Source organism: Serinus canaria, chromosome 4 (genome assembly GCF_022539315.1).
Source record: "Serinus canaria isolate serCan28SL12 chromosome 4, serCan2020, whole genome shotgun sequence".
NCBI classification, from domain to species: domain Eukaryota; kingdom Metazoa; phylum Chordata; class Aves; order Passeriformes; family Fringillidae; genus Serinus; species Serinus canaria.
In genome coordinates, this window is record NC_066317.1 from 57,873,678 (window position 1) to 57,945,766 (window position 72,089).

Sequence of the window (72,089 nt, forward strand, 5' to 3'; positions counted from 1 at the left end):
TACTTTAATAAACATATCATCTTTGTTCTGCTTCCCCCAACAGAAGTCATGCTTAGAAAACAGAGTTCCATAATTGGTAGCTTTGCCTCCTGTTCTATTACCAGTGCAGGTCAAGGCTGAAGGTAAAGGGGATAAGAAAATTTACAACATGAATATTTGTGCAGAACACTAGCGCACTAGGTTGGGTTTTGGTGCAAGAGTATGTGTGACCCAACATTCCCACAGCCTGGTACTCCAAGGAGTAAGTGAGGTGTGAGCAGATCACAGCCCATGGTTAGAGAAGATACACCCCTGCTGAGAGGGTCAGGAAGGTGTAACCACCTGATAAACAACACTGCTCAATGGAAGAGGACATTGAGGTACCAAAACACTTTTTTGCCACAGCCTTCAGTGGCAACCGCTCTTCCCACACTTCTGTCATGGATGGACAGCAGGATGGGGACTGGGGGAACAAAGCACCTCCCACTGTAAGTACAGATCACATTTGTCACCACCTATAGAACCTGAAGATACACAACTTTGTGGACCTTGATGAGATATATCCCAGAGTCCTGACAGAATTGTCTGAACTACAACATCACTTCAGGCAAAAAAACTAAGACCTGTGTACAACCAGCACTAATAGACTTTCTTTGGGAATACCCTACCTGTGTCAGAGCTGTTAAACTACAAGGAATTTATCAAAATCAACTGGGAATTTAATTTTTTTTAAATTTATTTGGGCCTGTATTTTGCGCACAGTAAATTTCAAGAGTTTGGCTGTTGAAATAATGGATGAAGAATGTTAATGCCAGTTTAAACTCATTTTGTCTTAAAAAAACCCACAGTTCAGTTTATGGTAAATAAAGATATATTTCAATAAATTAACCCTAGGACTTAAATCCCCAGAAGGTCTTTTGTCCACTGCTCTTAAGGAACAGTATTTCAGTCATTCCAGACATCCATACTGCTTCAAATTCATCTGGCTGAACAGAAAGCAGTTCAGGAAAAAAGAAAAAAAACAGAGCCATTTTCTAAAGTCCCAAGAAAGTAAACAAGAAGTAGAAGAAGTAAATACAAGTACTATAAGTCTGTTATTCATGCAACCTCGCATGGGTGGTATTTTTATAAGTACAGGAAGGAGGCAATCGGAGGACTTGGACTCCTTGATCCTTGTGCGTCCCTTCTGGACTCCCAGAACCTTGTGCGTCCCTTCCAATTCAGGATATTCTAGTATTTATGGAGGCGGGAGCAGATGCGTTTGCTGCACACGGCCATTCGTTTCCCCGGACCTGTGGCATTATTTGGGCGAATCCCGGTTAAACAGGGCGCTGTGTTCGCGGGCACGCACCCCCGGACGGAGGGGCCGCCGCCTCGCCGCCCGCTCCCGGCGCTGCGCTCGCAGCCCGCGGGCCGGGCGGGGCCTGTCCGTGACGCGGGCCGGGCGGGGCCCTACAAACGAGCCGGCGCCAGGCTCGGGCTGCGGCGCTGCCGGCCGGGCGAGGCGGGCGACAGCGGGCGCTCGCAGCCCCCGCACGCCGCCGCCGGGCGCACTGCCCCGGACGCCGCCGCCACCCGCGGGCGCCCATGGAAGAGCGGGGCGAGCGCTGCCCCCCGGCCCCGCGCCCCGGCGGTGAGTGAGGCGGGTGCCGCGGAGGGCAGAGCCGCGCCGGGCGCTGCCCTGGCCGTGTGGGAAGTTTGGGGTGGGCGAGGGTGCCGGCGGTCGTGGATGGGCTCTGCCGCCCCCGGGGAGCGCTGGCGCTGCCGCTCGGTGCCGCCGGCCGCCCGGCACCTGCTGCCGGCAGGTGGGAGCCCCGCGGCCGCGGCAGGCGAGCGCCGCTCTGGGGCTGGGGAGCGTCTGCCCGGCCGGGCGGTACCGGAGAGCGGTCCCCAGGCTCGGCAGGGACGCGCGGCGCTGCCTCAGCCCTCCGGACTCACGGAGTAAGGCTCTGGGAGGCAGTGCTGACGGTGGGGGTAGGAGGGAAAGCGGCGGGGGAAGCAAAGTGTTCGGCAACACCTGGCCAGGTGCGGCTTCTGGGCACTTTCTTCATCTTCTTTCTCTTGTGGCCAAATGAGAAGCACAAGTAAGGGCAGAGTGGTAGGGCTCTGGAAGCGGGGCGCCTGCCTGACGGGAGAACACTTGCAAAAGCTCTGCTGAGCATCTTCGATCCGCTCTCTCCCTCACATAATGCTGGAGCCGGCGGGATGCAGCGTGCTGAGCTGGAACCTGGCGAGCTGCGTAGGGCTGGTGGCACAGTGGTCCTTGGGGCTTGGCAGGAGGGCACAAAGCCTTTAATTCGAGCTCGTTTCTCTTTTGAAGGACTGGCACCCTAGAGTGGTACAGCAAAGGCTTGGTTACTGCAGTTCTCTGTGTGCTTTCCTAGGATAAAGGTGTGTGCAGTTCATGTCTTTTGGGGGCAAAAGGATGCTGAGAGGGAGGGGTGGTAGCCTTCAGATGGAAGAGTTTGGGTTTGGTCTCATCTTCCAGCTAGACATTCAAAAGATCAGGAGGGGGCACACAGCTGAGTACAGGCAGTTCAATCACCTCAGCTGACTGAGAATTAAAGTGCATTATTCCCCTTCCTTTCTCTGTCAGTGCAGTGGGTTAAGAGCTTTCCCAGTTTCAAGACTGTTCCTCTGGATTTTGGTGGGGAAAGAAAAAATACCTGTGAAGTTCTAGGAATATCGTGCTTAAATGGCATGGGGATAGAATGTCTGCAGGGAGCATCTTTCTGGCATGAGAGATCCATGCAGTGCCCACTCCCACTGAGAGAGAGCCTCTGCAGTATGTATGGCAAATGGAACATAGTAGAACACATTCAGTTTGGTGAATGCCTATATATTCTCTGGCTATCAAGCTTAATTTGTAAGTATAAATATAATAACTGTTGCAATTTACATCTGCCAGCATTTGTTACACTCTCGAATAAGTGATTTTCTCACATGCTCAGAAACAAGCACCTCTCAGTAAGGGCACAGTCACTGGCATCAACTTCAGCTCTCTCTTGCACATCCACCCTTTCAGGACCCACCCTCTTTTTTTCTCCTCTTTCAACAACACAGAGGGTTTTGATACTGCATAACAAAAATTACCTCTGGTAGGTCAGCAGGAAGGTTATGCATCTGAAGCAAGGCCAGCTGTTTGTTGCAGTGGAGAGACCCTAATTTGACAGAGCAAGTTCCAGCCTGAGGATTGCCATGTTCCCGTCTGTGTCCCTCCCCTTGTCAGGGTATTACCTTGGTTATTCTGAACTAGCCATATGCTTACACAGGCAGAAAAACAGAGTGGGTGGAAAACACTTTCCAATACATGCATGTATGTACAGATAAATACAACTCTTCTGCTTTTTATTAGAGGAAATTGAAAAATGTTTTTATTAGTCTCTCTAACCTGGGATCTCTCCCCTCATCTGGAAATGCCACTCACAACACATACAGTATCAGAGCCCAATAATATGTCAGAGCTGATGAATTTCCATGAGAACTTTTGATAAGGAGAAAAACAAAACTGCAGTATGCTAAGACAGACCAAGATGGGAGATCCTGCTGGTCATCTCATTTGTCACTCCAGAACATGAGGGTTCTCTCCAGGTCACTGTGTAGTGCTTTGCTTAGTAAATTGATTGGTTTAGCTAAGTCTAATACAGTGATGACCTCACCAGTATTCACCCTGCTCCAATGTTATTCTGAAGGAAGGAGAGTGGAAGAGACAGAAGTCTACTTGGAATATGAACTAGATGACTATTTTGAGGTGTGGAGATTTTTTTTTTGTTTGTTTTAAATTACTGGTATTTGAAACAGGGCTCATATTCCTGTGTAAGAGGCAAGAAATTGCTTGGCAGAGGAAATGAGAATGGGATTGCTTAGTCTCCTGTGTTCCCTATTTTAATACATCCAGTTAAGGTGAGCCTTTGTACTGAGAGGGGGCAAGACAGGACAGAGCCATCTTTTCACACATGCTGTTTTCTTGGGGACAGCTTTGATGAATTAGGAAGCAACTCTATTAACTGTGCAATAGATTTCTGCTTCCTAAATAGAATGTGACCCATTTTGCTTGGAAAGTGGGGTGGGGAGTAATTTCTGGATTTTGAATTGAGCATTTGGGTTTATGGAGGGGGTAGAGGAGGCAGTGGTACAGTGTACCTTCTTTACAGAAAAATTTGAATCCTAGCAGGTATTTAAAAAAATTGCTAGAAGGGGTTAAGGGGATTCCATATTACTATTCAGTACAAAAAATTTTGTGCATCCTGAGCTTTTCAAGTTATTTTTATTCTGGTGTAATGTCCCATTTTTTTTTTTACCTGCATGAGGTTCTCTGAAATCTAGGGTATTTTCTCTTCTAACAATTTTTATGATCTCTTGCCATGAAAGACTGGAATGGTCCCTTCTGACCTTAAGAAAGAGAACATGTTATATATAACCATAGTCTATTGTAAATTTGCTACCTTACTGCTCACACTGGAGCTGAACTCCTTTAGAAGTCATGAACTGGTGGCCTATCTAATTTGCATAAACTGTATTTATCACAGCAGGTGCAGAAATGCAGCAGATTTCAGCCAAAAATACTTCCTACCAAGTCAGCCTTTCTCATTTTGTGAAGTTCCCCTTCCCAAAATTTAACAACCTTTTAAAGTGTATTTCTGAAGTTTTAGTCCTGATAGACAGTATCTCATCTTAACAGCACTGAAATTATTATTAGATTTCTTAACATCTGACTATAAAAGTTAAAGTCATGGTTTACTCTTAGCTGGTTGTGAGCAGTTTTAATGTAATTTGGGAAATGTACAGATCATCTAGGCACTGTAAGAAAGGTTTATGCTGTTGCATGTAGTTTCATGTCCCTTCTTAATGTGCAAATGACTTTTTGATATATCATGGTGTGATCAATAGTTTATGGTTTTAGAGACTTTCAGTAGTATGTAGTTCTATTTCCTTTACTTATCTCTTTCCTTCCACCTATCTCTGTACCACTCACTAATGTAGGAAAGTATTTGTAGTTAATTCCTGGAAACTAGAATTCAAGCATTTCATTGGGAAATGTTGTTTAAAACTTTTATTAAAATGGGATTAAAAACCACAAGTGTTTGCAGTGGGAAGCATAGGAAGAATATCTTCATGGAGAGGGTATTGTGATACAGTTTAATAGATAAAAATAAAAAAAATGCAGAATATATTTTCAAGGAAAAACTCATTTCATAAATTGAATTAAATTAAAAAAAAAAAAAAACTGCTCCCTTGCCTTTCCTGCTCTTGGCTGAGCTTTAAGTGATAGCTGTACTGGGAATTTTTATGTTATCAGGGTACAAAGTGGCACTTGAGCTAATATAAACAACTAAGCCATATATCTTATGGGGGACAGAGTCTACTATTAGAGGATAGGAATATACTGTTCATATCAATGAGTTCTTGAAGGATTTCAAGTACACTGCAGTTGTTCTAGTTTGGTTTTTTTAAAAGCACATCACTGAATACAAATGTTCAGAACACTGAGTCTTTATCAGTTTAGGAAGTTGGTTATCTCAGCTAGGGAATTTTTTTTACCAAGAGAAGAAGCCAGCCTAGCAGATGTGTGGGTTGCACTGCACAGCTTGGTTTAACCAGCAATGTTAGTCTTACATTTTGCAGTACTGTGTGCCCAAATATGTGCAAGGAAAAATACAGTCCACAAACTGTCCTGAGGTTCTATCACATCAGCAAAACTAAGTATTCTTTATAAGAACAGAGTGTCTCACTCAGATTTTTGGCTCTAATCTCCCTCTACAGACAGACTTCAGCAAGTGAAGTATAGTTCTCGTTCAGTCCAGACTGTCCATTTTTAGATGGCTGTGCAGAGATCTCTCCAGTGAAGGGATTCAGTTCAGCAAGGAAATAAAGTGCAGCCATCTGAAACTTAACCTGTTTCTCCACAGTCCCTAAAGAACCAGGAAAAAATCAATTTCTCTTGAATGGAGGTGAAGTCACTTGCATGCTTATGGACAGGATTTTGTTTTACCTCTCCTAGTGACTGTCCTGGTAGTAACTGGGTCCCGTTAGCTCTGCTGAACCTCTCAGTGTGTTGCTGTGGGCTTTTTTTGTGGGGTAAGACTCTGCCTGATGCTTACTGACTGCCCTACAGACACTCCTTATACTTCTTCCTACCACTTGGGCAGCTAACTCAGAGGTTCTTGGGAAAGTTCAGAGCTAAATTTAATCCTATCCAATTCCCAGTAAAAATGAAGTTATCAGTCCAGGAAGAAACTACTTTATTTTGTTAATGCATATTAAAATAAGAAGTCTATATAATCTAGATGGTTTAGGCAATGTCAGTGATGACAGACATACAGAGGCATTAAAATACCTTTTTATAATAGTAAGAAATATCAGAAATTACAAAATAGTGATACATGTTTCAAAGAGTACTGAAACATGCTTAAAAGTCAATGACATGACAGCCTCTGGCCACCATTCTGCATTTACTGATTAAATTTTCTATTTATTCCCAAGTTAGTATTACTGTTGAAGAGGTTTTAATAATAAAGTCCACATTGAATCTGGTTAAATAAACAGGATGGCACATTTCACTAATTAATTGGAGAAAGCTGAAGAAAAGATTAAGCAAAAGCAATCAGAGTTTTTGAAAAGTCTTGGTATAATCTTCAAAGCACCATTTAACATAAACTGTGTTTCTTTTACAACTTGCTGATTTACTTGTAGCAAATATAAAAGTAATGGCTGTCAGTTAAATTTTTTGAACTAATCTGGAATACAGAGTCATCAAGTGAAGTCATGTATGCTCTGCATGACTTGTGGATGCAGTGAAGAGAATACTTAAAGTAGAAAAGTAACTTGGCAAAGTGCCTGCTTTAAACTCCTCAGTGCATGCCTCTTTGAGGGTCTGAAAGAGTTTTTCAGACCCATAAATTATAGAGCTATGGAATACATGTCTGCATAATTTTATGTAAATCACTATAATTCTAGACACCAAACTACATATTGACCTAAAGCATTGAAGAGAATGTAGGACATAAGAGCTGAATGCCAACCAATTTACATACTGCTTTATTCCTGATGACCACTCCTCTCACACATCATGTATTTTATGCTGAATTTAGAGGCACAGTCGTCATGTCCATTGTGTTGCATTAGTCTAACAAAACAAAATAATTGATCCAGATATCAGGCCTATCCAGTTTGGAAGAAACAAAATAGAATGGAAAGACAAGGCAGACAAAGCTTTATTGCTTGCAAACAAAACAACAATAGCATATAGGTACTCTGAATGACATAGTTACTGATATGGTTTTTTGGAAGTGCATAAAATAATTGCTACCAATACAGTGGAAGTGTTCTGCAGTGGAGAATGTGCACCTGAACAAATAGCTGAGGAGGAACAAGGAAATTCTGTATGTCTGAAAGAAAACATATTCCGATGTTACAATGAGATTTCATAATGGAACAGGAAACAGTTGCTTTTGTGTATTTAGAAAAAGCTGTGCCCCACAGAAGTCTTTAACTATGGGAAGACATTGAGGCAGAGCTCCACTGAGGCTCAAAAACCTGCCTGAGGTGGGGCCCCTGGTACCACACCTGTAATATCCCACATATTCTGATTTCAAACATGCTGGCCAAGACAAAAGTAGAGCTAGAATGAAGAGACACCTTGCTATGTCTTTTTCTCAAAAGTTCCTATGCTATATTCAACCACAGGAAGGCTTGAATAAAAAAGTTGGCAACTGACTAGTAATCAAACTATGAGTTACAAATTAAGAATCCCAATGAATAAATATATAGCATTAATTTTCTTTCTCAAAGAGAAGACAAAACACCCTAAAAATCCCCCAACAACATCAGGAAAAAAAATCAACATCCCGCCCCTCCTCCAATCCAGTGGTGTGTTGTCACTATGAGACCAGCAGCTAAAATTTAATTTTTCCAGAGATAGTCTATTACAGAGCTTGGTTGTTAGCACAGCATATTTCAACCTGACTATTAAGAAATAAGTGTTCCTACCAGAAGGCTTTAAATTCACTTCTTTCCACACAGTTCAACCTGTTCCTTGCTAGAATCCTATTATGCTTTTCCAATAAGGTGTTAAGACAACTGCTCCAGCTTACTATTTATGGAGCCATTGACTTAAAATATACTGTGAAGTAAGTGGCTATTCCTTTAATCTGTGACCTTAAAATTCAACAGAGTTGATGTTTTGTTGTTCTTATCTGCTGAGCTGCCCATCAGTCCCTGATCCAATCTGGCTGGTGCTGTATCCTCTGCTCCCATTGCTGATGAATATTGTGGCAGCACGGCTCAGTGAATTTACCTATATCGAATTTTCTGTCACCCAGTGTCTTTCCCCATCAACAGCCACACTGTGGGGCTATTAATACTATTTCTTTAGATTAAGCTGAGAATGATTAGGAGGAATGGTTGGGACAGGGAAAGAGAGCAGAAGACTAATGATGACAGATGAAATGGAACTCTTCCAGACAGAGAAATCTTAACAGTGGCCAAAAATGGAAAAAAAACAAATTCCTCTGCAGAATTGTCTCACATCAGACATTGCAGAATAGCCTGAGACAAGGTATGCCCACAAGCTCCAAGCCTGTGGGCATACAAGGAGGCCCTCTCTTAACTTCACATCTCTCATGACACTTTGCTTCTCTTTCTTCACGGCCTCTCTTTCTGCTTCCTTACAATATTGCTGCCTTGTAGCCCGTTAAAAATGGGAAAAGGGAAAGCAACGAAGTGATAATCAGTAGAAAACATCAGGAAGCAGATCTGTTCCGTTCAGGATGGAGTCATGACCTCTGTAAATGCAAAGCTATCAAACAGAACTTTAGATTACTTAAAAACACATCATTAGTCCTTGCTGCACTGGGACTTAGGTTATTGTGGAAAAGTCATTAGTTTCTTTTCACATTCTCTGGAGAATTTCCAAAACCTAGCCCTTGCATTTCCTCAGGTTATTCATATGTAATTTCATATTTCAGCCCTTGTTAACTGGCACAGTATGTGCTGTTCCAGGCTTAAATTCATAATTACAGTAGCCTACTAAGGCAAAGCAGTCAGGTACTCAGCTGTCATGGCTTCTACTTCTAAGTGGAGTTAGACAATACTGAAGTCTACACCAGCCCTTCACTGAGGGTATAAAATCTTTGGAAGACATTGTAATTCAGGGAGCTTGTGTACACAGCCTGCTCATACTGCAACAATCTAATAGCTCTACTGTGTGTGAAATCTTTACACATAATTCAAACATTGCATTAAAAATACCCTGACCGTTAAAGGGTGTTCAGTGGTGGTATTTAGTAGTCTTTTGATAAAGCCTAAACTTAGTTCTTTACATCACAGCAGCTTGCTGACTAACTCTTGAAATGACCTTCAGAAGTACCCATTGTGTATTTTTTTCCTGAGTATGGAGTCAGGAAAAAAGGTTTTCTAGTGTTCTCTTGATTCAGTCATACTATAGTCTGTGGTTTCATTATCTTACCTCTTTGCAGGGCCAGTGTGCAAGCCATCTGTTTTACTTTTAGAGACAAGTAAGCACAAAGGAAAAGTTAACTTCACTTAAAAATGACACAAAATTCAACTTTTCCTTGATGTGATATTTACCTAGAGCTCTTCCTAATTCCTGCCTAGGAGAGTGTTGCCTTCTCATGTTGGACAGCTCTATCTACATTGCATGAGCCTTTTTCCAAGGAGGTTTGATTTCTAAGGTTACTGTTGCATGGTTCTTTGAGAGGCTGTAATTCCCAGACATCCTACAAGACCCTCAGCTATTAGGCATGCTCTTTTGGTCCCCTCCACACCCTTTCCTTTTTATGTTTTGTTTCCAAGACAAACCTATTCTTGTAGACTAAAAAAACAATTCTTTTGTGATTGTGGTTCAACTCCAAGGAAATCAGGTTTTTAAGAAATAATAGTACCCTGTGTGCAAATGAAAGATTCATAATATTCATGTATCCTGATGACTGGAAATAATTTTCTTATGGCATTGTTGCATATGCCTATCTTTTAAAACAAATAATTACACTAAATTATCTATGAGCCTGGAGTCGGGAAAACTAAAGTTTGTTCAGCTTTGAAAAGAAAAAGATATTTGCAGTGTGGCTGGATATAAAATAATGTGCTTTTTCTTTTCCCTCTTTCAGCGAAGTTTTTGCCTGAGAAATACATATTTGCTCAGCAAAAAAAAATCCACTTTTAAGGGTTGTTCTTGCCCTATCACCCACTTGAGTGAAACCAGACTAAGAACTTCTGTCATGGCAGCTTTTCTGCTGGGAGCTGTGTTGCTTATTGTTCAACCTCAGATAGTGCCTTCCAGACCAGCTATAAATTCAAATGCTGAGACTTCTTCTCAGTCTGTTCAGAGAGAGCTTTTAAAGAAAACATCTCAGAAAAATGACTTCAAGGAAAACATTAATTCTAATGGATCATGTCAGCAGCTGCCACAGACTATTATTATTGGAGTGAGAAAAGGTGGAACAAGAGCTTTGTTAGAGATGTTGAGTCTCCATCCAGATATTGCAGCAGCAGAAAGTGAAGTTCACTTCTTTGACTGGGAAGATCATTACAGGAATGGATTGCAGTGGTATATTAATCAAATGCCGTTCTCATATCCCCATCAGATCACCGTGGAAAAAACTCCAGCATATTTCACATCACCTAAAGTGCCTGAAAGAGTTTATAACATGAACCAATCCATGAGACTACTCCTTATTTTAAGAGACCCAAGTGAGAGAGTACTGTCAGATTATACCCAAGTGTTCTACAACCACATGCAGAAGCACAAGCCGTACCCATCCATTGAGCAGTTCCTGGTAAAACATGGTGAACTCAATGTGGACTACAAGGCAATAAACAGAAGCTTATACTACATTCACATGCAGAACTGGCTGAAGTATTTTCCTCTTGATCATATCCACATTGTAGATGGGGATAAACTAATCAAGGATCCCTTTCCAGAAATAGAAAAGGTAGAGAGATTTCTGAAGCTGTCACCACAGATAAATGCTTCAAACTTTTATTTCAATAAAACTAAGGGGTTCTACTGCCTGAGGGACAGTGGTAGGGAGCGCTGTTTACACGAGTCCAAAGGACGAGCACACCCACAAGTCGACACCCGGTTACTCGAGAAACTGCAGGAATATTTCCATGAACCCAACAAGAAGTTCTTTGAGCTTGTGGGCAGAACATTTGACTGGCACACATTTATGGCAAGTTAGTGGTAAGCTTCAGAACCTATGTTCCAGTGTACAGTTAGAAGATTTAAAAAGGGCATTTAAGCTATTATTTATTTGTAAAATCCATAAATACTTCTGTACAGTATTAGATTCACAATTGCCATATATACTAGTTATATTTTTCTACTTGTTAAATTTGAAAGCATTTTGTATTGTTTTTCATGGTTGTTAACATTGTGTATGATGTGTCTATATGAAGAAACTAAATTATTTCGTTGCTGAAGGTGCTCTCTTGAGAATGTGTTGTCTTTTTAATAAATAAGAAATTCATTTTGACAGAACATTTCTGAATTATTTGAATACTTTGGCCTTCCTGGACTATTTTCTCTAATTGCTAATGAATATGCTAAATTTTATCTTTCCATTTTTCTTAGTTTAAAGTGTGGATTAATAATTTCTCTTCCATTTGAAAATACTGTTGTAGTTTACAAACTGTTCAATCCTGCTTTATGAAATTATTACCTTTCAAAGTGGTGGTACTTACACGTGTTGGGAAATGCACACCCAAAGGACAATGGAAGTCTCTGTGTAATTTGATATATTAACTGCTATACTTAACGTTCATATTCACTGTTATAACAAGTGCTTCTCAATTCTTTGGCAGTACAGTGCAGGTTTCATGGCAGATTTTTAAAGATTCTGTGGGGACCAGCTCATAAAATACAGTTAGCTGTAGAAATATGGTCAACCTGAAAACTTCCAGTCTCTGAATGGATGCATACTTCATAAAGAGTATGGTTGAGAGAATTTAAGCAATATAGAGACTTTTTCAAGGCTGCATTTGACTGTTCCTACATTTCATAGCACATTTATGCTTTACCATCACCTAAAATAAACACACCAGAAAAATTAGTTGGTCTGCGTTCCAGTAAGTAGCAACTTCTTTCATATCAATATTACCACATTTGTCCCCTACTTAAGGCTGCTTTCTATGAGTTTGTAGTTGCTTCATGCAACTGAAAATTGCCTATGGACTACTATTTGTTTAATCTTCTTCCAAGAACCACGATGCCAGGTCTTGATTAGATGTGTGTTGTGGGATTAACCCAAATTCCAGGAACTTGCCTTGTTTTCCATCTGCTAAAAATGGAAGTTAGATGTTAGTACATTGGTAAAAACTGCAGTTGTCCTTATTTGCAGTGATTATGATGTCTTGTTAACCATCAGTTTCTGGAGTTAGAGTTAATCCAGTTTCCACACAAGGCTTCTCACAGTACTTTCAATCCAAACTACCCATTTTATTTCATAATCTTGAGTTTAGTTGTTGAATGTGCAATGGCAACACCCAGTAAATTTGAACTTGTAGCTGATTGTTACAATACTTTATGAAATTTTAATGTAGATTCAATCTTTTTTTTTTTCTGCTGAGCTAGTGCAAACTTGGGCACTATGACAAGGTATCATCTGGATGCAAATATCCCATATTATGCCTTTTGCATGAAAATTTGCAGATGCTGTCCCTCTCTCCCACTCCTTGTGCACCTGCCCAAGCTGTATTCAACCTCAGAGAGGTTGGTGGTGTTTTATAGAGCCTACAATGAAATGCTATTGTACTCAATAAAATATTTTCTGAATTGCATTTTTCCTTTCTGTTTTTTTTTTCTTCAGTTTCTAGTTTGGAAGAGCAGAATTTAGGATTCAACTCCAGTTTAGATTTCAGCTAAGTGTTACTTAAGAGCTTAGCAGCAGCCTGTTGCAATTGATATGTAAGTTGTTTGCTGCTGGGTTGTGCCTGAATGGTCTACTGCTGACCCAGAATATACAAAGAGGAGGGAAAGTTTCTGGTGCCAATAATGTCAAATTTTACATGAGGTAGGTACCAAAAATAACAAAATCATAGTACCATCATGTTTCTATTAAAGTTTTAGAGGAGAGAAATTCAGGGGATTTTGTGTAAGGTGGGGCAGTATTTTTTCCTAGACTTACCCCATTACCTTGGTAACGTTATCTCTTCAGGAGCCAGCTGGACCAAAGTGATTTTGGCCCAGGCAAAAGGCTTCCATTAGTGCCTTCCTGCAGTCTCAGCTTAAGCTCACCAAATTCACCAACATTTTGCTGAGAAAGGAAAAATACTAGCAGGAATTGGAGGAGTACATGAAGGCAGGGCAGCAACAAGTCCACCTGCAGCAGGTTGAACGGGTCAGCAAAGGGCATCAGTATTGAATTGGAAATGCCTGAGCAATACTGACAGCTGATGGTGGTACTGAGGGTACTTTTAGTACCTAGTACTGCTTGATACCAGTATTTTGCCTGTCTCTAAGCAGGTCACATGCACACATTTCCCCCCACAAAATACAGATTGTCTCTACAGAAAGAGAAGTGCAGCATGAAGCATTAGTTCACTATTACTGTTATAATGCTAGGACCTCACAGAGCATTGTCTGCAGGATCCAGAGGTGAAGTGACCACTTCAGGGAGCATTCTGAAGCAGAATATCATGTGACTCACATCCTTGACACCAAGTTCAGAGAGTCTCACAGAAAGTATATCATACCCAATGCACTTTGTGCAGGGATGGCAGGATTGTAAAATACCTTATCCTGAAGGTAGCTTTCTGTTAGCTGTGATGGTGATGAACAATAAATCACACCCACACTAATAATAACAGTAATGTTTACCTGCCATAGGTTCAATAGTTCCAATTCTGAAAACTATTCTGAGTGTGAATGTTCTGTTTAATCAGAGCAACATTCATTTTCCACACTACTTACTGTACTTAAATATATTTACTAGGCTGTTTCTAAAAAAGTGTTAGACAATAACAAAAGCCATCAGAAAGTGAAGAGAGAATGAAAGAAGAAGGCTGAAGCACATTCCACTTGGGACTCTAGAAAAATTAATAATGACCTTTGAAGGCATGTCATATCTCTTCATAAAAGAAAAAAAATCCCTGAATTACCTTTCCAGTGTTATGCAACACAGGTATTTATTTCTGTAAAGCTCTACTAGCTCAGGTTTAAAGTACAACCACTTGGGTGTTGCTCCAGAGACCTGTTTTCTCAGGGCACCTAGCCAAGCCTCTGATCACTCATGAAAACTAAAATAAACACAAAACTTTATGAGCATTCAAAGCCGGGCACTCCCCTTGAGTACAAAAAGAAATGCCAACCAAATAATTATTCAGGGTGGCACTGCAGGACTGTCTTGCCCTTTGCGTCACAACATAGATTAGTGTGAGACTTTGAAAGCCAGATATTGTACCTGCAGAGGACAAAGATTAGACTATAATGATTATCCCAGGAACACTGCTGGAAGATTATGGAAAGGGAAAAGAACACCAATGCTATTATTTCATCAAGAGTATTTCTACGTGTGCTGCTGATGCTGCATGATCTTGTTACATTTGCTTTACTCTTCCTTGTATATTTTTCCTGCTGTTACAGGTGAAAAAACATCTACTGTGCTTGAATAAATCAACATTTCTTTGGAACATATCAGAAAAAAATCTATCAATTTTTAAATCTAGCTGCATTCATTGATAAGTGTTTGAAACCTACCAATATAGACTATTTCCAATGAAAACTTTTTTAGTTTGGTTCTCAAAGCTGATAATTTTGTGTTTCCTTGTCTACTGCCATTTTCAGAGTCTGAAAGCCAGGATTTCATCCCCTGTTGTCATTCAAACAGATTTCAAATGCCAAAGAGAAATATGGGTTATGGGACACGGCATATGGCATATTTCCATGTATCTTCTGTTTTATCTAGCATGGCTGGCCATGTATTTAAAAAATATCACAGATGTACTCTATAAGTAAGAGACTGTACATCAAAACTGTTTCTCGTAGGAATATTCCTTCATTCTTTTTTCTGAAGTCTGGGACTTGAAAGTCCTAATTAGGACCATGTTGTGAATGAAATTTTTCAGGAGTATATTATTAGATGTTTTCTAATACAGTAACAAAGTAATAAAAATAAAATAAGGAAAAAGCATTAAATTAAACTAAACTAAATCAACAAAATGTGTTGAGCTTGGTGCTAAGTATATACCTGCTGAAATAGTTGCAAGTATGTGCCTCTACAGCTGTAACAATATTTTCTCATTCTTATCCCAGAAACTTTTATTTATATGACTCTGTCTAATGCCCAGTTATGCTCAAAATATTGTATTTTCAACATAATTTTTTTCATTTGTCAATTGATTGGAGAGGTCAGTTATGGGTGGAAACCATGCAAATATCATGTGAACGGATAAAAAATTCATTTATAATTTCCTTACAAAAAATAAATGAGATTTCATTTATGTCTTCTAGAATTTTAGCAGAGAACAGTACTCTTTTCCTGCAACAATAACCCATCCACAGTAAATTTTCTACTTAAATACCACACAACAGTTGATGAAGTTTTTAAGTTAATAGTGCAATAAACTCAACAGTGATGCTGCAGATTTTAAATGCCTTCTGGGAAGTATAAAATATGCAAGTCAGGGTGGGGAGCAGCTGGATGCATAGGAACATCTGATCTCATTGGTCTGAGAAATTTATTTTTTTTTTTAATGATAAGGAACATGAAATTTTTGGCTTGGAGATAACTTTATGTTGTCTATGAAAGTAACGCCTTCCTTTAACTTCCAAGTCAATAATCCTATCATTATTTCATCTTTATACATTATACTTTACCTTTATACTCAGTATTTATACCATTATCTGCCAAAATTTATTTTAAGAGCTAAACCCCCGATAGCAGGTGCATCCTTTAGTATAAGAAAAAAAATATAATATAACTCTGACACATGGCTTCAATTACAAAGGCACATTGCCTTGCACAAAGGAGTATTCTGAAACTGATTCTTAAAAATTCTTCTTTTCTTAATTTGGATGAAGATTACAGAAATAGGAACATTTGTACATTCACAGAAAACAGAATAACTACCATGCCTTCCCCTCCTTGGTTTACAATCAATCAGTAGTATTTTATCAAGCAGTATTTCATCAATAAAGATCAGGCCAGCTTCCAGGATCCAGCACAGTTCAGTCCAGAAAACTCCCAAAAGAAAGAGTTCTTGCAAAAATTCTTAACCAAACGCTTTTCCAGGTATGTCCTATTTGTGTAATTCTTCTTTCCTCCCCTCTATGCTGCTGTCCTGTCACATCTGTGCTATTAACTGTTATATTATCACCCTATCAGAAATAGATTCATTATCTAATGGTGTTTTTTATAGAATACTATTCAAATGAATGTGAAATCACAGCATTATGGAGCTCAAAAAATACTTTCTATGTGTTTGCTCTTATATGTTTTAAACTTTATTTGAATAAAATTCAGCTTCTTTGGTCTGTGTAATTGCATTACAAGATGAGCTATTGTCACACCCTCATCACATCTACATAGTTATCTAATGGTAAATGATATGTTATAAATGGAAATGTATAATCAAAGTAACAAAACTTTCTTGTTGCTACAGTAGTGATTATGTCATTTGCCATATTATGAGACTTTCCCCCATAATAAAAATGGTATCACTGTTTCTTTGGGAGTGACAAAAGAAGCATTCTCTCAATACATGCAAGAAAAGGGTCGTTGTTCCCTCTGTCACCTTATGTAAAATACAAAGTGCAGGAATAAGAATTATGTTCTATAGTCAATTAACAACAGTTGGTGAAGTTTTGCTAAACCAAAGGTATCCAAAGTGTGCATGTTCTGAAAGAAAAGGAATTGGAACCATACCAGGTGTTTTTTGTTTTAATGTCTTATAATTTTCTTGCCAAAATATATGAGTTCCTTTGCAAAGGGAATAATAGAGAGAAGAAAAGGACACATGTTACAGAAACAGAGCACCTACTCTGTTTTACAGTGACACTGGCTGGACCTGCAGCTAGGCAGCTGCATGAGTAAAGGACACTGGAAGCAGATAGAAAGGGAACATTGGATACAGGTGAACATCTTGTCATAACCTCATTACTTCATATCCTTACATATGATGAACAAGCACTCTCAACTCTCAATTCTCAAAACAACTTCTTTTCCAATTCTTGTCTGTGCCAGAGAAAAGGCATCCAAATCCATCTGGGTGTCCATTGATTCCCATGCCTTAAGGCATTTTTTACAAGTTAGCACACTATAATGCAATTAGTGTTATTCACCTCAGTTTCTAATCTTCCCCTTTTTTGTTTTTAAATTTTTACTGAGTTTTCCATCTGCTACAAATAAAAAGGTTTGATGAATAAATTATTTAAAGCCTGCAGGAGGAGAAGAGTTCATATGAAACATTTTGCAGAAAAGAGACTTGCAAAAGAGGATATTTTCTCATAGAAAAAAGAGCATCTGTGGACCAGTTGGTTTCTTGCTGACTAAGCCAACTGGATATGATACTATTTTGGCAGCTTCCTTATTCTTGTGTGGGCTTCAGTTGTATGAATTCCATAAGATATTTATTATTGAATGTAACTATATGTTGAATATCGTGCATATGACAGTTTATGATGTTGGCATTCGTTTTCTAACTTAATTATTTAACATCAAATGGCATTAAAATCCAAGTGCCATTTTTTGATGATAAACTTGCATTATTTAATTCTCAGACATTCATAAACTGGAGAAAAAAGTAAAAGTTGAACTGTCTCTAGAGCTCCTTTTTGTGACTCACAGAAAAACTTTTTTCTACAGCCTTATGCAAAGAAAGTTAAATTTCAAGCATGGTAAGTAAAGGAAAGGATTTACTCTCCCTTAAAAAGATGGCAATGCATGAAAATGGATTTTAGCAAGCGAATTAACTGTTCATGTCATTGTGCAGAGATTGACAGCTCGTGAAAATGAAAAGGAAATCCTTTCTTTTTCTTAGAGCAAGGGTAAAATGATGTCAGAGCCTCTGTGGGGACTTGAAGAGTTTTGGTGTGTTTCCTCCACCTTAGCACAAGCATGAGAGTTTTACTGCCTCTCATCTGTCACCTCAAAAAGATTCCTTTTCTTCTCCTGTGCTCCAGATTACCAGCCACAAATTGGTCTGTTTAGCTGTGAGTATACTGGAAATAACAGTGTAAACATAAAAGAGAAAGTGGCTTAGGAGAAGCAGCTCTCTACTCCACCCACATAACTGCTTGCCTTATAAACAGTTAGCTGAACCAGCTGGGAGGACAATGTGCCCAGTGCAGACAGAAGGAATACATTTCACTGGTATTGCTGCTAAACTCTTCATTGCCTTATTCAGGAGATAGCTTGTTGTTGTCCCTACTGAGTGAAGGACCTCAGCCTTTAAAATTGCATCCATCTCGTTGGCACACAGGCCATTATGCCTTGTGTTTGATTGTCTAGTAATAAATACTTGCTGGGAATGATGCCCCTGAATTTCCTATTCCCCAAACCAGTAATTCAGAATGTGATTTCAGCAGATACAAGCCATGGTTGAACACTCAGAGATATTGCTTATTCTGGCCAAAGCTGTTCAGAGCTGTGCCAGAACAGGAGTGAATTCAGCTGAAAAAGAACCCAAACAAAACTTGTTTTTTCAGCTGCATCAGGTCTCTGGTTCAGGTTATCACATTTCTGCAAACAGAAGCATCCCTGAGCAGACCTGAATGTCAGACAGCCTTTCATTCCAACACTGCCAACAAAAACTAGCCCATTAAATTTCAAAAGTCTTCAGGTATTGCAGTATCTTAATCTATTCCTGCCCTCTATTTTTACTGGTAGAACTTTATGGGCAGTTATGCTTTGAATTGGATCAGGGAACTGGTGTGTCTTTTTATAAATTTGCTTTTAAGCACTGGTCATGCAAAGAGGACTAGAGAAGTGGCACACAGTGGCCATTGTGGAGGTTGGTATGAATTGGTGTTCCATGGAACACTTTGTGGTGTGACACCACAGCCTTTGTGTGTAGTGTACATTTCAGCATGACCTATCTGCACCCACTGACTCCTATAGTTCAGACCAACCCATGAACTGACAAATGCTTTTGATAAAAACATTTAAACTGAGTGAATGCCCAGGGCTCACTTTTTCTGCGTGACAGATGTTAGACGTAGTAGTGTTCAAACGCTCTGGGTAAAGAGGAGGTGGAGGTAAATGACCCCCAAACCTGTCTGTGAGGACACTGCAACAGTGAAAGTGCAGAATTCCCCACACCTCTCAAAATGTTCATCTTTCAATGGGTTGTGTTTTCCATTCCATTCAATTTTTGCCTTTTCATTCAATCCTTAATGTTTTATCTGTCTGCCAACAAAGGATAGAAGGTCTAAGACAATTCCTGTTTTTGAAGGAGACACTTTTAGTACCACCCTTAGCCAATTTCACAAGGGAATTGTGCCACAATTTTGTATATTTATAACTGAATAATTGATGGATGCAACAAAATAATGACAAGAAAAAGTCTTTCCTTTTCTAAAAGAATATAAAATTATTGATCAATTTTATACCAAATATCAGTAATTGAGAAAACCTTTATTCTAATCAGCAGGATTGTTATCTTGCTCTGCTCTCAGATGCACTGATTAAATGTGCTGCCCTCCATCCAATCATCTGTGGAAAGGGTCCATACACATTTACTACAGTTTATTCAGAAAATGCAGAAAGGGAACCTTTGGCATTTTGAAAAGCAATTTCCAGAAGTACTGGATTCTTTTATGGTGGCTCTGATAGCCTCCTGAAGGCTTTGTGAATGTTGTCACAGGGAAATAGCCTCCACCTTCTAAAAAACCCCACCAAGCCAAAACCACACACACACAAAAAACAAAACCCAGTACAAGGAGTCCACAACCAAAGAAAAACCACTACATTTTAAATATCTACAAACTGAAGAGGTGAAAATAAAATCTCATCTTTTAAAAACACTGAAAACCATCTCAGTTAGTTAGTTTCATTTTTCTGTTTATGCTATCTCCAGTGATAAACCCCCTTTAACTTAGCTAACCTTTTCTGAAGTTTTGCTTTCTCCATAGGCAAAAGTTAAAAAGAACCAACCAGAAGGCAAGGGAGACCTACCTCAGTTCTGCTTTCTATGGAACAGTTGTAAATGTATCACAGGAATTTAGCATTATAGCCAGTTAAATAATGGAAGAAACCCAAATAATCAAATAAAATACCCAAACATTAGACATGCACTAGAATTTTACAGATGGTGAGCCAAGCTTTCATATTGTTTAAATTAACATAGGTTCATTAAACCCTGCACACTTTGATATCATAACATTTTTACCATTGGAAAGGATGCTAAGGAAAGTTTTCTGTAGTGGTTCCATAGAGCCTCTTCATTTCTGAAAAAGTATAAAGGACTTCATTAAAATGAAACTAAATTCCTCTCTCTCTGGTCCCAGAAAAGAATACCAAGGTTATAGAGCTATCCTTCTTAAACTAGCCAAACACATGAGGGAAAAAAGGTATCTTTGAAATTACAAGCAGAGTTGTGTAGAGCCAGATATCTTTCAAAGAACAAGAAATCACGTAGAAATTATCTAAAATCAAAGTGTTCATGGAAACAACCCAGGTCTAATAAAATCCCCTCCACCCAAATAAGTTCAATTCATCTTTGAGTTACTGCCTATCAGTAGGCAGAGCAATGCTTGCTCTGTACAGACATATGCTTGCTTGTCCTGTACAGACAGACTTGTTCACTCTTTTACAGATTTAATTTAAAAACATGCCTACTCTACATATTTTCCAGCAGGACAGTCAATAAGCTGCTAACTTGATATGTTGCTTTACAATTTATCTTAAAACAGACAATTAAGTTAAATGCAGCAGAAGGATGCAGACAGTCCCAGCAGTTATGGTTCATTGATAGTGTATTCTGCAGCTCAAACTAAAGTCTTATGGTGGATCAAGCTATTTTTCTTTTATATCCCTAGAAAATTCTACTAAATTACCCATATTTTGACACCTGTAATTCAAGTATAAGGGAGAGAATGAAAACAGATTTTTCTCCTGGCTTTCTTGGAGCTTGTATAGCAGTAAAGAAGTTACCAGGCTTCTTTGCCTTTTCTAGTACATTTAGTGAATGCCTCAGGAAAAGGAAATGCCAGTTTCCTTCTCTCCATATAATACTTCAAAATAAAACAGACTATGCAGAAGTGATTACCAAGGCAGATTCCAACTTGCTCATGCAGTCAAGATAAGCAGGCAAGATAAAGCAGGCAGGTGCAGATTGGTTTACTGGATGTGAACCATAAAGACAGTCATCATTCCCTTGAAATTGTTAATCATTATTCATCTCCTAACAATTTATTAGCCTCCAGAGACAATCAAGGAAAACCTATACATTGCAATCTGAGTTTGCAGGCTAAAATGCTAGTTTGAAAAGCAGAAGAAGCCCCCAGCACTGCCACAACCACAACCAAAACCACTTTGATTCATTTCATTGCGTGAAACATCTGCAGGATGGTGCTGATCTGGTAAGAGAGGTCTCTCACACAATGGCCATGGTGAACCAAAGACTTTCATAAACTGCAAAGCAGGGTCATGACTGTGCTCAGATGTCAGCTGTAATTTACATAAGAGGTCAGAGAAATGTAAAGTTGCTAAGCATTTTTCTTCCTCTTTTTAAATTATGTAATTCACTTACATGTTCACAGGAGAAAGACAACAGCTCTGCCCACAACACACCCAGAGGAACACTGCAGCATCTTCAACTGTTTTCTCTCAATTTGGTCTAGATCAAGAGGTGGCCTCAAAAGAGCACATGATGTTACCATCAAATAGAGGTTAGCTTGGGGGGAAAAGGTGAAAGCACGAGCTTCAGAATTGGTCATTAGTAGCTCTCCCACAACAAAGTGACATTTTAATTAATTCCTTTCTTGAGATGACTTTATTGACTTCATACCTCAAGAGGTGTTTTGCCTCAAAATCATTAGAATTCAGACTTATTGAGAAATAGTGGTGTTGTTTGTACTGAGTGTATGTCACTTGTCTTGATTGTCATCTAGAAAAAAAACAAGATTCATGAAAGAAACTGTAGGTTTAGGTGAACTATGTGCCACTGGAAAAGAGCTTCTGTAGAAATCATGAAAAGGAGAAGAAAATACTAGGCAGGAAGAAATAGGTGCTGCAGCATGAGGTCAATGACTACTAAATTTATAGACTTACCTAAGCTAAACTAAATATAGGACCTCATTCTTTTCCAATAAACATAACAAAGAAATCAAAAAAATACATAAAACATAACAATTTTTAAAATGTTCATTAAAAAAAATAAATTACCAATAGAATCAAGATTTTCAATATTTTTGAAGTGCCCATATAGGTATTTCATATGCAGGAGGCAACAATATTTCCTTAAATCACTGAGAGTAATAGGATATATCTGACTGTAGACTGCTGTTCTGCAGACTAACACAGGAAATGTAAATTGCCATTCTTTAGTTAAAAGTCCTATAAAATAAGCAAAGCCTTTTTCTGATTGGCTTTTGCAGGTGAATATCAGAATGGAAGTTAATTTTTCACCTAAATAAACTGGCAGCAAATTGTTTAAATATTTATACACCTGATAGCAAGATGTACCTCATGTCTTCTTTCAAAAAGGATGAAATGCAATGTGTTATACCATTTGCAGTGATGTTTGCAAAAATTATGTTCTATTGTTGTTCTGCCTGATTGGCTGTGGATATCATAAACAGGATTTAAACAACATCTGAATGTTTGTGACAACATTACCTCAGATATCCAGATGATGTACAACAGAAACCTTTACAGCTCCACTTGCAAAATCAGTCACATAAAGCTGATTTTTTCTGCTAATTTAGAACATCCTTGCATGAATTTTGTCAGGCAAAATTCCAAAAGAGAATTTAAAAACCTACAAGTACCTCATCATCATCCTTTAAAATTGTTTGAGTACTTAGGTATGAAATAAGATTGTGATTCTGGGAAGAGAACAATAGAATTTCCCCTAAGGATTCCTATGGTGATATTTTTGGAAACAAACAGCTTTTCTTCAGCTCTTGTAAATTATACCCCCCTAAATAACATAATTCTAACGTTTATCATTACTGCAATTTGCCCCTGACTCCCAGTGCCTTTCAAATCACTGATACTTGAAGGAATGGAACTGAAGCTAAAGACTTCAGATGAGCTACTTGCTAGAGGTATAACAGAGACTCCACTCGAATGCTAACACTTGTATTTAATGACTTATTTATTCAGAATTCCTCAAATATTATAAAGTTTTCATATAATCCCTTTATTTTCAAGGACACTAAAATAGTTTTGAAGAACAAAGAGATCAGGCTAACACATTTTAAGCAAAACCAATATTGTCTCATTGGAATTAATATAATGGAATCCTAGAATCACTAGAATATACTGAGTTGGAAGGGATCCATCCAGACCATTGAGTCCAGCTCCTGGACCTGCACAGGACACCCCAAAAATCACACCATGGGCCTGAGAGCATTGTCCAAATGCTTCTGGAACTCAGACAGGCTTGGTGCTGTGACCACTTCCCTGAGGATCCTGTTCCAGTGCCCAAACACCCTCTGGTGAAAACGTTTCCTGTTATCCAACCCTAAAGTTCTCCTGACACAGCTTCAGGCCATTTCCTCCAGTCCTGTCACTGGTCATGAAATTGGAGAGATCTGTACCTGCCCTTCCTCCTCCCCTCATTAGGAAGTTTTAACTGCAGTGAGGGCTCCCCTCAGCCTCCTCTTCCTCAAGCTAAACAGAACAAGGGACCTCAGCTGCTCCTCATAAAGCTTTCCTTCCAGACCCTTCTACTCTGACTATACTCCCCTGAATGTAGCAACCTGGTTCAACATTTACTGCCCCTTTAAATCATCTTCAACTAAAAACTACAGGAATGAAAAAAAAAAAATCCACAAGAAAACACCTAAAAGCATTTGCACCTGATAGAAGCTGATTAACAATACATATAATGCAATTCTATTAACACACTATAAAAGGATTTAAATGTTAATCCCTTATGCATCTGTGAATATAAAGCAGCAAATGATGAAGAATAGTTTTGTATGAAACATTTTTACTCAACAGAGAATAGATTAAAAAAAATAAAATTAATAGAGAGTAGATAACAAAGATTAAATGATGCAATGTTTTCATTTTCTGTGTTACCAACACAGAAAACTTGTGTACTAGGTCACTCTGGACAAAACAGACATAATCTTGCTGGTCTGTGATGATCATGAGTGTCCTCAGTCTGCCTTTATTGAGGGGAACAATCACACACAATTCTTTTAATGTAATGTTGGAGAAACAATTATGAACATCAGAGTGACAGCTAATAGATATATGAGAATCTCTTTCTTTTGGATCTTCAAGAATGTAAATCAGAGATTCCAGACCTTTATTCCATCTCTCTCTTTAGTGGGATTTGCAGCTTAACATCTCCCAGGATTTTTCTGAATAACAATAAAACATTGGACATAACTGTTTCTTAAACATATGTACATAGTCACAGCTATATGATTGCACCTGGGAAACAAGAACTGAAACATGAGTTCTGAAACATACACAGAACTGTGTGAAACTTTTTTTTCTCATGAGCTGAACTAACCTCATTTCCAGAAGTAAAACAAAATGAAGCAAAGCAAAATACCCCAACATCCCACTCAGCTCACCACACTTGATATTTTCCCATGTCTCTTGCAATCTGACTGTCAGCTTTCCATTGATTCATCCCTCGTAGCCTTTCCTAATCTATTAATGCCCCCTCCCCCTTCCTAAAGTCTTTGAAGTTTCAGATCTCTGCTGAACCCAGGCATAGCCCTAGGAAGAGTAGCCCATTGCAGCCTACACAGAGCCAGTTTGTATCCCAACAGCCCAGAAGCCACTCTTATCTAAAATTCTTTGAAGTTATATACCTTAGGCTGCCTTATCTCTGTCATTGTTCTACCTTCTAAGGCACTCCTTTAACAACATTGTTGCCATTTCCCAGGATTTACCTCTTCATTCAGATTGGCAACCAAACAAAACTGAACCCTGAAAGAGTCAGAAATAGTCAATACTAAATTCATAACAAATTTTGAAAGTATATACTCCAGGCTTTGTAGCTTGAATAGAAGAAAAGGAATTCTGTAAATGCCAATTAAAAAGAGCAAATTTATTTTAAGTACTAGATGCTTCATGACTCAGCTTTACTGACACTTTTAGCCCTTACAATATTTTCTGGAAGTTGTGAAAAACCAGGCCTCCTTAGGATGAAAAATGCTTTGCCAGATGGAACTCACACCAGAATTTTGTCCCTTACCTTCCCTGTCCTGGTGCCCAAAGAGATTTGTCCCACAGAAGGGCCACCCTGCACTGCTGATAGAAAGTTGCTCTGAGTACCCATCAGAAAACATTGCACTACAGAGTGCCCATTTCTGTAACTCTGGGCATGGTCCTTGCAGCTCTCCTGGAAGCAAGGTCCAGCTCCTCCTCCCAAGGGCAAGAGCCTGCCTTTCACCCAGCTGAGGAGGACTTGTTTTCTTTCTGAAAGCAGCTGTGCTGTGTCAGGATTCCTGTGAACACAAGGGGGTGGCATTCTTTTCATACAACTTCAAATGGCTGGGTCTGTTCCTTTCCACTTCGTAGCAAGAAGAAAACATGGAGTTTTCTTCAGAAGAGAGGAAAACATTGGAGGGTTGGCTGACATTCTGTAGACATTTATTGTTATTCGATTAATCACATCCTGAAGGTGCTGCTTAGGTAGTTGAGGTAGTTTCCACCTCAAAACAGGCACCCCTCCCCTCCTCCCAGTAACCTGAGCACTTCATGAGGACCCTCTCTAGACTGAGTGGGTTCAGCACCAGGCATTCCTTCTCCAGGTGGAAAACCCATCAAAAGTTTTAAGAGCCAGATTAACTATAAAATCACAGTCTGTACATCCTTTAGGGCATTTTTTCTAGTATGTCTCTTCAGACCAGTGTTCTACATTATTTCACACAAAACAGTCACATGAAAATAGGGGGGCTTGATGTGGGGCTTGATGTGAATCAATCAAATGATTAGACAAATATTTTCACCTGTTTCATTAGTATTTTTATTAAAGGATTTCAATATAAGGTAAAAGTTACCTGTAATAACTTTGGTAAAACTAGAATTTGGAACATATTTTCAACAAATTTATCAAAGTGCAAGCATCAGGGAAATTCAGTTCATGAAGTAGGTTTTGGCAGGAAAATATTCAGAAGTTTACTGCATGATTTCAATACAGCAAAATATGCTACTAAGACTCTAAGATTAATTTTCTATTTAGCCTAACCAAATTTGGTGACCAAAAAAAGCCTCAATATACATTAAGTCCAATTTCTGATCTCTGGAGGAAAAAGAAAAAGAAACAAACCAAAAAAGCAGTCAGGAATTGCTTAAGGTGTTATCTGGCATAATTGGTTCCAATTTAATTTTGATCCAAAATGAAAAAAAAACTACACAGAATTTGTTTATATTGGCCACACTTAACAAATAAATGAGGCTGGTGAAAATCTTGTGCCTGCCAAGAAAGAACCCCCCTTTGATTATTGGCATTTCAATGCAATTACAGAATTCAGGTTTAAAAATTAGACTGACTGATAAAAAGCACATTCTTCATAAATATTTAACCTTCTTCAGTATGACAGTAATTATAGTGTGGAACTCAGTAGCTGCATATTCCATTTAAAAGATCTGTCATGCCTTCCATTCGAAATGCTTCTTTTCAAAGGTTTGCAATGCCAAGATAAAAAGAAAACTCCCCCAAGGTGGAAACTTGGACTAAAATCTCATCTTCTTAAAAATTATTATTAATGGTAGATTCTAAGGATGAGAGGCTGTTTGAAATACAGTGAGTTTTTTACAACCAGTGCTTTCTTTTCCTGAGCAAAATATTTGATAACATTGGGTAGTCATTCAAATTTTATGCTCCAAAAATATCTGGAAAAATACTGCAAAATAATTTCAAAATGAAATCATTGATTTTCATGTTTTTGTATCGTAACATCCTTTGATCCTGCTGATACCGTTTTCTCATTTAAAAAATACTTGAAATAAGGATAAAGAATTTGCTGTTCAGTACAATTGTTTTATACTAAATGAAATGTTTCTTTTCCATGGACTCTAGATAACCAAAGAAAACTGTTATACATCTTTGGATAGGTATAAATATATTTGATGAAGAAAACCATGTTTTCCTGTTATGGAAAGTGAGGGAATATCTTTGAGGACAATTTTGACAATTCTTAACTCAAAATTGTGAGTTTCTTAACTTATGAAGTTAATTCAGCCATCTGAAGTCTGACAGTCTGGGTGTGGGGAAAAGAGGGAAGAGAAAGTGCTAAACCTCAGCTATATTCATTACCTCAGTAAAGATAACAGGTCTTGTCAGGAGAGGCTGATATTTGTGGCTGAGGTGGCACCCAGACATCTGACCCAGGTTTTCACTTGTGGCAGGAGTGGGATGTGTAATTCTGCTGCCAGGGCAGAGTCTTGGTTTGTTACTGAGCAGCTGCAGGCAGAGCACCTTAGGAACAACCTAGACTTCCCTCTTTCTTGCAAGGAGAGAGCAGGAGCATCTCCCAGGAGCTATTTTCCCATCCTCTGCCCACATGGTGTGGATAAGAAACTAGGCTAGTTTGTGTGTAGGTGGTTACAGGGAGGAGATAAATAAAGACACATATGTTTATATGGCACTTCATCTCTGCTGGAAGTCAGTGAGTTTGGAGTCCAGCTTCTGCTTCTGCAGCTTTGAAAAGCTTCTTGTCTGTCCTTGGAGTTGAACTCTTGTTAAAGAGAAAACTTCTCTTCAGCTTTATGACCATACAAGTGAAGAGTACCTGGATTAGCCAAAAAGATGCAGTCAAAATTTGAGTTTCACTTGAAATACTCTTAAGCATTGAAAGTTTTAATGAGACATCTGTGCTTCACTTCATCCCTCTTCTTGGCTTTTTTAAAAATATGAAGAACTTTTATCTTTCTTTTCATTCATAATAGCTTTAGCCATAGTTACTTGGATACTACCAGTGACAATTATTATTCATTTACATTGCTTTGCATCTATGACAGTTAATGTCCCTGCATTTTTGCCACTGTAGCATTTAGTTAGCATGAGAATTTTCTGTAACTTTTGACAGCCACCATAAATATTTCTGGTTTAAATATGATAGCATAAAAATCATACACAAACCCTCTTATTTCTCTATTAATATTGTTCCAGGTTTCTTTAAATTATACTACATAGCACTTGGATCTCAGTTCTGTCTTCTATTGTCACAACCAAGTGACAATATACTCTATCTTCTAATTCATACCTTTTAAACTGTTGCTGAGCTATAAGGGGACTTTTCTTTATTTCCTGTGACAGCTTCATTTCTCCAGCAATATTAGTTTTATCATCCCTACTGATATGCTGTTGACTTCAGAAGACCCCTAGCAGATGTGTGGATTAGGAGTTCCCCCTATGGAGCAACTCTTCCCTCAGATAACCTCTCACCACTTCTCCATTAACTCCAGTACACAGGATACTCATCACTCACTATCAAGTGTGTTTGCCTGGTTAAGTGATGATTTCATATTTCTACATTTTCTCTGAGAGAATCCTTAACTTATATTTAATATGCAAAAAGATATTGTCATTTAGATGGCTATTAAGCTAATTTAACAAAAAGTCTGCATGAATCTACACATGTGTCTAGAAAAAAAACTAGGTTAATTGACCCTTGGTTTCTTCAGATCCTTTTTGTTTCTTCAGCAGGTTTAATATCACATTGGTCACCTTCTACTACTTCTGTATTAAACAATGTATGACATACCACAGTCATTGACCAAATCCACTTCATTAGAATCTATTTCCCTTACTACGACTCTAATTTTACTGATATTCATAGAGGGAAATAAAAGCAAATCAAAGAGTGAACAATAAAAAATAGTAAAGAAAGGAGAAAAGAAGTCAAGCCACCAATTAGATACAAAAAGACACATGAAATCAAGAAAAAAAAAATGGGGGGTTTAAATTAAGGAGAAGTAAAACTTTTTCAAAAATAAATTATTTTTTCCTACTACTGAAAGACTGTGCCCTTCTCAACATTGTACAGCAGATAGAACTCACTTTCTAGAAACTCACTGCTCTACTTGCCAGTCCATCTCCTTTCTAGGATTACAAAATGGGAGGTATTCACCTCTCCTCCAGTTGGGGAACCAGGACCAATTCTATTGATGTGCAGCTTTCCTGAATCAAAACCTATGAAAAAATAAAAGCTGGAAAAATAATTAATCTCCATTCACTGTTAAAAGATCAGTTTCCCTCTAAAATTAGAATATAAGTGACAAGGTAATGCTTGAAGCAGGAATCTGGGTGAAAATTACTTGGAAATAAACAAGCAGGCCATACCTTCATAAATTTGAAAATATGAGGTCATGCTTTCCTCAGCAAGAGATGCTTATCTGAGGATGAGGCTGTCATTATTGGGACTGGGCTACCTCTCCCCCATACACTGTGCTATTTCTTCACTAGGAGCTGTCACATTTTGACCTCTTCATGTAACCATGGCTGTCAAGTACCACAGACAATTCCCTCACATTTGCCTCTAACAATATGTTTGCATTCGCCTACATGCTTTCCAAATTCTTTGTACAACTTAAGAGACATACAAATAAATAAGATTATGGACTATTACTTCCTTTGAAAAAATGCTAGTTATTAGAAACAGATAATTTTTATGGTTTCATTTCTAGGCAGTGATAATTTTGGATGTTTAGTTCATCTGGGTCAGCTGTTATTTAGACATTGTTAAAATGCAAGAAGCCACAATAAATGAAATTTATTTCACTGATGTTGCTCAAGTTTATGTGATCGTAATCATGTAGTTATCAGCATATACAAGCCCATAATTTAAATTTCCATGCAGTTTTATAGTTTGAACTCCTCCATAACTCTAGCAGTGAACTGTGTCTCTGAGTGTCCATTATGGGAAGGTATTGGAAGACCATAAACACCTGGTTGTCTTTTTCTTCATTCAGTAGTGAACACATCATCAAAGGTGGATATCACACAACAGCTGAGGCACCAAGCAGAACTGAAAAGCTGTGAGTGTGAATGCTGGCCCTGACTGCTGCCATGCAGTCTGGATATGCATGACGGTGTCCCAAGCTACCCAGAGTGCTTAAGCACACCAAGCACCACATGCTCTAGAGGGTACAGACATGCTGGGAGTAGATTAACACATTCAAGATGTGTTCATAATTTTGTGTTGAAAATAATGTGAACTTAAGGAATTTCCATGCCTCTGCTGCCCTGTGCCACTTAAGCCTCTTTTCCCTACCTCTGCACTGAAGTCTACTGTCCCCTCAGGGACCTTCTCCTTTACCCTAACATAGTATGTTCTGCCAATACATACATTGCAGGCCATTTCTATGAATTGGATAGAAACATTTTTTCTATAATTTTTTCTATTTCTATTGATATATCTGGGTGTTTTAAACCCAGAATATTTTCATCAACAGACTGATAAGACTGCCCTGACCAAACTCTTACAGAAATCCTGCTTCAGAAAGCTGCTTGTATTAAGGCCATTATTATAATTAGACAATTATTAATCTTCAAAGAAGATTCAAAGAACTTACAAGAATTTGGCAGAAAAAAATTGAATTTTAACTCAACCTTAGTTATAAAGGCATAAAAATTCCACATGTAAATGCCAAACAGAATAATACATTCCTCATTAATTTATTGCCATATAATAAGTGAAAAGTATAACTTCAGTTATCAGTTATCAGTGAAATTCTTGTTGTATATAAAGCAAATAACTGAGTGTGTAAAAGAAAAATTCAGTACTTGTCAACAAATATTTCTTAATCTTTATGACAAAGATGGACAGAGAGAGGGTAGAAGAGAAGGCACATAAATGGAAATATTTTAAATTACTAGGTGCAATTCCAGATGATAGATATTTTCAGAAAATTCACATAGCAAGATAATAACTAGAAATAAAACTCTAATCATTGAGCAGCAAAGCAGAGAATGTGGTTTTCTGTTAAGAGTCTAGAAACAGAATCAAAGAGGAAAATAAAGAAGATGGAAAATTCAAATAGGAGTACAAAAGATTGCACACTAGAAATAGAGGTGTGATGAGGAAAACTACATCTGAAGGATGGGGACAAAAGATGAGGGAAAGAGTCGCCCTCTCCTTTCTACAATACTTGTTGATTTTTCTTCAAAAACTGCATGAGGCTATAATAGAAATAGGAGGTTATGCTTTGCATTGAAAGCCACAGAAAAAAATACAAGATAAGATCTCTAGTGTTAGCATACAAAGCATCTCAGCCCAGGTCTGTAAAACTTCACAAATGAGATTTTCGCTCAGCAAAACCAATGCTTGTGTGTCAAAAGAAAAATGAAAGGTTGAATCCTCTGTTATAAGGAAATAATTCAGTGCCATTGACTTCAAATAGAGATGGGGCAATTAACATCAGTACTGAACCTGGCCTGACCCATTAGTTCCCCTACTAACAAGGAGTTACAAAATTCTCTGCTGATTTGTGGCAAGCTTAAAATAGCTCTGACTGCTGCAGCTCAAAAAGTGTAAGTGAAACAAGAGCAGTTGAAGAAAGTTCCTTTTTATTAGAAACAGCTCTTCATTCTCCTTATAAAAGCAACAGCAGTGTTAATAATCTCACTAGAGTTTTCACATGTGTACAGTGAGTATAAATACACTGAAAGGACCAGTCCTGTCTGCAAATCTGAGGAACACAAACATATTCAGGAAGGACAAAATTTGCTTTAAGATCTTAACACAACAATTACACAAATTTCTCCAGTCTCTAACTCCCACTGGCTGAACTCATGGTGACTGATGCTGTGTGTCCTGGTACCTTGAAACTCCAGGTGTGAGAGGTTTAAACTGTTTAAACCTGAAAGGGGATGGATGGCCCTTCTGTCCAGAAGATTTACTTCTTTGCTTCTGGTTTGGCCAAAAGTGAGGAACCCTGACTTAATGTCTATTCCTGCAAATTGCTGCAAGAGTGAGCTGGGCTGAAGCACTGACAAAACAGCTTTTAGGGATCTTCCTATTGCTGGTAGAGTTAGGAAGCTTGTCACTGGACTGTTACATCAGTGCACAAGTGTTCTAAAAGGACAGGGTGTGGACAGAAGCAGGTAGGTTTCCTACAGAGGAGAGCACATTTGCTGGCAGGTCACCCAGTTTCTCAGCAGTGTGTCAGAAAAGTTAAACATAGGTACAATTCTGGCAACTGCAGAGTAACAAGTGAAGAAGCCACAAGCAGCAGCTCTTTACAGCTCCCTGCCATGGAGTTGGAAATGGTTTGGCCATGGAAATTGAGTGAAGCCAAGAGGGCTGTGCTGGCTGGATGTGCCCAGGAATTTGTAAACTACCACTACTGTGGGGTCCAGAGAGCTTAAGGATGTTCATCAATATTTTGCTTTTGAGAAATCTATATTCTTTGTGGTTTTATTTCATTAAAAAACAAGAGTTCAATACATTTCTCTCTAGGAGAAATGAGTTTCATTTATTCAAATGAGAAAGATCTTAAAAATCTTCTGTCTCCTACTGAAGGTAATTACATATTGCAATGGGCCTCAGTACATGGGCATCCAACCATAACATTAAATATCTGAGAATCTGTGAAGCTTCAATGTCTTTGCTAGTTTGGGTCTGGAAGCGGCTCCAGAAAATTAACCTTTTATTGGAGAAAGGTCTGTAGAAAATGGAAAGTTCAAGCAGGCAAATTATTAACCTACAGAATTTCATACATATTTTCAACTTTGCTGTTTCAACAGGAAATTTTGTACAATAAAGACAAAGTTCTAGGACTGGATCAAGGTGTTGGGACTGCATGTGAGGCACATCAACCTCTCTTATTGACATCTGTGTGTCTTGCAGTCTGTAGTTAGCTGGGAACAGCAAGTCCTGGAAAAAAAATCTAGAAAAAAAGGAGACAAACCCCAAACCTCAGAATATAATAAACTTATGAAATTGAACAAGAGTTTTTTAGAATTGCACCATTAAAGCCAAGAACAGAAAATATTTTGTTCCAAATCTATGATCTGCTTATTCCTCCTGTCATACATGGAACTTCTGTCTCCCTCCAGCTCTCTGGGAACTGCTATTTCTTTTCACCTCCACATGAAGGCTTTCCACTTTATAAAAATAATTGAATATTTATTGTACATTGGACTAAATAAATCACCTTGTAGGTCGCAAACCTGAGAGTATAGAAGAAAAGATAAATGACTTTTTAATACATAATTTTATATTGGAGAATAAAAATATTTCTGGGGAATGGAGAGGGGAAAGGAAGGAAGTTGCTGAAGACTGTACACTTCCTTCAAGAAGTGGAGTTCTTTCAAGTAAATTGTCAGTTTCTTAGAGAAAAAGCTTGCTGCAGATGTTCAAGTCATCTCACTACTAAGAACTCCATCTCATATCACTCCAGCTATCAGACAGCTCAGGAATTTTCACTGCTGTAATGTCACTTCCATATTCCTTTGGCAACCCACCAAAAAACCAGAGCTCTCCTTAACTATTGTTTTACCTTTAGCTGTGCTGCCAGGCTTCCCTGCAATGCTTCCCGTGCTTCCAGTGGGAGCTGCCTGCACACGCCGGCCGTGCTACAGAGAAACCCACAAAGAGGCTGACAGGGAGTGCTCATAAATGTTTTAAGAGCTCCATGTGGGAGTTTCCTAAGGCACAGCATTTCAAATACTTCCACTGTACAGGAAATCTCATATTTCTTATTTTCTGCTCAAGTTAGGAAGAACATTAAAGAGAAAGGTCCTGGGGAGCAGATACAATCTCCCTCACTGATTTTCTTTTAAACTTCATTTTCAGCTCTAAAACAGTTACAACTAGCCAGGCCAACAAACACACACTCAAGCTCAGCCATTACCTAAATTGGCCAAAAAATTGATTCACTAATGTTTTCCATTATATAAAATTAAATACATATTTAGAAGGTGCTTACGGCTCACAGCTTACTTTCTGATATAGAATTCCCCTGGGGGCCTGGCTGGTGCAAATCTAAAATGACAGTTCCTAGAGTGTGTTTGGCAAATGCATCAGTGACAATTTAAAAGAAATTTTACCTCATTTCTTGTCTTCTGTCAAAAATTAAAAGAAAAAAAGGCATGCTGCAGACCACAGGCTTTTGGAATCCAGAAACTCTGTCTAAGGAGAAGGTACCAAATAAACTACATGACAATAAAAGACACTGAGAACAGCAAAAGTACCAACAACTAGGCAAGCTGAGACAACCCAAAACCACCAAACAAGATGAGAAATCTTCACCACAGTAAGAAGACGAAATGAGATTTAACATCCATGTGGAACAGCATGCATGGATTGCCTCTGATAATGATGTTGCATGGAGGGTTTGGATTTGGTTGGAAGTTTGAAGGCAAAACCCCATTTCTCTTTACATTTTGACAATTCCAAGTACTAAAACAATAACTGTTTTATTCAAATTATGATCCTTGGCCTTAAAAGGAAGACAGTCTTCAGTACTGATAGAAGTTTTCTAAAACAGATGAAGAAAAAAAGTCCAGTAAATCAAGTGGCTGTTGCTGGTTAATTAGATAAAAGCATTCAGAAGTCTTCTGGATCCAATGTTCTGCATGCTGCCATATTTCCTGTGTTTAAATTCAATATGATCTCTGTGCATGGTGTAAACATAACATGCACATAATCCTGGTAAAAGGGGGCATTATATTCAGCAGCATCACTGGATTCCCTTACAACAGCAACATTTGAATTAGAAGGCCTCCAAAAAAACCACAGCATTCTCACTCTGCAATGATTCTGAATTCAATATGCACATACTCAGTGCCTTTGTAACTTAACCTCAATTTCATCACTATATTTCCTGCTTATCTCTTTTGAATGTTTGCATCTGCCTGGCAAATAATCTCACTGCAAAAAAATCCATAAGCAAGGAAGAAACTGGGCATATGTAAAACATTTAACATCCTTAGGACACAAAAATACTCACTGATGGAATTCCTCTCTGTAGCAAAAGATGTCCCTTAAAAAAAATAAAAAATGGAGAAGTGGTGTTGGCAACTTCTCCTTCCCCACAATTTCAGAGGAAAATTCCACATACTTTGCTGTGCATCATCTAATCTTTCTAAACATCTACTGTAATCTGGTGTGGTGCTTCAGGTAACTGTCAATCCTAGCTAATCCTCAACTAGGATTCAGTAACCACAACAAAATAAATATCACAGTAATAACAACAGCAAGGCAGGTTTTGCTTACGTATTCAATACCATGATGCAATCTCAGCTCACACCTTCTGGCTGATGATGAAAAGTCCCTTCTGTTCCTACCATTTCCACAGCTTTGAATGAAACCATCCTTTGCCAATACAAGGGATCTGACATAATATTTGTAATGAGATATTAACTGTAGTATAATGGAAAAGGAACTTCAGAACTTTACAAAACTGCCCACGATTTTTAATGATCAAACATCAAAGAATATCAGGGCAGGGAGTGCAAATAATTGACTAAATATGTGATAAAAAGACAAAAGAATAAAGAAATAAAGATTAAAAGAGGCAACAACACTGATAGAATTATTAGGACATTAGTAGAAAAATAGCACTTGCAATTTGTCAAGTGATTAAGCTCAGATAATATTCACTAGGGCTACTCCAGCATTCTGAATAATAACATTTGCATTGGCAACAAATTAAAGTGTATTTCTCATTAGGAGTTAGCATCAAGAATGAAGATGCATCCTTTAAGGGTCAGTAAATAAAACCCAGACTTCAGCACCTGTGTAACTGCAAATGGATGGTCCCTTTTAACATCAATGAAAATGTTTAAAGCTTCAAAGTTTAACACATACATAGTGAGCTTTTGACAAGCTTGTTCAAGTTTTATATTAAAATAATTATATCAGAAATCAGGTCTTATATACAGGTATGAATTTATTGTTCATCCAATTATATTTTAGTGTGTAATTAAAATACTGCATTCAGTTATACATATTACAGGATAACACAACTGGAAATTAGAAACTGTCTTCCTACTACCTACCCCTTTTCTATAATGTTACTTGCACTTTTATAATGCTCCTTTAGGTCCTAAGGCCAAAGTTTGGCCTTAGGACCTAGAGTCCTCTCCTCTTCTCTAAATGGGGCAATATGAGAGCCTTGAAATAAATTTTATTTCTTTTTACCAATTAATAGAAAAGGGTGGTGTTTGTTACCAAATACATCTACATGCTTCTAAAACAAGCTAAAGTCAGATCAGGCAAGCCCAGACAAGTTATAAGATGCCACATTCCTAGTAATGAAAAAATTATTTTTACTGGGCTTTATCTGTGATAAAGACATGTAGATACTTGTGTTCGCACAAGAGAAGGGTAGATACACAGCTGCTGTGCCTTGGTACAGACAGTGGACAACCTATTGACTGTCACGGGAATCCATGAACCCCAAATGTAACAGAATTAAGTGATACACACAAACCTACTAGCAGAGATGTTTTGAAAATCTGTAACCACATCAGCATGTCAAGGCATAAGTATAATCACATTTCTCTTACTTCTGATGTGTGGCTGATGTCTAGAATAACAGAACTGTGTCTGTTACTTCAGTGTTGTATAAATGTTTTAAATCAAGTTTCTGAGTATTAAATATAGATAGATAAGGTAGAATAAGATAACTTCTCCTGAAGTCAGATGGCTTTGCTAGTGGGAACTCATGTCTCTCTTAATTATTTACAAGTTTTGAAGAATTATCAGTTGAAAGTACAAAAAGGAATGGGAAAAAAAAAATCTACGTGAATATTTTAAAAGCTTAGGAGAAGATACTCAGAAAATTAAATGATGGAATCATTTTTCCCATGGGATTTTTATGACAAATTATATGCAGAAAGATTTAGTTTTTAGCACAGTAAGTGTTAAAAGTTTGGGAAAGATTCAATGATACAGTTTATTTCAAAATAGTGTTAAAAAGGAATAAACAACAAAACTTGCAGAAGACAAAATTTGCTTTAATTGGATTTAGACAAGTTATAACTGAAGAAAATTTTGACGCACAAAAAGGAAATAGGGATATAGAGTCAAATTACCTCAAAATTTGATGGCATTTATATAATCTATGATACTGTAAAAACTTTCTCTTAGCTACATTCTCTGATTTAGGAATAATATTTGACCAGAACAATATTCTATATAATTTATTTTTACACCTCTCAGTGCTATATGTAGTTAAGCAGAGAAAATATACTTGATGAAATGGACTTCTGGTCTGGTTTTATGAATACATTCCAGTGGATACACTGCTAATATAAGAAATACAGAAATATTTAGGGAAAGTTTGAAGTTTCTTACTCAAATAAATTTCACAACATTTTGGGGTTTGTTGTGTTTGTATGGTTAGGTTTTGGTAGCAGGAGGGACTTCTGTGAGGAGCTGACAGAAGTTTCCCCTGTGTCTGACAGAGCCAGCCGGCTCTAGGATGGACCCAGCAGTGGCCAAGGCTGAGCCCGTTGGAGATGTTGGCAGCAGCCCTGGGATAGCAGAGTTAAGAAGGGAGAAAAGCTGCACAACTGAACCTCCAGAGGAGTGAGAATGTGTGAGAGGAACAGCCCTGCTGACATCCTAGTCAGTGAGGAGGGAGGGGCAGGAGGTGCTCTGAGCCCTGCCTGGGGCAGAGGTGTTCCTGCAGCCCTTGATGAAGACCATGGTGAGGCTCTGCAGCCCCTGGAGCCCACGCTGGAGCAGGGGGTGCCTGAAGGAGGCTGTGACTCCATGGGAAGCCTGTGCTGGAGGAAGCTCCTGACATGACCTGTGGCCACACAGAAAGAGGAGCCCGTGCTGGTGCAGGTTTTGTGGCTGGACTTGTGACCATGTGGGGGAACCCCCGGAGCAGCCTGTTCCTGAAGGACTGAACCCCATGGAACTGACCCATGCTGCAGCAGTTCCTCAAGAACTGCAGCCCGTGGAAAGGACTGGTGTTGGAAAAGTCCATGGTGGACTGTCTCCTGTGGAAAGGACACCACGGTGGAGAAGGGGAAGAGCGTGAGAAGTCCTGTCCCTGTGAGGAGGGAGAAGACACCACATGATGAAATGACCACAGCCCCTATTTCCCATTCACCTGCATCACTGAGGGGATGAGGCAGAGAATTCAGGAGCACAGCTGAGCCCAGGAAAGAAGGAAGGAATTAGAATTATTCCATTCTGATTTGATAAGAAAAAAATTAAATCATTTTTCTCCCCAAGTCAAGCCTATTTTGCCCATGACAGCACCTGATGAGTGAAAACTCTCTGTCTTTTTCTTGACCCAAGAGGTTTTTTGTTACATTTTCTCTCCTCTGTCCTGCTGATGAAGGCAGTGACAGAGGGGTGCTTTGGTGAACAGCTGGAGCCCAGCCAAGAACAACCTAACACATTGTTATGGGGAAAATGAATGGGAAGATGCCAAACAAGAACAGGGGAAATTAAAGAGTTGTTCTGTCTCTTGCACAAATTTCCAATAATAATCAAAAAGAGGGCAAGAATATAGTCAGAGAGATATTAAAGAGTAAACAAGAGTTGCCATGTGAATCAGGGCTCTGTGATAAAAAAGCTTGTGAGTTATGCTAAATGTTACTTGAACTAGAAGTTGAGCAATAAATTCTAAGGTCTTTAAAATACTGAATTTAAATATATTAAGTACAGTTTGGCATTTATTGCTGAATTTATTGCTGGTTGCCAAATATCTTGAGTTATGTCAAGACCAACTCTCAGCTTCAGACTTGACTTAAAAATTGACATTTTCATGCCATAAATGCTTGAGCAGTTCTGTAAAATCCAGGGCTAAAAATATTTGTGTGGTGTTGTTGCATCTCAGGTTTTCTGTTTCAGTTTGCATCTCAGGATTGAACTTGTTAGTGCTGTGGTCAGGAATAGAATAACATGTTGGACTGACTAACCCAGAGACTCTGATTCAGTTATTCTTGAGGAGCTGACATGAACAAACAGATGACATTTTATCTTGAGATTACCAATACATGAATCGTGAAACACAACCTTTCAGTTACTTCAAATTTCATCTCTTGTTTTTAAAACACAGCATCTACTTCCCATTCATCTCAAAAGGTCTGCAAATAGCAAGATAACACATAATCCCTATACAGTAGTCACCCTGCCGTCTAGAGCTTTTCAAAGATTATTGTGTAGGGTTGTTTTGGTTTTTTTGTCATGCAGTTGGTTTTGTTGGTTTTTTTAATGCTGAAATAAATCTGCAATTCATGTGAGCAATACTCATTAAACTTCAGTTCTGTAACAAACAACATGAACACAAAAATGGAACAAAAATTTGCCCTTGCAGAGAAGATGCTCAATTACCAGATTGTGTTATCAAGAGTGTGGACAACAGGTCCTGGGAATCAACAATTCTCATTGAGCTGACACTTGTGAGACTGCATCTGTAGTACTGCAATGGAGTTTTGGGTTACTTGAGATAAGAAAGATGTTGTTATGCTGCAACTAGTACAGGAGATAAGACACTAAAATAGACAGGGAGTTGGAACATGTGATTTATGAGAAGCTGAAAGAGCTGTGTTTGTTCAGCATTAGAGAGAGAAAGCTTAGGGGACATCTCCTTGCTATGCACAGCTACTGCCTAATGCAAGGATTTAGAGAAGGTGGAGACACAATCCCTTTGCAAAGGTGTGCAAAGAGTCAAGAAACACTTTCTACCTCAGTGAGAATCTTGTATTCTCAGACTGTTGTAGCAGGGCCAAAAAAAAGTCTCTAAAATTCTGAATTTCTTTTTAATACAAAAAGTATTTTTACTGGCCTTGTCACTATATTCTTCTAGAATTCTCATTTTCATGCTGAGAGATGTACATTATGCTTTCTAATGAAAAAATATTTATGTGCAGATGAGAGGTTTTAAGTTACAAGTGATTAATGATTGCTGAAGTGCATCAATTTTCAAATGTCAACTGGACCAACAAAGACATAAGATTCAAAAGTGGAGAAGTTGCAAAGCCTCACTTTGAAGCAATATGCCTGTCCTAGGAGGGAAGAATTTCCCTGCTGAAAGCTACTCAAATTGAGATTTGGAAAATCAGATGCCAAATAAGAGCAGCCTTGGTCTAATATTAATAACCAATTTGTATTACTGGGATCTTGGGGAGGATGAAATCCCCCAATCCTTCTTACTGAGTGAGTATTTTACCATGTTGGGCTTGATTAAAAAAAAAAGTAAAAAATACTCTAAAATGCATGCAAAGAGTCAATAAAAATACCAAGCCTCATGCATAGCTTGCTTTCTCACATGGGTCCAGAGAGCTTTAAGTACTGTACAAGATAAACAGTATTATTTTCCTCTTTGTAACAAAAGAAACTGAGACAATGATGCTAAATGACTCTACAAGACACCAATTTATCTTGGACTTTGACCTGGATTCTCTGAATAGCAATCCACTGACCAAGCCATTAATCAGCATTGATGCCTGGCAGTATGTTCCAAGCATGCCAGTTCCAATCTTCATAGATTTTTTATGTAAACTAATGATCTTTATGGGTTTTTTCACTTGGGGCAAAAAAACCCAACAAGTGTGGTCAGTTTCTGTTCTAAGGTGCAAGCAAATTGGCTGATCATGACTCTATTTGATGTCTACTAGAGTTTATATAATCCTTTTCCATTTATTCAAGCAGCCACTGCATGTCAGTTTGTCCTGTCAGCTTCCTTCAGTCCTGCTACATATCTTGGCAAGAGCTGCTGTATCCCTAAAGGAATCAGTGATTACTTGTTCAAATGGAGCTGCTGCTATATTGGAGAGAGTCTTCACAACAATGGGCTCCTTTTCCTGTAGTTGGACTTCTTTGTTCCCCTTTATAATTAATTTGAAACTAGAACATTTCACAAAACTGTAAATGCAGAGTATTTCAGTTTCAATGGGAAGGCATCTGCAGTAAGTGTACTCCATATGGAATTAGTTTCTCTATTCAAAATGTGAATGCAGTACATGATGCCATTGAAGTAGGATTCAGAATCAGTATCATCTGCAAAAAGGAAATACATTGTATTAGCACTCAGTTTTAGAATCTTTTTTTTTGAAAATATAATATCTTGTTACCACAGTAAAAATAATTAGATCATTTTAAAGGGACACTATCGTATGAAAGAAGTTTTGTGATTCAGCTCACTGGTCTTTTATGTCTTGCTATTGACTGATGACATCAACACTGACTGAAGTTACCAGAAGAATAAAGTGCAAAACAGAGGAGACTGGCAGGTGTTACATTTTACTTCTGTTTGTAGAATTGTGCTTCAAGTCCAGACCTATTAAAAATTAAACTTAATTAATAAAGTGCCTTGCATGGCTGGAATCACTATAATACCAGAATATGCTGAATTTGGTGGATTTTTGTGGGAACCAAAATATTTGAGACACATCTTCAACTTTCTTTTCTATGGGAAAAGAGAGACAAGATGCAGAAGACGTAAAACTAGTACCTACCTACTGTAGATAGCATTGTTATTAGCAACAATAATGAAGCAACATACAGTAGATCAAATAGCATGCCCTGTATGCACCCTAAAAGGATTAAATTCACCTTGCTGCAGAGGATAAGAACAAAGTTAATGTACAGTAAAATCCCCACATAAGTCCAGAAAGCTGTGTTATTTCAGTTGCTTTTCAGACAGGAAGGAAAAATGCAAGGATACTGCTTTTGGAAAAAATAATTTATCTCTTTGAATTGATTTATCATGCAAGCTTAGAGTCAGGGTAAGCAGACAGCCTCACCCTGACGATGGCTTTGCAATGCATAACACACCCAGATGAGGCATCAAAGACCCCTTAAAAGGTCGATTTCTTCCACTGACAGTGTTTGTTAAGTCCAAATAAAGAAACAACATTTCACCAGCTATGTAAGTACTTTGAATGGTAAACAATGTGCATGTTTAGGATCCTGGGTGTTTAAAATCAGTCATGAGTAAGCTTTTGCCATCAATAATTTTGTAAGCTTTTGCCATCAATAATCACTGTATAATTTTGCCAGTTAGTTATGCTTTACTCTGTGGTCATACATTGATCTTTTTCAGTAACTGGCTGAGAGAAATCCAAACAAATTATTTCATTTTCTTTGTCCTTTTATTATTTTTTAAAATATAGTGAGAAAAGATGTGATAAACTGTTATCTAGTATCTTTACTTCAGACTATATATTGATTGAATAAATGACCCAAGATAATTGCAAAATTGGTGGTGATTGAGGTGCCAGCTTTCAAATAAAAAACAGAAATGGGGACTAAAACACATTGGTTGCTAAATTTTCATAAATATATGTGCACCAGAGGTGAAGAGAACTATAAGGCAGGTGCATACACACAAAGAGATGCACAATTGCACAGTTAGTCTATGCAAGCCATTATTCTGATTGCAGATGCAAATGGTAAGTCAGCTGTTTAACTGTTCATTTACTCATGTAAGTACTGTTTTCCTAAGCAATGACATTGTATATATGTAAATTGAGAAGCAATCTGATTTGTTAGTGTTGTACTCACTTTGCACAGAGGTAAATAGCTACCAAAGATGAAAGAAAATAGAAAATCATGGCTGTGAAGTTGAATGGCATTAATTATTGGTGGCGCTGCAGCTCATTCTATTGCAAAACCTCTTCCTGGTTAGATGTACATTCAATAGGAGAGATGATTATAATAGAAAAAATGCAGGGGTAAAAAAAGACAACTGCAACAAGAAATATTTCAAAGCTTCTGCAAAGATGAAAAATGTCTACTGCCGTGCTCTAGAATTTCTCAGACAGAAAGATCTCTTCTGGGATATAAACTACTTCCATTACATTGACTATTTTTCTTTCAGGAGCATAGGTATTGGTATATATACCCTGTTTGTTTCATTATGAGACTCCTAGTCAGACAGGAATATCTACCAGTTAAAAATAACTTAAGCAGGAATGCCTCTTAATTTAAGATGCATTTTTCAGTCAAAAAATATTATGCATGTTCACTTACACAAAAGGTCTTGCTAAACCCAAAAGTAAGCTCAAATGCCTGGGGTACAAATAACTATAAAGATTTCAATAAAGCTTCTATCTCCATGGTTTTTATACCATTTCTGACTCCATCCATGTGCTTATTCTCTGGAAGTTCCTTCATACTGTCATTTGATGTTGCTCTGGGCTTTCCTTCCCTCCAAATGCCACTCCTAATCCAAACCCTAACTTTAGCATGAATCCTAAACCTAAAGCTAGTGCAGGGGCTGAGGCTTGGCCTTAGCTCAAGACACAATGCATGGCAAGACTTCCCAGCCCCATTCAAGTCACAGGTCCAGGCTTTTCCCTTCACTCAGCAATAAATACAAAAGTTACCTTAACTTCATCTCAGGAGGTGCAATAGAGACAGAACCTAGGGGTGCAGCTGGAAGGATACAGGGATTTGTGACATGGGCTCAAAATAAAACTGTCCTAGGTATAGTGTTAATGTGTAGGGCTAAAGCTGGGAAAGGGAAAAAGAAGCACTCTACTATAAAAACAATTCTTAACTGAGAATTTCTTCCACTGTGTGGCTGAAAACCATAGTCTCAGGGCACTGGGTAAGGATTAGGGTCAAGGTAAGGGTTGGGAGAAGCTCACAGCATAAAGCAGCAGTTGGCATGGGGCTGATAAGTGTCTCTGAGAGGAAAGAGCAGGCTCCAAAACACCTCTTTCCTGTCAATTGTTCCTATCAGACATTGGGCTGGCCTTTTGGAAAGGCTCTTCTCCTTTACCCATTGGTAAATGCTTTTGATCCCTCTTGGTGTTGTGTTAAGTAGACTTTGGGGGAGGCAGAATAGCATTATTATAATTTTTAATGACACAATCACCATTTTCAGTGTAGTTTAGGAAAGCATTTCAATATGAAAAGTATGTAATGAGGATGAACAGGAATTATTTAGCATATTAACACAGGAAATATGTAAAGTGATGGGCTTTGGGACATGAAAAGAGAAGAAACAGTAAAAAGAAAGTTTAGTTTGAGTCTCAAGAAAAAAAACTATCTCCCTCTAAGATTCACTAATAAACTACATAGGTGAAAGTGTTCCAATTTATGATATTGAGTAAAAGATGGGATGCTAAGGATTAGGCATTTGACAAGATATATTAGACATGGTTTAATAACTCTTTCAAAAAATTATATCCCTTTAAAAATGAAGTTTTCACACTCCATTTAACATTCTGAAAACAGTACCTTTGAATGCTTGACTAAAAACACAGATACCATTTTGAATGGAATACAATTCTTTGTTTTCCAGTGTTTGCCACTTCCTCTAATAGGTGATATAAACTACTTACCCTGTTTAATAATTCAATATTACATTTTTCTCTGATTCCCTATCCACATTTTTTGGATTTTTACGGTAGTGAGGATTTTATTTCCCACTAGTTGAACAAATTTAAAGCTTAAAACATCAGGGACCAAAACGTTCTAATCAAATTTGGTTCTGAGAAGAGAAGGGATCTGTCTCAAGAGAAATTTAAGTAGAAGGTTAATGTCATCAGGACTATTGAAAGCATTACTTTCACAATTAATTATAAATAAAATAATTAGTTCCTGCCTAATTTATCACTATTTTGGGTACATTCATGGGTGCCTTTCTTTGCATTCATGAGGCTAAATGTTTGCATGTACCTTGTCCACCCACTGCTTATTTAGGCTCCTGTGGAAAGGTTTCAGCACTATTTCTGAAGAGAGGCCTTGCATGACATGCATGGAATAAGTTAATTTAACAAGGCCAAAAGAGCCTGAATCCTTTAGATACTCCTAAATGGCAGCTTTGTCTATGTTCCAGTGACTCTTTGAGACAAATTTTGTACCACAGAGCCCTGCAGGTGTCTGGGGCCAGTGCAGCCAGCAAGCTGGACACCAGCTCTGAAGCCTTGGATTCCCTGGGCTTGGATCAATGGCTGAGATTCACCTCTTCTCCCTCACACTTTTCCTACCATTTTGTCATAGCTTTTGGTTCACATTACAGTGCCTGCACAGCCCTGGGCTATTAAGCAGGGTGCAGCAGGCACCCTTGTTGGAGCAGGCACTGCTGAAAGGCAATCTATGTGTGCAATGACAGCTGCACCATCACCATGGGGAAAGCACTGCTGCACTGGGAAAGACCCAGAAGAGGATTCATATCTAGGAACAGCTCTATTTCCTTGTCTCATTCTAGATGGCCTGGGAATGGATGGGAAGTTTTATTACCTCTCAGTCCTCTTTTTATTGGTTTGGGGTTTTTTGTTTTCTTTCACCATTTCAGTGAACGCTACAGATTCTGCAAACAAATCCTTGTGCAAGTGAATCTATTTCAACATCCTTTGTGCAAAAGATTATTTTCTTGGCTAGGGCCAAACACAGATTTATGAGCCCAAACATGCCAAGAACAACACTATATGTCAGTCACACAGTATGGTATTAAATGTACCTTTCTTAAGTGTGCTCCACTTCCTCAGCACCTCAGAGCTGAGCTGAGCTTCCCCTGACCTTCCTCTCTAACCTCAACAAAGCTTGCTGCTTGGAGGATTGCTTGGAGTGCCAGTTCAGGTACCCTGAATTTGAGGCAAATTCACAAAACATGATCATTCAAAAGACTCACTTTGTTCCTTTTGAACTCCTAATGTTCTTTGGATCCATCCTCCTTATAAATCCAAAACTTTTTAGATGTTGCATAGGCACTCTGATATTTCACTCAGCCAAGACACTACAAAACAGCAAACATCATCAGATGTTTAAATGCCTGCAGTGGGTTATGTACAGGGAAGGAAGAGGTTTTAGACAATTATTCTTAAACTGTTCAACAGAACTTGTGCCTCTAATCCCTGCAAATAAATAGGGACAGTCTTTTTTCTTCATTCAAAACTTATTTATTTTAGATTTTGCTTGAAGGTTTTTTTCCTTCACTGGAGTGACCTATTGAGTGATATCCTTCTGGAGGACAGAGCAAGGGTCTTCTAAAAGCCATTATACTAGGAATAGTAACAATAATTTACATAATCACCTAGTTCTCATCATCTTCACATACAGGAATGCATTTTTGTGCTACTGATTCTGAAAAGACTCAGTTTCAAAACTCTAGAAATTTGGTTTTGTGGATAACACTGTTAAAAAAAATGCATTTAAAGACTCTGTAGATCCCACAAACTCAGTTATTAAGTAATTCAGGAATTGCATTTTCCAGGTTAGACTACTCTGATTTTTCTTCTCTTCCATCACCATGGCAGAATTCTATCACTGAAAGAACACAAGAGTAGAGTTTATTTCTTTTGTTGCTTTGAAACAATAAATGGGAAAGGGAGCTGAAAATTGAAGCAGCTTCTGTCAAAGTTGTGCCTAGGTCTGCTGAGAATCCTTCTGCCATTACTTTTTTATCCTGTCTGTGGGACTTAAGTTCCCAAAGTGTCTTGTTGCAGACTGCATCCTCCATTAGGGAGTCACTAACATGACAGGTACTAGCAAACATCACAAAAATATTTACATTAATTTTCTTCTTGTTTGGGAAAATAATTTCTTTTGGCTATGATTCACTTTCCAGTTGCAATTTATGCAAATTCTGTATGGAGAATAAGTTGAAGAAAGCTCATGGGTGTGTGAGGGCAGGAAATTTCCTGCCAAGCCAAAAAGTTGCCATATTTGTACCAGAAATAGCTGGAATTTTTCAGTTACAGGACAAAAATATATGATCTGCATGACATGACTAATCCAAATAAAGGCCCTTGATTTATAAGGCAGAATTGGACATTACACTTGTCATTGAAGTCTAAGGGATGTGTAAGCTCCACATTTTGTTTGTAACTCAGGTAGGTCAGCTTCATAACTCAGTCCTAGACTGACAGCCCTGTAGCTATGTTAGGTTGATTTCCACCACCAAATATTTCCCAGGGCTCCAAATATGCCACCTATGCTGTCACCACAGATCTTTGCTGCCAGCAGAGCTGGTTGTTCCACTTCTGACACATCCATACAAGCTGCTGTCATGTTCCCCAGCACAGCAAAACCTTTAAACATATTTTGAATAGTTTCAATGTTTAAAATTATGTATGCTCATTTACATGGGGAAAAATGAAGAAAAGTCACTAATTAACTTATGTAGTATCACAGACAGACCTTAATAGAAAAAGGTTTTAAGCCTCTAGTCTTATAAACTGAATTGTTTCATGCCACTAAAATGGCAAGAGTTAGTGAGGGCAGGAACATCTACAATGCTGGTGAAGAATAAGAAGAATCATGAACCAAACAGCCCAGCAGCTATGCTGTTTCTTTTGATATTATGTAAGGTACATCACATAAATGAACTAATTCTTTTCAGTAAATCCTTTTAGAACTTGCAGGTTCTGTTGTTTTCTCTTGATGCAGCTTTTTGCTCTGAGTGCTGGCAGCAAAGTGAAATTTACTCACATCCCTATGGCCATGTGGAGCTGGTGCTTCAGTGAGCAGAATTTGAGTAAAGTCTTCTTTGCTGCCAGCAGTCAAAGCAGAACATACAGTATTTCCAGGGAGAATGCCACATTTGGGAATGCAAGAAAATACAGATGGCCAAAGGCAACTTAAAAGCTGGGTTATGCAGAGGAAGAAACGAAGCAAAAAGAAAATTGGAGTCCAGAGAAAGAAAGGAGAGGCAAAACCAGAGAGGACATAGAAGTGTAGTGAGCTTCAGTCACTGTAAACAAGCACAGTTCTGCATATTACAGTCCAGTTACCTTTTCTGTCAACTCTAGATGAACAAATAACTTCCAAACACAAAATGGAAAAGATACTTATCTTTATAAATGAATAATCAATTTTTATTTTGATGCCTTAGGTGATCACTGTATCTTATTTCCATTCTATTTCTCTCTGTAAATGTAGTTGTTGCTTTTTTCAATCTGATGATCTCTGAAAAACACACAGCAGAAGAGAGGCCCCTCCTTTAGAGTGAATTCTTGAAGTCTCCTTGGTATATCCATGTAGAAAAGGTACATTTAACTAAACACCTACATAGTAGAGCTGCTAGAATATTTTAGGAATATGGAAAGCTGACAAATCTGTTTCCACAAAGTTGTGAGCTGTAAGTTTCTGTGATTCAAGTTCTGAGGGAGCAAAACCTGACCTGCCTTACTCTATAAAAAGCATTAAATGCCATAATGCCATTTATGCCATTTTAAGAGCCTTTTCCTTCTCAAAAAAAAAAAAAACAAAAAACAAAACTTTTTAATTCTAACATGGAACAAAAATAAATTTTGAAATCCAAGAAACTTCTATGAAACAACACTGCTATTCCCCAACCACTTCTCAAATTCATTGGACTAGTTGAAAAACCATTTTCACTTTAGCAAGTTCACTGTATAATTTTTCCCCCATTATATTGAGAAGGTAGACCCTTTCTTATTTCTTCAGTACAGAGAGGTTTTCAGTTATAAAATTAATTGATTGCTTGCCAACGTGCATCTAAATCCAAATATTTGTGCAATTCAACATAAATTCACCACTGCATCTAGCTGTGTGTCACTGAGCTCTGTAGTCCCATTTTAATGGAATACTTGATGAAGCTGATGTGCATATTTTCATCTCACACATACAAATTCATCATGAGAATGACTGTCCTCAGCAAACAAAATAACATATGTGACATTGCAAACATAGATATACCTTCCTGAAAATATAGAAAGAACAAAATGAAGGACATAATGGCCAATGAAAAAATCTGCCTGAAATTCAAAGTTCTGAAAAGTGTCTCATCTGTGTCAAAAAAAGAATGGAGAGAGAAGCTGGAAAAAAAAATCATTATTAGAATTAGAAAAAAAAAAATTCAATCTGACAATCTGAAAGAAAAAAAAACCCAAACCCTATAGCAATCTTGAAATTACAGTTTTTTGATCATTGGAGAACTAAGGAGGGGGGTCAGCAGAACTGCCACCTTGGACTTCCAGAGAGCAGATTTTGGCCTGTTGACTGGTAGAGAGGCTCTATCAGGAGGGAGTCCTGTGAGTTGAATGGGTCCAGGAATTCTGGACAGTCTTCAAGAAGGAAATATTAAAGTTGCAGGGTCAGCCCATCCCCTTGTGCCAAAAGATGTGCTTTGGGAAACAAGATAGGCTGGAAGAAGGTCTAGTTAATCTTCTGAATCAGAAGAAGCTCTGGTTGAACAGAGCTTTGGCTGGAACACAGAGGAAAAAACAGTGTATGGACTTTGGAAGAAGAGACAAAAACTCAGGAGAACTACAGGGATATTGTGAGGTTATTCAGGGAAAAAATTACAAGGACCAAAGCCCAAACAAAACTAAATCCAGTAGCTCCTGTAAAAGATAATGCAAAGGTTCCTATAAAAATACTGGCAACAAAAGGAGGGCTAAGGATAATCTCCATCCTTTACTGGATGCAAGTGGAAATATAACGACAAAGAATGAGGAAAACGGTGAGGCACCCAATTCTTTCTTTGCCTCAGTCCTTAATAGCAAGGCCATTTGTTCTACTGTATCCAGCCCTCTGAGCTGGAAGACAGGGACAGGGAGCAGAATGAAATCCCCATATTCCAAGGGGAAATGGTCAGTGACATGCTTTGCCATTTAGGGCCTTCCATGGGGCTGGAAGGCAAACACCCACGAGTTCCTCATGCAGTGGCTGAAGTGCTCACCAAGACACTTTCCATCATTTACCAGCACTCCTGGTTTGTCGCCGACATGTTTTATGAAAAATCCTTTACTTGGGATTTTTCCTCTCCTGAGAGCTGAGAGGCCTCGGGAACAAACTGTAAACAATTCTTATCTGCTGCTGTGGAATGCGATGGGAAGGTCTGTGATTGGCCCCGTCAGACTGTTTGCAATTAAGAGCCTATCACAGAACACCTGTCCGGCCGTCTCGGTCTGGGAGGACATTCCTTTTCTATTCTTAGCATAGCTTAGTAGTGAAATCCTTCTCTCTATTATTTTAGTATAGCTTTTATATATTATATATCATATAATAATAAATCAAGCCTTCTGATACATGGAGTCAACTTTGTCGTCTCTTCCCTCATACTGAGACCCCTCTGAACAAGGTAACACTGGTTAACTGTGACGGTCCAAGGTGACTGGAGGTCTGTAAAAGTGACAAGAGCAGAAGGAGGGTCTGAGGAATTACAGCCCTGTCCTCCTGACCTCAGTGCCAGGCAAGGGCCAGGAAGAGATCAGCTTGAGTTCCGTAACAGGGCAAAAGAGGAGATCAGGCCCAGCCATCATTGGTTTATGAAAGGCATGTCCTTCCTGACCAACTTGATCTCCTTTTATGACCAGGTGACCCACTTAGTGGATGAGGGAAAGGGTGTGAATGTGTCTACCTGGAAAGTCTTTGACTCAGTCTTCCTCAACATTCTCATGGAGTAACAGGCCAGTTAGGACTTGGACAGCCACACTAAGCTAAATTGGCTGGATGGCCAAGCCCAGAGAATGGTGGTGGATGGAGTTGCATCCAGCTGGTGGCTGGTCACCAGTGGCGCTCCCCAGGGCACCTCAAGCATTGAGGCCAGGCCTGTTTAATATTGACAACCTGGACAAGCAGATTGAGTGCACCCTCTGTCAATTCGCAGATGACACCAAGTTGGGATGAAGTGTTGATCTGCTAAAGAGTGGAAAGACTCTGCAAAGTGATCTGACAGGCTGGATTGCTGGGCCAAGGCCAACTTAATGAAGTTCAGCCCTGCCCTTGGCTCACAACAACCCCAGGCAGTGCTACAGACTGGGGCAGAGTGGCTGGAAAGCTGCCCAGTGGAAAAGGACATGGGGGTGCTGTTTGACAGTGAGTGAACATGAGCCAGAGTGTGTCTAGGTGGCCAAGAAGGAATGGCAAAGTGGTTTATATCAGGAATAGTGTGCCCAGCAGGACCAGGGCAGTGATTGTCCCCTGTACTTGGCATTGGTGAGGCCACACCTTGAATCCTGTGTCCAGTTCTGGGCCACTCAATTCAGGAAGGACACTGAGGTGCTGGAGGGTGCTGGAGCATTCCCTCCCAGAGAAGGGAACAGAGCTGGTGAAGGGTCTGGAGCACAAGGCTTCTGTGAGGAGCAGCTGAGGGAGCTGGGGGTAGTCAGCCTGGAAAAAAGTAGGCTTAGGGGAGACCTTGTCCCTGCCTGAAACTTGCAGTGAGGTGGGTGTGGGTATCTTCTCCCAGGATGAGAGAAGATAGCAGGGGAGGTTTAGACTGGATATTAGGAAAAATGTCTTCACATAAAGGGTTGTCAAGCATTGGAATAGGCTGCACAGAGAAGAGGTGAAATCACCATATCTTTAAGTGATCAAAAAGTGTTTAGATGTGATGCTTTGAAACATGGTTAAGTGGTGGGTTGGACAGGGTTGGGTTAATCATTAGACTCAATCATTCTAAAGGTCCCTTTCAACCTAAATAAGACCATGATTCTACAAGCCACTTGAAAAGTCGAATCTAATTGGCAAGCCATTCCATTTTCAAGTCAGTTGAGGATCTTTATTGTTTTTCAATACACTTTCACTGACTAAATATATTCCCATGTGTTCCTGCAAGTTTCAGGCAACAGTGTCCTGGATGAACATTATTCTAGAAAGAGTACTGCTACTTTGTGGTCTTTCTCTTATTGATTTTAATTTATTCCCTGGATGTTTCATTAAGAGGCTGCAAGTTCTGAAAATATTAATAGAGGTTTAAATAAGACTAGTTTCCTTCCATTGGTCTCTCATATCTCAGCCATTCAATCTTTTCACCTAATTTGATACACAGCTGTAAATGTACTTTTCATGCATGTTGCTTTTCCAAATCTTTTTCTACTGTGACTGCACATCGCAGAAGCAAACACACACAAATAAAAAGGACAATTCCTCATCTGTAGTAAGTCAGCAAAACTTACTTAGGTGACAGATTTCCAACATCTAGAAATTTTGTATACACCAAAACATCATTTGTGATGCAAGAAGGCAAGACAGACTCTACTCTGTATTTCACCTCTGTCTTAATACTCTCCCTCTCTACCAGCTTTCAGGGCTGAGCTGTAGTACACAATGATACCATTTGGGATAAGAAGCCACGCTCTTCCTTTGATTTTATCCTAGAAACTGAATGAACATGCAAAGAGTTCCATTCTGGTACTCAGCACATTACCACAGCCAGCCCAGCACTGCAGAGGAGCAAGCCCAGCCTCTTGTGCCAGCAAAGCAGCACCATTGGTGCTCAATTCCCAACCCAGAGCTCTCAGCTGTGATATGAGCAGGCCCAACAAAAAAAGTCCTGTCACAGCAAACAGCCCATTCTAGGAACAGTGATGGATTTGGGGACAGAGAGGGGGGTAAGGGGAGCACCTTCCTTCATTCTGAGGTATTTCTAGTGCATTCGTGGATGTGCAAGAACATCTGCCAAGAACAGATCCAGTCTTAATAGGACATAAATGATGGAGAAAATTAAGCTGCTTAGTGATTTATTACTCAGCCCATTAAAGAAAAAAGTCACATCATGTTCATAGTTTGAATTTATCTCACTTCAGAGTCCAATAACTTGCTTTGTCTGACAAATTTAAAAAAGCATCTGCTTCAGACTTCTTTATGCATGTATTTTATAGCAAAACTTCTCTTGGACCCCTTGTTCCCAAGTCAAACTGAGTTTAAATCTGTTGTGATAAGCAGAATACTTCAGACTTGGACTAATTTGTGTAGCTTTTTCCTGAACTTTTTCAGGTATGATAACCTCCCTTTAAAGGTGCAAATATTAACTTTGAAGACATTAATTAGTGGTAGCTAGCAATGTTCTGAATCAATGCTTTTCCTTTGGAGAATGTTAATTTGCTGAAACCAAGCAACTGTAGTAATGCATCTGGTCTGTCAAATCTTTCAAAAAAATCTGGTTTTCCCTGTGAGGTTGTTTGCTGGCTGCTGCAGAATCAGAACCTATGGGCTCCTAATACCACCACTTCAAACATTCATATTTTTTTAGAGGTGAAATGAACTGTAGCCTCAAATTCAGTCAAAACCTCCTGCTCAGTGATAACAAATGAGACAGCTCAGTCTTATTTCCTCAAAGGAAATGAGACTTTTCATTTCTTCAGGCTATTAGTTTCCAGCTGGACCTAAATAAGTGCCAGAAGTTTTTTGGTATATGTACCTTTTTTTATTTACCTGCATAATCAGATTTTCTATCTCTCTTGCACTGGTTATGGGTGATCACTGAAAGATACTTCATTCTTTTCTAACATCTGTGATACCAGCTTTGAAAACTGCACATACAATTTCTTATGCATCCCTATTTCTCCTGAGGACAAACTGGACCAATGTGCTGAAGAGATGAAAAGTTTGATCAGCACGAAATACCTTTTATTGATCTGAATCTATCGAATCAGAGGCTACACTTTCCTCAGACTTAAACAGGAGATAATTTTTAATGTCCCCCTTTTAAGTAAGGACTGTATCAACAGTTTGGATGGGAATACTGATATATCCAGTACTTCACCAGCTGGTAACTCCTCCTGATGATTTTTATGACAAAAGGCAGGGTTCCACAGGAGTTTATCCTGATAACATCTGTTCCACAGCAGAGCATTCCTCCTCCCCCCTTGCATGACTGCACCATGAGCCACCAGAATAAACTCATGCCACAAGCTGAGCTACACTTCTCTGTTAAAAAAAACATTAGAACCAAGCAAGCTCTGCTTCAGATTGCTTTAAACTGCCATTGAAACACATTTTCAGGCTATAATTGAACCAGATTTTTTCTGTAACAGTATCTCTGCTTCAATAGCTTCACCTTTTCCCCTGCTGATGACATGCTCCTACCTTATCTCAGCACTGCCCACTCAGTCATACCAGTATCTGTGCAGCTGAGCAGTGAGTCAGAGAACTGGCCAGGTTAGGAGTAACTGAGGAGAAAGGTTATAACTGAGCATCATCTGATAGAGTTCACTCCACCTGCAGAAATTGTGCTAGATACAAAAGTAGGAAGAGAAGGAAGAGTGCCAGGAATAATTAACCTGAAGAAGGGAATGAAGGGCTGTCAGCCTGCAGCCTCTGTGAGAACAACTCTGTGGGACACTCCTCCAGCTACTGAACTCTGTTTCATTTATTCCTGCAATCAATATATATCACTAATTTAAATTACTATTTTTGACATGTATACTAACCAGAATGTTTTGTATAGGTTTTCTGTGGTTCTGCTTTGTGCTAGTTTCAGCTAGGGGGGTAGAATTGCTTTCACAGGGGCTGGTATGGGGCTGTGTGTGGATCTGTGCTGAGCACAGGGCTGATAACACAGAGATGCTTTTGTTCTTGCTGAGCAGGGCTCACACAGAGCCAAGGCCTTCCCTGCTTTTTGCACTGCCCCACTGGTGAGGGAGCTGGGGGGGCATGGGAGGCTGGGAGGAGACACAGCCAGGACAGGTGACCCAACCTGGCCCAAGGGGTGCTCCAGCCATGTGACATCATGCTCAGTGTATAAAATGGGAGGAAGAAAAAGGAAGGGGGGATGTTTGGAGTGGTGGCTTTTGTCTTCTCAAGTCACAGTTAGGTGTGATGCAGCCCTGTTCTCTTGGAGATGCCCGAGCACCTGCCTGCCCATGGGAAGCAGTAACATCATTCCTTGTTTTGCTCTGCTTGTGTGTGGCTTTTGCTTTCTCTATTAAACTGTCTTTATCTCAACTCATGCCTTTTCCAGCTCTCACCCTTCCAATTTTCTCCCTGATCCTGCTGGTGGGGGAGTGAGTGAGTGGCTGTATTGAGCTTGGCTGTTGACTGGGGTTCAACCACAGCAAGGCTGTAAATGGCTCCAAGTCAAAATGTCACTGGATATTTGAAGGAAAATTCCCTCAGGTAGGTTGGGTTATTTCTTCTGTCAACAAGACTGCACGTAGCAAAAAACCCTGGTTCTTGATTGCCTCAATATCTGTCTAAAGACCTAGCAAACACACAAAAGCTAGATTTGCCCATGGTAGTCAGGTGGTACCTACCCATGATATATATATTTTAACTAACTCTTATCATCTCTACCAACCCTAACCCACCCCAGCTTGGTGATTCATGCAGAATTAAATGCCCATCAGTAATTTTTCCCATAATCAATCTGAACATTCTGCATTTACCACAGCTAGAACTGCTTTCAGGAAAATCCTGTTTTTTCTCCAGGTTGGAGAATTTGTTACTTCATTACATTTAGTGTACTTAGTGTAATTTTAGACACTCTGAAAGTAGAGGAAGACAATTTCATGAATTAAATGTCCATTGAATTGAGATGGCCATAAAAGGGCCATAAAAATTATCAGAGAGCTGGAACACTTGTCCTGTGAAGAAAGTCTGAGAAAGTTGGGTTTTTTCAACCTGCAGAAGAGAAGGCTCAGGGGTGACTTTTTAGCAGACATTTAGAGAGGGCTTTAAAGAAAGATGGGGACAAACTTTCCAGTGGGGCCTGTTGTGGTAGGACAAGAAGTAACAAACTAAAATTGGGTAGATTTAGGCTATATACAAGAAATAAATTTTTTATGCTGAGGGTAGCAAAACACTGGAGCAGCTTGCCCAACAAGGTGGTGGATGCCCCAGCCCTTGAAACAATTAAGGCCAGGCTGGCCAGGGCCCTGAGAAACTTGATCAAGTTGAAGATGTCCCTGCTCATTGCAGGGGGCTGAACTAGATAACCTTTAAATGTCCTTTCCCACCCAAACCATTCTATGATTCTGTGATTCTATGAACTTGCAGAGTTATCTCACCTCCTATCACAATCAGCAAGAGTTAAGAGCACTTAGCACTTGCAGACAGCTCATAAGATCAGCTCCCAAGTGATAAAGTGATAAGTGATGTCATTTCCCTTTGTTACACTATTTGTGTGAGCTTGGCTGCAGCTAATAATTATGATAATCACAGAATCATTGGGGTGAAAGGGACCTCAGAAGGTCTCCACTTGAACCTCTTGTTCCAAGCAGGGTAAGCTATCAGATCTGATCTGATCTGATCTGATCAGATCATAATACTGGGTACCAAAGCAGCTCTGATATGTGGTTGATATTTTCTTGGTTCTCATAAAATTTCCAGAATTCCTTCTTTATGAATAGAATATGAGGTGGTTCTGTAACCAGTGTCTGGGTTTTAAAATGTTCCATTACACATGCTCTCAATATTTAAGTATTATCTGAATGTAGATAAAAAATATCAATGAAATCAGGCATAGATTGTTTTACTCTTGTACATTCTGAGAATCAAGGTTATTCTGCCTGACATGCATGATTTTTCATAAAGTTGTGTTGAAATACAAAACCAACATAACCTAGTGGCCAACGAGCCAAATGCAAGGAAAAAAAGTTTGAGGTGAAAGCTGTAAATCCCCTGAAACATGAATTCTCCTAAAGGTTCAACTGTTCCTATCTTTCATTTCCTTGAATCCTGCTCAGCTTGAAATAGTTTTCTGGTGGAAAAAAAATGGACATTAAAAGAATTCTGAAGAAAGATTTATGTGCTCCTCTTCAAGGCATACTTTCCTGGTATTACCCAATTCAAATTCAATTTCACTCAACTCCCACATGCTCCAGTTCACTACCCTCTTTCAATGCCTTTTCAGCAGAGATGTCTTACACTGGACTGAAGCTACCTTCAATTGCTGTAGCAGTGTCAAGTCTAGAATTACAGCTCCATCCACAAATTATTTGTGTGTGGGACCATTCACTATTCCTGTGGCCAACTGGCATAGGAGAGCCCATGTTTCTGTCAAACACTATTCCAACGTGTGCCATGATGTCTTGACTAGCTATTGATAATGTTTCCTGACCCAGGCTAACTTCTGAACAGTTGGTTCATGGCAAATATTTGAGAGCATCAAGGCTGATCAGGGCCCAAAGCTTTCTAGGGAATGTTCTGGCAATATAGCAGTACATACATTTCAGTTGTGGTACAGACCTTGGGCATGTCTGTGTAATTGACTTAAACAGTGAAAAGGAAATGTCATAAGAGCAAGGAAAAGAGTGGAGGAATAGACTCCTGTTCATGTCCCTGTTTACTTCTTTTGAGCTTTGGCTGGACATTAACTCTGCTGCACTTAGGGAAAGTTGAACTCAGGACAGCCTGGCAGTCTGGTCTGCAATGCACTCGATCTTTGTCACACCTTATCTGTCCAAACTTCCTGAACCTGGACAAAGACCTGCAATAATGATGAGGCGAGGCCAAGAGAACTGGGTTTGTTCAGCCTTGAGAAAGATAAAGGGAGCTCTTAACCACCAATAAATGTTGAATAGAAGGAAACAGAAAGGACAGAGGCAAAATCTTTTTGAAGTGCCCAGTGAAAAAACACAAAGGAAACGGGCTGGAAATTCTATTTACATGTAAGGAAAAACTCTTACAGCAGAAGTGTGGCCAAATACTGGACCTGGTTGTCCACAAAGGATTCATAATTTCCATCCTTGAAGATACTACTCAGAAAATGGATGGACAAGCTTAGAGAAGCCTGACCTAGACTAACCTGTTTCCAAAAAAACTAGGTGACTGCCAGGAATCCTCTCCAGCCCGAATTGTCCAATTATGTTACAGTGCTAAGAAAAAAAAAAAAAAAAACTTTTTAGGTTCTCTCTTAAGAAAGACTTGGAGCTTTGGAGAAAGTAGCTTTTAGTATATGCTTGAGGGTTTAAAATACAAGAACAGGTATCCTGTTTTGAGAGTGAGCAAGCACAGTCCTGCAACTTAAATGGATTGGCTGGTAGGCCATTTTAGGGGGTTTAGTGTGGTCTTTTTCCTCTGTGAAAACAGAATGGAGACAACAGTAAATTAAACTGCAAAACCACTCACTAGTTGTGATACAGCCTACACATGAAAAAAAAATATTAATTTATCTCTAGTTCTCTTGTACAACAAGATTGCACTTATGTGTACACAAATATACTCTTCTCAGTTGTTGGGACTTAGAACTGTCTGATATCTGTTTTGGAATTAGAGCTCTTTTGTGTATCTCCCATTTCTAAGATAACCTTCATATCTTTCCATCCCACCAGCTCTCCAGCTCTTTCTAAATTTACTTAGAATCCTCCACCTTTCCTTCTTAAAATATTCATTTTTCTCCCTGATTACATGTACATATATTTGGGATGCAGGTTTTTGTTTGCTTATTTGTTCCCCATGATAGCTTTCAACATAAAATGTGGAGCCTGTGGTTCCTGAAACTATCACAGTGATAGTCCAGTATGGCCCTTTCTCCCTAAATCAAAGATCTACAGAGTGAACAACACTGTACACAACCCAATACCCAGACTTCCTCCAGATCTCCCTCAAAAAATCCTGATTTGGAACTCATTAATTTTAGTAATTTTTTCCTCATTAAATTCCTTAGTCCCACTGCCATGAAAGTGACATCAAATTTGAAAGTAGTCTTTGAGACAGGAAGACTGATGAGCAGCAACTCTGGACTCATTTTTTTTTCATGGGCGTTCATTAAAAACATTTTTAGGATGCCAGTACTGAAATTACTCTCCACTTGCAGATACTGCAGTAATGAAGCAGCACTCTGGTGCGAGTACACACAAGAGAGGTCCTCCCCCAGGTCTGTGTTTTGTGCCAGTTACCCATGCATTTTTCATTATCATTTATTTTTATTACCAAGCCTATCCCTGACTGCCAGTCAGTCAGCCTGCATGTAGACAGTGTGCTACTCCCACAGACAAGAAAGTCAGAAGAATTTTAAATAAGCACTTTTTAAAGTGCTTACCATCTAAACCTAATTCCCAAAGTGCTACTGTGGATAGCTAGAGTGCATCCACCTACCCAATTTTGTACCCAGCAGGGAATTTCCATCAGGACAAGTGTCTCTCCATAGATGATAAACAGCCTTGCCATGTGTTTCCATGCATGTTTATTCATTCATATGTGTTTATGGATTCAGGTCCACACAACTGATTTTTTGTCTCCAGTTGTGAATGTGGTTTGGCTGAAAAAGCTTAGTTCACGCAAATCTCTAAACATCTGTTCAAGTTTTGCTAATTCCCAACCCCCATCTATTACAAATTCTAGGTACACACTATGAAAAGTTTACTGCATCTTTATCAAATAGGAAAGAGAAAAAAAAAACACAAACAAACAAACAAAAACAACAAAGGCAATCCCACAACTAAACAAAAAAATCCCACCAGCTTTCTTCACATCAAAAAAATTCAGCTCCTTATAAAAGAATCAACTTCAGGCACCAGCAGTTGAATCAAATACTATTTAAGTCTGGAAAGACAGAATTTAAGATGGATACAGGTGGTGTTCAGGCCTCAGTGCAAAAGTGAACATCATTCATTATGAAAATTTGTCTTGAATCATTATGAAGTTTGTGTATTAGTAGGCAGATCTAGGTCAAATGTTCCCAAGAGCTGGGCTGTTAATGAAACAGGTTGAAGTCTAGTTGAGTTTTCATTATAATTTCCATACATTTTTTATGAAAGCTTGTTCATGACCAGTAGAAAACCCACCACAGTATTTTAATAGAAGTATTCATCAAAATGAGATTAAAATATAGGATTAAGTTTGTTTTAGTTTACTGTATCGATGAACTTTTTGGGTTTTTTTTTTTCCCCATTAAAATAAAGCTTACAGCATGAGAACATATTGCATTATGTCCATTATATCTTTATTGAGGTCAGCTCTCTGTTCCACCACAACTTTCAGGTGCTTCAGAGACAAATGTCCATCTGTCTTACTTGCTAGTGTCTTCTGCTGCAGGACACTCCATCTCAAGGCATTGCAGAACTGTACTCCAAGAAACTAAAAAGATCTCAGCCTCTTGTTGTGCCAAGGGAAGAAAAATAAAAAAATAAAAGAAAAAAAAAACAACAAAACCAACAAACCAGCCAGACAGCCACTTATTTTTCATACAGCACTGTTTGAGTGCCTCATGATATCTAATGTATTTGTACAGCAGATTAATAAGGGGGTCAGGAGTGCTACTGCTATCCAAGCTGGGAGCTGAAGTACAGACTTGTTTTTTGGTGATGAGAAACTTATCAGAAGAAAAAAAGAAAGCAGCCAAAAAGAATTGTTTTACCACAGAATCCTATTACCATTCCATTGAAATTGTCAACATCATAATGATGTTTTATATAGTACCTCATGTAACAGGAACCATCAGGTCTCAATATAATTATGCTAGCTGGAGAGTTCTGGAAAATATTAAAATATCTTTATCCTAAACACATCCTAGTTTCCCCATAATTTTCACTTTGAAAATTCCCCATAATTTTCATTTTGCTCCTACTGCCTTAGGTAATAAAAAAGAGAGAACAGTTCTCAAACTGTCAACATGCTGTATGGAGCAATGGCAACAGGGTGAAAGAGGCTCCCACTCCAAGGACACCTGCACATCTGGCATAAACTGTTAGATACTTAAATACTGGGAGAAGAGCTGAGCCAAGAGAAGATGCTGAACTTGCTCTTGGCATCTCACCAAGGACCCCCCACTTCGACATCTTCCAATTTCACAGTGGAGCTTGGATAGAAGTCAGGATCTGTAACCATGTTCTTCGCTCTGTTTTCCGAAGTGTATAGTATCCATTTTATGGTTTTAACAAAATAATGTTTTTGGTATCCATCTGTTGCTGCTGTTTCAATTATCACTGCTCCCATTTATGTACGGGATAGAGTTTGTATAACCTGACTGCTTTAAAAGAGAATATTGTATCAACAGCAAAGTGACAGACCACAATGCAACAGCAAAATCTACTGGTGCAAGAAATCCATTGAACAGCCTCTTGCAAAAAGCATCCCTGGTGTACATGTCAGAGGAAAGGGAAGTGTAGTAGGAACAGTTAGTCTATTTGTGAAATCTGGTAGGATACCATAGTACAGGACAAGATCAGCTGTTGAAAACAGGTCACTAAGGTGAGATTCACTAGAGTGAAGAAGTGAAGATGCATTCTACTACTGCCCCTCATACTCATTTACTAAGTCTGGACACTGAAGGTCTCTTTCATATTCTATGAAAGCTTTCCCACATGCAGGGGGAAAAAAAGAAATTGAGAGGTAATAAATTCTTTATGACACCTCACATCTCTTCAAAAATCATGGAATTCTCTCATGGATGGAGTTAACACTAACTTCAAAGTCACCTCACCACACAAAAAAATCAAATTACAGAATCCAGTCACAGAATGCTGTTCATTGAGTGTGATGTGCTTGCACCATATTGAGCAAGGAATCAAGTGAAAGAATGAGAAACACTCACAAGGAAAGCTGCTAACATATCTTCAGTGTGTCAAAAATGTTGTTTGTCTGGTCCCCATAAAACATAAAAAGTTCCAGACTACTTTCAGGGGTATGAGAAAAAGTCATCAAACACAGAAACAAAGTCACCAGAAAACCCCTATGGAATAATAATCCAAATGTCATTTCTTTATTTTTTTATTGACTGTAATTTGTCTAGCTTTTTTACTTTTTTCACCCATTAAACACCTTTGAAGACTGGATGGCTAACCCCCTTTTCTTTTAAAGAAGACGCAATAGCTTTTGATCATACAGCTTTGACCTTATCCAATTTTTTACCGCCTATTTGCTATTTCTAAAGCATTATTCATTGCCCATTATTGCACTAATAAACTTTATTATCTTTTATAAAGCCACCAATAGTTACATGCTTGAATGGCCCTCACAAAAGAAAGCTATAATAACATAACAAGGTAAACCTAATAAAACATTCTTTGTTCTCAAAGTGTATTTGTGATAATGGACCATTACCTTTTATTTATTATTCAAATAAATGTATGATGGGATTTTAACCCTCTCCAGTATTAACTGTCTCAACTTGCAGACACAATCCAAATTTTTATTGTTGAATATTTGGTCTCTAGTTAGAAGAATATATTGGGAAAAAAAAATTGAAATTTTTCCAATATTATAATTTTTATAGTCTCAGCAACTGCTTGTAAGTACAGTCATCGAAGTGCTAAAGTCACTTTTCCTAGTTTCATACTGAGCTAATGCTACCAACTTAAGTCACTTAAATATGCAATAAACAGGCAAAAAATTTTAGAGGATGAAAAATGATGTTGTTTGGACCCTTGAAATTCTGTTGAAACATAGTGGAATGTCACTATGCCTGTAGTTTTATATCAGAAACCATTATTAGACCCTGTATGCATGCAACACAGGCAAAACAAAGAACATAACTAAGAAACTTATAATAAACATCCATAGTGTATGTAGGTCTCATTTCATTATGTCAAGTGCTGTCTTGACACATGCCTATATACACCTTAGTAACTCCATATAGATATTTTTTCCTATGTAGCTATATAACCTCTTTCTTTGTCATATAACTTCTTAAATTTGTTTCTTTTAGTTAAGTTCAAAATCCTTTGCCACTTAGGCCTGTTAAGTATCTCTGCACTAGAAAGATTTAAGTCTAAGGTGTCTCTGTTGTGTCAAACAGATATGAAATACTGCACTGGATGTCCATCCAAACCACAAGATCTTCTGTCATCCAAGACCAGTGGAGGAAGAAACAAAATCAAAACCAACTTTAAAAACCCAAAACAGTACCACAACAAAATTAACAAAACCAAACATACAGCTCAAAATACACTATTTCACAAAAGTCTCTTTCTATGTGGTACCAAATATCAGAAATTAGATTTTTTACCAGAACTCTAGTTCAAACCTGTAAAAAACACCTGGGAAAAAGGTCAGATTTAGCAGACTACACCTGCACCTCTGCTCACCATGTCACTCCATAACTTCAACAGAGGTAGGACAGACATTTCAACAGACACCAGAAAACTTTCCAAATGTAATAAAACTGAGCTCTAAGGCGTACATAAATCACACTCCTGACCTGCTTGTGTCCTACACGTCGTCATGCTTTCTCTGTCAAAATAGTGGTGCTGGATGAGCTTGTATCAATGAAGTAATGGCTCAGAACCACTCTGTGTTAAGGACAATTTTCCATTGAGCTCATCATCACCAGTTTCATTTTTCTGACACGAGTGCCAGCATAACATTCCCATCAGTGTCCTACTGAGAGCCACTGCTAAACAGGGATAAGACACATCCTATTTCAAGCCAAAACTTATCAGCAGTGTTGTGTACAACCTAGGCCCAGTGCTTAAGACCTCTGATGTAAATTTAAGTGGAACACTCATGAAATGCAAGACAACCATTTTCTGCAGTCTGATATACTGATACAACAGGAGCAGGCTCAGATCATAGTTTCATATAATATACATCAATCAGGCAAGTAACACATTGTAAATTATTCTCGGCCTAAGCTTATAAGAGTCTTCCCAATGTTCAGGCTGTCTTGCTTTTGAAAAGCACATGGTACTTCTCTGGCTAGCATCCACTAGCTGGATAGAACTTGGTGGGAATTATGATGTTCCTGTAATACTTTCTTATTCATGTTAACTCAATGTGTGCTGGTTCTCCCTTTAGAGATAGCCATGGGAAATATCTCACTATGCAATTAATTTCTATTGAACATTGTAGTAGCACATTTAGTTTTCATAAGTATTTTGCTGCACAGTACAAGGGATAGAAAGCAAAAGGTAAAATGTCTGATCATACAAGATGACATCCTGCAGAATCTCAGCCGTTCTCTACTTGGACCATCTTTAATGCATTCTACAATATAACATTTTCCAGAATATATTTTTATTTTTTAATTCTTAGTATAAGAGACTTTTTCACACTTATGTAAATTGTTCTACTAGGTAAGAACCTTAGCTATCAAAAGTTCAGCCACCAGACACACACACACAGTCAAATTCTCTCCTGAGTGGGTAGAGAACTTAAATTAAATAAACACTTTGTCTGTCACTATTATTTTTCTTTTAGATTCACATCAGTGTTTCTCCTAATTATTATCAGTTATTCCTCTCTATGCTAAGTATCCTCTAATAGAATCTGAAATGCAATTACGTATGCTTATTATTATAGAAAAGTAGCATTATTTTTTAATTATTCAGGTTAGTAAGTACACAAAGAACTTTTCACTCTTCTGATCCAGGAAACACAACATAGCAATGAATATTTTGAAATCAATATTCTTTGAAATTTCTGCTACTCACTCAATTTTAATCACAGGTAGACAGCAGGGAACTCATAGGTGCTCTGCCATTTGTGTCAGCAACTGTTTACCCAAATGATGGTACAGTGTTATAATCTGCACGTGAATTATTTAGTTTTCTATTATTAAGCTCATTCTTAAAATATTTAGAAAGGGCTGCCAACTGGCAGTATTCTCAGAGATGCTCACTGTTTGTCATAGGCCAAAACCCTGCCCATATTTATTAACAGAAATCACATTTTAAAGACACATATTTGTCCCTGTGTTAAAAGTATTTGACGTCAACTTCCTAGTCATCATAACCAATCCCAACTCTAACACAGGCTGTAGTGTTGGGTTAGAGCTGGCTGTGTCCCCAGCTCCTTAGGAAATATGCTAGGAAATCACACTAAGTATCAGTTTCTCAGGCTGAAGGTCTCATTCTGAATCATCCTGAGAAGCAACTGCAAAGAACTCTGTGAGATAAACTGCTCATGACACTGCTGATTTCCTTTTATAGGGTTATTGTCACCATCCTTTGGGGAAATGCCATTGGAATCCCAGAATCATTCAGGCTGCAGAGGCTTTGGGATGCCCTGTTCAAAGCAAGTTAATAATTGAATTCAGAGCATAACTGGGGCTTTGTCTAGGCTGATTCTGAAAGGCAATTGGGCCCTCAAGCTTATGAACTGCACCTTCTGTTTCAGTGTCATCTGTAAATTTGATGGGGCTCCATTCTGTTTCCAACTAATTTATAAAGATATTAAACAAACAAAGTCCCAGAATAGACCCTGGGGGATTTCACCTCTAACCAGCCTTCAGACTGAGTAGAAACTATTGACTACAAACTTTTGAGCCCAGACTTTTTTTGACTTATTAATTCTTTGTAGCCATTTTGCAGAATGCTAACCAAGGTCAAATTTAACATTATTTAGCTCAAGAGAACTGTAGGGCTTTCAATGGACAGTTTATTTCCTCCAAGTGACCATATGCTGCAAAACTGCTCTAATTTACAATGCAGACTGAACTGATGCCTGCTGCTCTGAGGACTAAATATATTTGAAAATGGCCCTAGGAAGAACTAAATTCATTCAATTAAATGTTTAGGAAAATGAAGAGTTTTGATCTTTCAGCAGCTTAATAGTTCAGGATATTTTTCCAGTGTGTTCTGGTGGTCTACACAGTATGATCACTGTCCATAAGACCAGGAAGGAGTTTAGAGTAGAAACTGACACAGATTCTAACAGCTGTGTGGAGCTGGTGCTCAGTGAGAAAATTTGGAGTAAATTCTTCCTTACTGCCAACACCCATAGTAGAGCACACTAATCATCCACAGAAGCATTTGGGAAAGCAAGAAAATACTGTTGGCTGACAGTAACTTAGAAGATACCTTATGAGATGAAGGAAGACAAGTGGAAAGAAAATCAAAGAAATGGATACAGAGAAAGAAGGGAGAGATAGAAAAATCATAGAATATACTGAGTTAGAAGGGGCCAAGTAGAATCATTGAATCCAACTCCTGGACCTGCACAGGATACCCCAAAAATCCCATGAAGGGCCTAAGAGCACCTTCCAAATGCTTCTGGAACTCAGACAGGCTTGCTGCTGTGACCACTTCCCTGAGGAGCCTGTTCCTCAGGAGTGCCCAAAGACCCTCTGATGAAAAACATTTTCCTGACATCCAAACTAAACCTCCCCTGACTCAGCTTCATGACATTTCTTTGTGCCCTGTCACTGATCACAAGAGTGGTGACATCTGTACCTGCCCCTCCAGTTCCCTCACAGGGGAGCTGTAACTGCAGTGAGGTCTCCCCTCAGACTCCTCTTCTCCAGGCTCAACTGACCAAGTGACCTCAGCTGATCCTCACACACCTCCCCCTCCTGACCCTTCTCCATCCTCATGGCCCTCCTTTGGACACTCTCTAATAGTTTAATGCCTTTTTATATTGTGGCACCCAAAAGTGCCCCCAGCACTTGAGGTGAGGCTGCTCCAGTGCAGAGCAGAGCAGGACAATCCCCTCCCTTGCCTGGCTGATAATGCTGAGCATTTATTGATGCTCCTCAGGCCAGGGCTGGCTCTCCTGGCTGCCAGGGCACTTCTGACTCACATTCAATTTTCTCTTGATCAGGACCCCCAGGTGCCTTTCCACAATGCTGCTCTCCATTGTCTCATTCCCCAGTCTGCAAACACAACCAGGGTTGCCCCATCCCATGTGCAGAACCCAGCGCTTGATTTTAAACTTTATACTGTTGGTAAGACAGACACGATTCAGGAAGGGCAGTGTGGTGAATTTTAGGCTCTTTCACAGACTTTTTCTTTTACCTGTAAGTGTATTGCACAATTTTTCATAGTTGCTTGCAGTGGAAATACCTTTATTTTAGCTTTTATTGCCAGTTAGTAATTTCCAGTTTCTCCTGAGAATCAACACAGATCCCATTGATGCGTTGGACCCAGGATACAGTTGACAAAGATTACTTTGCAGAGCCAATACATGCCCTGTTATTTGCAGCCTGTTATTTGCAGTATTTCATTCTTCATTGTCTTGAAGGGTAGGTCCTAGAAGGCTGCTTTTCCATCAGCTTTTTGCCCAGCACTTTCACACGGCAAAGTAATCAAGCTTTTGGAATAACAGTAGAGAAATTCTCTTCTGTCCAGATTAGCAGAGCTATTTGGCTTCTTTGTCTAGGTTCACATGCTAGATGCCCAGCAGATCCATTGAATTAACACTTGCTTTTACCTCCCATCAATACAGGCAGAATAATTGAAAAGAGGGATAACAGTGAGGGATTGAAGGCCCTAAACATATCTACACTCTTGGAAGCTATGCAACATTCTATCTCATATTTACCAACCTACTAAAGAAAAGGGAAAAAAGCCTTTTTAATAGCTGATCAGCAAATCCAATATATCCTACCCCAAATCAGAGAAATACCAGAATCTCCACATACTACTTAGGAATTCACTTTGTGGAAAGCAATGCCAACGCATTGAAAAGAATTGGCAAAAGAACAGTTTTCAGAGGGGCATCCCAGTGTGCTCTTGTCCTCACTCACCGCAGTAGTGCGGTGTTACCAAGCCTGTTTGAGTGGTGTAGAGCTGTTTGGTTCTTTATTCCTCAAAGCATAGTTTGGAATCATTGGCAAGGGGTCTACTGGCCAGGATGACTGCAAGAAAGCTGGACAGAGACATATAAACTCTGTGGTTTTTACTAACACTCCACAACAAAAATCCACTGAGTTCCACATTCACCCAGACACGCATCTTCCCTGGTACCAGCCAGAACTTCAGCACAGCTTTTTTCAAAGCAGGACAGGGATGAGCTTCTCTGGTTCTGCACAAGCCCAAGGACCTGCTTCCAGATAGAAATTCTAAGTTCCAGAGACAGTATAAATCTTGACACACACATGCAGAATATTTTCCTTCTGTTCAACAGAAGATGTGTAATATTAGCTTATCACTAAAACAGTGAGAGAGCAGGAATCTTGTCTATCTTCCACATGGCTTGCAGGATGAAGTACAGCCAAGTAGGGAACTTGTGCTTTAGGCTTTCTTTTCTCTGCAGTTCTTGTCACAGCAGGACTATACCTGCTCCTCCACACCACATCTGGAGCAGTGGAGCAGCAACAACAAAACAGCATAGAAATGTATACAATTCTTTCAGTGTCCTCCAAAACAAGAAACTACTCAAATCCTTATATATAGGAAAAGACTCACCTGTCTGTCAATACTAACAATTAACATTTCTCCAGGTTTCTATTAAAATAGGGAAAAGTCATATTTCAGTCTTTATTTGTCCTTTCATGTTATCCTACTATAAGATGTCTTGAAGGAACATGTACTATTCCATATGCACAGTGTGGCTCCTCATTTTCTTTCAGTGCACTTCTTATGGAAGAAAATAGGTTTTATTGTTCCTTTTATTTTTCTACGCTGCATGGAATGAAGAGGACACAGAAGTCAGCTTCTAAATATTTATGCAAACTTCTGAGTAAACTCAAGAGCAAGAACTCAGTAAGCTGACAAAGGGTGCCCCTTCCCAAACAAGTAGATGTAAAACTAATGTTGGTCAAGGCAATAATATAAATTAATGATTTATATGTCTCCAAAATCTTTACTTTTCTCTGAAACATTCATTGTGTTTTCCAGCTAATACTGAAGAAATATATAACTTGCTGGAAATGGAGGGTAAGTACCTCTTATGCCCTAAGTAACATGACACCACATCCTCTCTCAGCTACCCACTCTTCCTACAGGTTCAGTCATCTGAGGGATGATTCTTAGCTCTATGCAATCTCCTTGGCCCTTCCTTAGTTCTCTGGTGAGCTCCATCCCTCTGCTGTCACCATATTTCATTCAGCATAATCACTTAAAGCATTTAAACAGCATAAAGCAGCCAACAAAAGAGAGCTTTTAGATAGACAGACAATATCTTTGAAAGTCAGTACAGAGAGAAGCATCTGTCAGACAAGCATCTAAACTTACTCTATTCTGTTTTCCATGGGATTTGTTTGACCTTATGAGGGTTTCCAGTACTTTGGTAGACATCACAAGCACAACACAGCAGCACAAAGAAACATCAGCTAGGCAGGCTCAGCAGCTGCACATATTCCAGCTCATATTTCACACACAGCCAAATGGACAGGTCTTCTCCTCTGAGAAGTATTTTTTACTTGGCTACAAGGGAATTCTGTCTTAAAGTCCAGCCAAGTGAGACAACTGGTTTAATAATGTAGCACACGTTGATGCTTGTGTCAGCAAGACATAAAAGGGCAAGATGAATTATTTCTGCAACATGAAAATTGCACATGACAAAGGCTTTGTAATGCCAGGATGCAAGAAGAGAGGTGAGGAGATTGGAGTTTTTAATACTTTTTTTTAATGATGCATAAAAATAAATAGAAAATGCAATGGACATTTTCTGAGTAGAGCTGGTTCTTGTTATGTTGTTTGCCTAGGGTGATAGTATTAAACAGCTATTCACAGCTGCTTCACATTCACACTGTGCTGTCATTTAGCACTGTTACTGGGCTTCTGGGAACTCTTGGAGATAATGACACATGCTTTCGTTTTAGGTAGTATTATCTGCATGTTCTTAAAATCCACTAGAGAGTGCATCAATTAACATATCCCAGATATTAATCCATAAAGATTCCTTGTATTTTTGGTGGTTGTGATTTATTGCATTTAAGCAGTCCAATTCTTTCTGCTTTTGTTAAATAGTTGTTTATTTAATCAGAGATCTGCTGGTTCATCTAAAATTTAAAAAAATCATTAAAAAACCCAAACAAATAGGGAGAAATTTCAAAAGTCCTGAGAAACTGAGGAATTTTTATTGGGCAGAGACAGGAAAGTGAAAGTGAGAAGTTTTTTATAGATTATTTAAATCTATTTAAAGCATAGAGCTGAGACATATTTTTTTTCTTTAACCATCAGATACTAAATACTTTGATATTAAATTTGTCAGATATTAATGTGTTGGGTTTGCATGGGTTGGATTCTGTGACTGGCTGTCAGGAAATTCCCCCATGGCTGAGCAAGCCAGTGGCAGCCAGCCCTGGAACAGACCTGCCATGGCCAAGGCTGAACCCACCAGAGCCAGTGGTGGCACCTGTGGGGTGGAGGGCAGGGAGGAGGGCAGTGATCTGCAGCTGCAGCTGAAGGGAGTACAGAGAATATGTGAGAGAAACATCTGAGCAGACATTGATGAAAGAGAGGTGCTCCAGGTGCAGGAGCAGAGCTTCCCCTGCAGCCCGCGGCAGACCTTGGTGAGGCAGCGCTGCTCCTGCAGCCCATGGAGGTCCAGGGTGGGCCTCTGTATCACTAAGGGGAAAAAAAAAATCAGCAGTTAAGAGAAAATCTTTTTGACTATTGAGCAGATGTTGAAGTTTGGCTTCTAAGTTTGGACCTGTTGGTTTGTTTTTTTTCCTCCAAGATCACTCTAATATTGTAAGTGTAATGACTGGCTTTAAAAATGCTCAGAAAGCATTTTAAAAACAAAAGTGTGTTATTTCAATTAAGATTGCATAAAAATTTCTCTCAGGAAGTCTGTGAAATGTATGTACATTACCCATTTAGAAATAATTTAAGAAAAAAACAACAATAATAAATAACCAATAAAAGTCTTTCTGCATTTCCTGGCAGCTGTTTGTCAGGTGTCTTATCTTCAGCACAATTAAGAGGGCTTTAAAAAGAAAGGATTGTTCACACAAGGGCAGTTTGTCAACATGTGAAGTCTTGATTTTTATTCAGGGTCATTGAAATGCAAGGTTCACTCTGATGAAAAATCTAAATAAAAATTTTCAAAACGTCTCCATTCAACTCTTCTTTGTAACCACATCATAGGATTGTAAAGACTCTAGCTGAGCATTCATAGAAGTTCTGTGAACTGTAATAGGTAATCACAAGATAAGGGCCAAACAATCTCAGGACATTATTTTCCAATAGCTGTGTGTTCAGTGCCTTTTTTGGTAGGATTTTAGTCTGATTCTGCAGTTCCTGTGAGCCAAAGCAATGCAAATACTGCAGGCAGAGGTCTTCCAGTTTGTATGCCTCTGAGAAGAATTCATGAAAAAAAAGAGCAGCAGTAAGGGTGTTTCTTAGCCTGCCAAAAACATCCTCCACCATCTGGGTAAGCACAAATAGTCCTTCTATAAGAAATGCTTTTACATATACAGTTAGCTATTGTAATATTGACACAGAAAAGCATTTTTATTTTAAATAATCCTAGTGTCTGAATGAATGTGCAAAATGAGTATATATGAGCAATAGTCATGTGAAGTCAGTGCTAATATAATTATTGTTTCTGGGAAATAAATCAAAGAAGAAACTTGCCTAAATCATACTTACAGCAAATTGTGATGTAGGGAGGAGAATTTTGATCTTCAAAGTCATAGGCTTTATGATTCTCCTACCAGAAAGATTGAAAAAAGAACACCCAAAATACAGAAAAAACAGAGGAAAGCCCATGGATTGAAAATGCTAATCAGAAGTTAATCTAAAAGTATACAGAATTTAATAAAAGGCAATAATTATGTCATTATTTTTGAAACTGTGACATAGAATTCTACTCAAGATATTAAAGGCTCTTAAATTTAAATTATTACCCCTACCCCAAACAGCAGGTATGCTCCAGAAAGTACAGCAAGGACAAAAGCACAGCACTGGCTCTTGGAGAGACTTTGTTGAACTAGGCCTGTGGGTCACATTCTTACAACATTTACATGTGTTCACATTAAAAAAATACCACAATATAGAAACAGGTCTAAAGCTCAACTTGTACTACATTTTATTACCTTACTATTATATTGTAGGTCAGTAGGCATAAAATGGGCTATATACCTTAAATAACTAATTTAATCCTTCTGGATTTATTGTGACAACCACCTGTGGGACAGAGATGTCCAGATATGGCACCTGGGACAACCATAGCATTGCTTGAAATCAGAGGCAATAAGGCAATAATTTGTAATTCAGCCAACCATATCAAGCAGTGAAATGGATTTATGATGGTGTTCCATGAGAGAAATGAAGGTCAGTTTTCAGCAGTGAAGGTGCTGTTGGCTGCAGAAGTATGTGATGAAATTATATATAAGTTTCTGTCATCCTTAAGAAAGAGGAAAGGAACTGAATGAGCTTCCATTCTGTGGTTTAAATGATTCTCTGTCCTTTCCCACAAAACAAAATGGAAGATCATAGCAAAAGAATGATACATTGTTATTTATCTCCATCAGCTGAAAATAAATGTCTGCCTGAATCTAATGTGAGGAAGATATTTCATAACTTAGATTTTTTAGTATTTCACCAATAAAATTGATAATAAGCATTAACAACCCAAAACCAGTATTGCCATTGATATCTTCTGCATAAATGGACAGAAGATATTTTTCAGAAATATTTTTCAGGCTACTTCAAAAGTTGGGATGTTTGGGAACTAAATGCTGTCAAAGTTCTGTGAGAGAGAGGAGATCCTGATGTCTAATGTCTGACAAACTTTTATTTTCTACACTATTTATTACTGTGTTGAAAGTGTAACTCTCATACCAGCATCTCACCACCTTGTTTCACCTCACAGGTGCCTGCTAGGATCTTATCTACAGATGCTCACCTGT

General features: G+C 38.8%; 1 protein-coding gene across 1 annotated transcript; it reads left to right on the plus strand.

The window, feature by feature from the left end:
• The first annotated feature begins 1,541 nt into the window (after window positions 1–1,541).
• On the plus strand, window positions 1,542–12,777 carry HS3ST1 (heparan sulfate-glucosamine 3-sulfotransferase 1). The gene is made up of 2 exons (XM_030239421.2): window positions 1,542–1,612; window positions 10,107–12,777. Exon 2 carries the CDS (start codon window positions 10,218–10,220, stop codon window positions 11,178–11,180), a length of 963 nt encoding a protein of 320 aa, XP_030095281.2. The 5' UTR covers window positions 1,542–1,612; window positions 10,107–10,217; the 3' UTR covers window positions 11,181–12,777.
• The last annotated feature ends 59,312 nt before the right edge of the window (window positions 12,778–72,089 follow it).

Bases quoted from the DNA above. Each gene is read 5' to 3' on its own strand.
- HS3ST1 (XM_030239421.2), top strand. From the start codon at position 10,218: ATGGCAGCTTTTCTGCTGGGAGCTGTGTTGCTTATTGTTCAACCTCAG.